The sequence below is a fragment of the Gobius niger genome (genome assembly GCF_951799975.1).
Source record: "Gobius niger genome assembly, chromosome: 17".
In the NCBI taxonomy this organism is placed as follows: Eukaryota; Metazoa; Chordata; class Actinopteri; order Gobiiformes; family Gobiidae; genus Gobius; species Gobius niger.
The window spans coordinates 26235557-26305022 of record NC_136868.1 but is presented as its reverse complement, the minus strand read 5'-3'; the positions used below and the strand labels follow the sequence as shown (position 1 = coordinate 26305022).

Genomic DNA, 69466 nt, shown 5'->3' with positions numbered 1-69466 from the left:
TTCGTCTGTAGCTCAGGACTGTGCAGAATGGAGAAAGTGGATGAAGAGACTTCCATTACATTTTTTTTTTTTTTTACCATATTGATTGAATGATTGTGTTACAGTGGCTCCATCTGCTGGCCTCAAACGGTACTACAAAAATATGTACAAATAAATATAACCAAATTAATCTGAAGTAAATGAAGAGGAGTACTTTAATTAACAAACAAATAAATAAAATGGGCAAAATTTCATGATGTAAATGAAAAAAATCTGAGAAGACGTAAAACTTCAACATTCATTTTATTTAGAACTCATTTAACACTGTCAAATTATGCACTTATAAAACATCCATCCACTTTCTTCCACTTGTCCATTGCCGGGTCGTGAAGCCACATTGCACCAGCCCCCTATGGCTCCTGCTGCAGGTGGTGGGTCCACAGGACGGCCTCATGGTTCTAACCGGGCCTGTTGGTCTCTCATAAGGGGCTTCTGAACCGCTCTTCGCCTGACCCGTCACCAAGGACCTGTTTGTCCTGGGAGACCCTACCAGGGGCCCCAACAACAGAGCTCCAGGATCATTCGGGTGCTCAAACCACGTTAAGGTGGCGGTTCCAGGAGGGACTTATAAAATAATCTTAAAATAAAAAATACTCTTGGCATATGCATGATGAAGGTAATATGCAATATGATGATCTTAGCTGGATCTAAACCAACGAAACAAAACTGAACACAACCTGCTTTGACTCATTTCAAAATTTTAAAATTGTTTCACAAAGAAACAAGATGATGTCACTTTTAACATGCAGGCTTTTCGCCAAAAATATTTTTATTTTTGAAAAATGTATTTTTTTATATTCATGTTTATATCCATAAAGTGTATTAAACAGCCCAGTGCAGAGTTTATTCTGTAAATACTGAAGTGTATGAAGGAAAAGTGCACAATGGCCGCCACATTTGTAACCAGGAAGACGTGGGACAGTGAGACTCTGGCCTGCTCAACTGCTAGCCCGAGCTCGACCCAGAGTTCACAGTGGCGGTTTGGTGCATCGTCGTCATGGGAGCGAGCGGAGGGGGCTGCACACTCACCACGTTCTGAACACTGACAACACAAGGACCTCTCAGCTGGTGTTTCAGCTCACGATGCATCTGGCACCAAGAGCACCACGTGCAGCAGCAGGAGACAGCCAAGTCGTTCAGCAAAGACCCCTGGGAGGAAACAGGAAATCGTCCAATATGGTTGGATGCTCAAACTGGGGTGTGTCCCGCCGCCTTGAGGCAAGACTCGGACTTCGCTGCAGGGGGGTTTGGGCCAGTCTGCTTTCTTAACAGATTAGCTTTCACCAGGAAACCAATATTCACAATACGTGAAATGCATTTTTCTTCTTACATTGTGGTGTCAACATCTCCACTTTTCAGTTGTATTTTGATGGAGTCGTGTTTTTCCCAGAATAATTTTTCAGTGTCCAATTGCGAGCCTAATTCAATGAACCCCAGCAAAAGTAAAATGTGTTTTCTTACCCAGATACTTCCCACAACAAACCAGTTTATTCCAAAAATAAGACATCCACAAAACCCCAAAGCACAAAATAAACAAATATTGGCTTTTTTTTTTGGCTTTCCGACATTTTTCCAAGTCATTGTCCACAAATATATTGAGTTGAATTTTTACATGAAAGACACACTAAGTGACACACAATTGTGAAGTGAAATGAAATGCATACATGATATTGAACTTTTTATGAATAAAAAGCTGAAAAGTGGGGTGTGCAAAAGTATCCACTTCCCTCTTATGCAACCAACCGCCTTGAAAAGTTGCCTGATGATTTCTGAATGATCACACGTTGACCTAATGACTAAATAGAGTCTACCTGTGTGTAATCTAATGTCACTTCAAATACAGCTGCCCTATGATGGTCTCAGAGGTCTGTTAAGAGACAGCAGAAGCATCATGAAGTCCAAGAACACACCAGACAGGTCCGGGATGAAGTTATTGAGAAGTATAAAGCTGGGTTAGGTTATAGAAAGATTTCCAAAGCTTTGAACATCTCTCAAAGTACAGTACAGTTAAGAGTTAGAGTTAAGAGAGCTTCACCTCAGGTGGGGGAAACTGTACACAGGACAACTATTAGTCGTACATGCAGAAATCTGGCCTCCATAAGATAAGATAAGATAAGATAAACCTTTATTGATCTCACAAAGGAGAAATTCACTTGTTACAGTCGGCGTTACTTCACAGTCTTATTGTACAGTCTGACAGCAGTGGGGATGAAGGCTTTGCGGTAGCGCTCCGTCCTGCACTGAGGGTGTCTCAGTCTGCCACTGAGAGAGCTGCTCAGCTCTTCTACAGTCCCGTGCAGTGGGTGGGAGGTGTTGTCCATGATGGAGGTGAGCTTGGCTAACACCCTCCTGTCCCTCACCTCCTCCACAGTGTCCAGGGGGCAGCCCAGGACAGAGCTGGCCCTCCTGACCAGCTTGTTCAGTCTGTTCTTGTCCCGCTCTGTGCGGCCCGGGGCCCAGCACACGGCAGCGTAGTGGAGAGCAGAGGCCACCACAGAGTCATAAAGAGTCCTGAGCAGAGGCCTGCTCACTCTGAACGACCTCAGTCTCCTCAGAAGGTGGAGGCGACTTTGGCCCTTCTTGTACAGGGCGTTGGTGTTGTGGGACCAGTCCAGTTTATTGTTGAGGTGAACACCCAGGTACTTGAAACTGTCCACCTCCTCAATGTCCTCCCCCTGGATGTTCAGCGGTGTGTGCGGTAGTGGCTTCCTCGTGAAGTCCATCACCATCTCCTTCGTCTTACTGATGTTCAAGCACAGGTGGTTGCGCTCACACCAGTCCACAAAGTCTAGGATGACTGACCGGTACTCCAGGTCGTTCCCCTTAGACACACAGCCCACGATGGCGGAGTCGTCGGAGAACTTCTGGAGATGACAACTGTCTGTGTTGTATGTGAAGTCCGATGTGTAGATGGTGAAGAGAAACGGTGAGAGGACGGTGCCCTGTGGGGCCCCGGTGCTGCAGACGACCACCTCAGAGAGTGGCCAGAAGAAGAAAACCATAAGAAGTCCTGTTTGCCGTTTGCCGATAGCCACATGGGGGATACAGCCAACATGTGGAAGAAGGTGCTTTGGTCAGATGAGACCAAAATTGAACTTTTTGGCCTAAATGCAAAACGCTGTGTGTGGCGTAAAAGTAACACGGAACATCAACCTGAAAACACCATCCCCCCTGTCAAACATTTTAGTGGTAGCATCCTGCTCTGGGGGTGTTTTTCTTCAGCAGGGACAGGGGAGAAGGTTCGAGTTGATGGGAACATGTCATGGATTGGGTCAAATAAAGGACAATTGTGGATGAAAACACGGCCATCTGGGGATTAGGTTCACCTTCCAGTAAGACAACGACCCTACGCATAAAGCCAGGGCAACAATGGAATGGTTGAAAACAAAAAAATATCCATGTGCTAGAAAGGCCAAGTCAAAGTCCAGATATAAATCAAATCGAGAATCTGTGGAATCGGCGTTTCAACAGTGCTCTCCATCTAATCTAACTGAACTTCAGCTGTTTTGCAAAGAAGAATGAGCAAAAATTCCATTCTCAGGATGTGCAGGACTGGTAGAGACACACCCCAAAAAAACTTGCACCTGTAATTGCAGAAAAAGGCAGTTCCACAAAGTTTTAACTCAGGGGGCATAGATACTTTTGCAAACCCCACTTTTTCATCTTTTAGTTATAACAAAAAAGTTCAAAATCATGTATAAATTTCACGTCACGATTGTGTGTGTGTCTTTCACATCATTTGTTTTATTAAATGCATTATATATATTCATGTTTGTGGACCATAGCGTGGCAAAATGTAGAAAAGCTAAAGGGGTACGGACCCGCACCGCGCCTCTTCCTTCCAAATCCATGCACTCAGTTAGCTCCGATGTGAGATCCATCGCGGCACTTTAAAGCGGTGTAGTTTCTTCATGATGATATTGTCAGTCGGAACAGCAACTCTACCACTGTCTATATATTTTAGATTAACCAGCAGTGTCTCACCTTAAATTGCACTTTTTCTGGTCAGCCGGCTCGGTGCCTAAAAATAAAGACAGTGCCGTTCTTACCCTGATTTTGTATTTGCTCCTCAAGGCCACGCGCAGACCGAAGGCAGCGGGCGGGACATGTACGGGCACACGACTGACCGTCATGGACACACAGGCTAAGATGTCACACAGGGGCAGGCAGTAGGGCTCCTGCAGCCTCCGCGACACTCTACAGGAGAGGCGGTGGTTGCACCAGAACCCATAGCAACCTGAGCAAGACATGGCACAGATACTTGAAGTAAAGCAGACACTTTATGGCATATCATTGTTTGGTAAAAAAAATATATAATAAAGTGGGTCTTACAGGCGGCTGCATCCTCAAACTCACACAAACCAGTGTTCCACTCCACCTCAGCATCATCTGCCTTCGAAAACTGAGGCTGAACTTGAGAATTGGACGCAGGTGATGGTAGTGGTGGTGGTGGTGGGTGGTAGAGACTATAGTGGTTGTGATTCATTTCTGCTTTCCCTCCGTAAGGCCTATGAACGCAAAACAAAATACATTTTGGAAGAGTTTTGCGACATATTGACTTTGGGAAACGCACGGCTGGAACATCGAAGCCTATTTGGTAGGTATTGGAAACTGACATTTTCTAGCACGCCTTCGATAATATTGTTTTCCGAAACAGAGGGAAACAGTTTGAGTACTTGTTGAAGGTACTAGCATGTTACGGGCAAAAGAAACATTTAATTTTTACGCCTTTTAATATCACTGATGATCTGACCCTCTTACCAGACATCTGTCTATTGGAGATCATGCTTTTAATGCATCGATTCAGAACCAATGGCCATTCAGTTACCGGTATTTGTCAAAATATTACACTGTGAAAGGATAGGGGCACTGATTTGTTTTTTTGTTTTTTTAATCATTTTTAAAGTTACCCACCAATTGGAAAACAAAATATCAGAAGTTGCACTGTACATTGTAGGCGACTGCATACATGAGCATGTGTATGGAACTATGGATGCAAGGTCAATATGTTGTCGGCTTTAAATTCTCTTCACATTTATTTGGGGGTTGTCAAGCATCTGTTTATGAGTTCTTCTTTCTTGAATTCTTATTTGTCAATAGTTTATATTACAGGGACAGGAATTGACAACTTATCCTTAAACCAGATGTTATATATATATATATGATATTAAACCAGAATGAACGTTTACTTTTTTAGGTTAATTATAATAAAAAAATTATAATAATATATATATATAATATTTCCATTTGCTAAATGCCAGAAGAATGAGTGATAGAATTTGCTGCACAGCTTTATATTATTTTTTACAAAACCAAAAGTTTACATATTTGATGTAGTTCACAGTTGGGATGGTGGTGTTTCCCCCTTTTCCTCTAAACGTGACGATGGTCATTATGGCCAAAAAAGTTATGTATATTTTTTTTCCGTCAGACCACAGTATAAGTCTTTATCTTTTTTTATTTCCAAACTCCAAACTTTATGATGTTTCTTTTGGAGTAAGAGCTTCTTCCTGGCAGAGTTCCCTCTCAGCCCATGTCGGTGCAGGACTTGTTTCACTCTGGATAATGACAAACTCTTACCAGGTTCTGCGTCTTCACCAGGTCTTTTGCATTTGTTCTTGGGTTGATCTTCACATTTCAGACACAGCACGTTCATCTCTGGGACACAGAACCCAACTTCTCTCTGATCTGTGTGATGACCGGACATTTCCGTCATTGTTTGAAGCAATGAACCTGGCAATGACCAGACTTGTGCTTCCAAGGTCATGACATCGTCATCTGGGCTTTCCCAAATACTTTAAAGGTAAAGTATTCTTAGTGTATGTAAACTTCTGACTTTGTAAAAAATAACAAAAACAGTTCTAAATAATTCTATCCCTCATTCTTCTGGCATAGAGAATAGAAAAGAAATAGAAATATTTTTTAAAATTCTAATTGACCTAGAACAGTAAAAGTAAATTCTGGTTTCATGTCAGACAGTGAGAAAAAAAATGCAAATGTGACTTTTTATAAAGTGTATGTAAACATATGGTTCTTCTCACTGTATGACATCAATGAATGCACAAGAATGTGGGCCTGCATTAAAGAGCCTGGTCATATATAACATGGGCCCTGCACACGTTTGGCAATGAAACTTGCAACAACAGGGTTTCCATGAGGCATTAAAAGTCATTAAATGAATTGAGCCAAAATCAAGGCCTTAAATGCCATTACAAAGCATGAATTAGATTCAAACTGGTGTCACAATTACATTTATTGGAAAATTATGATATTGATCATCTTTTTTTTTTTGCTACATAAGTTAATCAAAAATACCAAAATCTAAAACATGTTCAGAACAGTTTTGGCTTTCTTTTTTTTCTTTTTTTAAAGTTTGATTCTGTTCTCTCCCTTTGAAATAATGTTTGCAAGTTTGAAGAAATAAATGCGCACGTTCTTCTGCGTTTGTTGCATTAAAGATTAAAGCATTATAAAGCATTACACTTGTTTCCCCAAACAAACATCGAAAACTGATTCTTTCCCTCGTGGGCCAATGTTTTCAATGGCTCAATTTGCAACGTCAGGGGCCTCAGGCAGACATTTCTGTTTGCATTTCATGTAATTGATATTTTCAGTTTTCTAACTTAAACTTTGTTCCCGGACCCTGCATGTAAACACAACTTTACCATATGAAGAAACCGTGAATACCGGTACGTACCATGGCGGAGCAGCCACATCCATGAGCTGCACTGCTGAGTGAGACATAAACACGTGCTGCAGGGTGTAGTTCCACTCACGCGCCAGGAGGGGGCGCACGACAAGCTGGTGCCTGCTTCACTTGTTTGTTTGGTTTGTTTGCATTTGCCTAAAACACAGGGAAAACTTCCTTGACTAGGCCCTACTACTACTACTACTACTACTACTACTACTACTACTACTACTACTACTACTACTACCACCACCACCACCACCACCACCACCACCACTACCACTACCACTACCACTACCACTACCACTACCACTACTACCACCACCACCACCACCACCACCACCACCACCACCACCACCACCACCACTACCACTACTACTACTACCACCACCACCACCACCACCACCACCACCACCACCACTACCACTACCACTACTACTACTACTACTACTACTACTACTACTACTACTACTACTACTACCACTACAACTACTACTACTACTACTACTACTACTTGAACATCCCAGAAATGGGTCAGGCAATTCCAAGTTCCATGTTATTAGATAAAGAAGAAACACAGAAATGGCCAAAAAGGAGTAGGGTCTGTTCTGGATGACCCTCTCGAGCACTTTTGAAACAGAACTGGCCAAGGCTATGGGCCGATAGTTGTCCATACTGCTTAGTTTACCAGCTTTGTTTTTAATCACTGGGACAAGTAAACCAGATCAAAGTGACTCAGGCAGGATGCCATGTATCATAAACCCAGTAAGGCAAATAGCCAACAAGGGATACCATTTTCTGCTTGCAAATTTGAGATGTTCTGAAGTAAGTTTATCTGGTCCACAGGACTTGTTACGCTTCAATTTGGACACTTCCTCAAAAACCTCCTGTGGAGTTATTATCATTCCCTCATCAAATGCCAAAGTCTCAGCAAAGGCCAAGTTACTCTTTAAGCAATTCAACAATTTATAGTAATAATTCCGCCAAAGCTGGCAGATATGATCAGAGCCAGTTGTCCCGTCAATGTTAGAAGAAAGAGAAGCCCTGCAACTGTTTCACTTTCTGATCTCTTTCCAAAAGTCACTTTACGAGTTGTTATAGAGTTTACAAGCAAGGGACTCTGATCTTAAGCGATTCTCATTCCTTTTAATGTACCTTAAGGCATATTTAAATTATTATTATTATGATTACGATTATGATTATGATTATGATTATGATTATTATTATTATTATTATTATTATTATTGATTCATGGCCTCTGCGTCGTTGGCGTCGTTGCCATTGGCAACGGGCGCACTATTTAAACCGCAACTGGAATGTCATTTTTCACTGTCACTTTGACGCTCGACTGAGACACTTCACGAGAGGTCTGTATCTTCACTTCTCACCAAGTTTATGTCAGTTCTTTCTCACAGACACATTCAAAACGCTTTCTAACACTTTGTTCCTGTGCTTGTAGGTCTTTTTTCCCAGATTTACGAACAAACGCTCAACTCTGATCGATCATGGCTCCGAATCTGCACCCCTTCCCTGGTGGTAAGTGTCTTTATAATACTGTATATCAACAAATATTGCAAAAATAGCTTGAATTTTCAATGTTAGTACCCGTTTTGTCCGTGTGGGGGCAGTGTGGCTTTTGCTAATGCTATTGTTTTTGTCAACAGTGGTCAAAGTGGCTAAAGCTAATGAAACTGGTCAGGTTTAGTAACTTTCACTCGACGATAACTTTTTAGAGCATGGTTAATACCTGATCAAAATGGCTGACATTTATCAGTAGGAGTCCTAAGTAAAAAGTTATCCAGGAATTTGTTGGAAACATGAGGTAGTTTAGTTTCACGACGTCGTTTTTGTCAAAAGTGGTCAAGCTAACGAAACGGTCAGTCTTGAGAGCACTTGGTAACTTTCATTCGTCTATTTCTATTTTGGACGTGGTTAATACCTGATAAAAATGCTTTAAATTGATCAGTAGGAATCTTAAGTAAAACGTCATCAAGGAATTTGATGGAAAACTGAGATAGTTTAGTTTCTGGGCGTCGAAAATCATTGTTGTTTGATGTAAACCTTTCCAGCCCAACATTCTAAATTGGTGGATTATTTCTCAGAAATGCATTTGCTTTGCTTAAAAGTAGATTAATATTGGTTCACTTTTGATGCGTTTTTAGGTTTGGATGGCATTACCAGGTGCCCTGTAAACTTACACAAAAGATGCCAGCCTGAGGTCAGTCATATTGAATTATTAACATGAATTGGTTATTACATTTGTTGTTGCCAGTGTTAATTTTAACTCAAATATTTAGTCATAATTTTATTCAGTGAATATTTTTGTCCACTCAAATTGGACTAAAACTACATTAAAAGTTGTTTAAGAGACTAAAACTATAATTAAAATGTCCAGATATTAGGTAACAATGTAAAGAAGAGACTAAAATCATCCAAACTTCCAATGACAATTTGAAAGAGCCTCATGTCATTTACAGTCAGTGCCAAAGGAGCAGCTCTGAGCTTTGTTCATGAGGAGAAGCTCCATGAAGCCGAGGACTTTGATTCAAAATGATCATAATAAATCAAAAGTTTGTCTTAGATTTGGTCGACAAAATTTTACCCGCAATTTTAGTCGACTAAAACTGGAGTGAAATTGAAGAGAACTATTTGACTGAATCGTGTCTAAAATTGAGTTGACTTTCCGTCTAAAGACTAGAACTAAAAACATGTTGTCACAATGAACCCTGGTTGGTGCGAGTTGCTCATGTTTGTACGTTTCAGACCCTGTGGACGCTCTGTGGTGGGACGACCCGTGGGACGCTCCAGAGGAGGCGGTCGACGCAGACGAGGACGAGGTAGGTGAGGTTCATCATGTGCATTGGGCTCCTGTTTTGTTGCAGGTGGTCGTGCTTTCTGATGAAGAGGAGGAGGAGGAGGAGGAGGACTGGGTCGACGGGGACTCTGGCTATGGAAGTCTGGCAGAGGAAGAGGAAGATGAAGATGAAGACCAGCGCCTTCCTGGAGAGGAGCTCCGGGCCCCTCCTGCTCAAGCTGTGGAGCCGGTGGGTCTTCCCCAGATCCCTGCCCCACAGCAGCGAGCAGAGAGCCCGTCTCCAGCCTTCAGCGCCCTGCAGAGGATGTTGGAGGAAGCGCTTCACCGTCAGGACCTCGGTCAGCTCTCTCTTCCTGCACCCTCCCGTCCCGTCCTGGATTTGTCTTCAGGCCCTGCTCCGGACTTCCTGCCCCTCGGCGGATCCAAGCGCAGCAGGGATGAAGATGATGAAGACGAGGAAGACGACGCCAAGCGCCCCCGCCTCTCCTCCTCTGAAGACGGCTCCGACGGCCCCTCCACTGCAGCTGGGACGTCCGGGGGCTTCACCCGCTACTTCCTCTACCCCCACCTGCTCCAGGACCCGGATTCAGACTCGGACTGAATTTTAGCCTCTGAACTCCGGACCTGGAAAGTCCAGAATGGCGACATTTACCACCGTCCACGCGCTGACCTTTGACCTGTATATGACCTTCACTTAGTCGTGTCTGCGTGAGCTTCAAAACACCAAAAGACACGTTTCTGTAGTAGTAGTAGTAGTAGTAGTAGTAGTAGTAGTAGTAGTAGTAGTAGTAGTAGTTTTGTGTTCTTTCAAACAAAAATACAAAAAACATATTTCTGTAGTAATAGTAGTAGTAGTAGTAGTTTTGTGTGCTTTCAAATAAAAAGACAAAAAACATATTTCTGTAGTAGTAGTAGTAGTAGTAGTAGTAGTATTAGTAGTAGTACTTTTGTGCGCTTTTAAAACAAAAAGACAAAAAACATATTTCTGTAGTAGTAGTAGTAGTAGTAGTAGTAGTAGTAGTAGTAGTACTTTTGTGCGCTTTTAAAACAAAAAGACAAAAAACATATTTCTGTAGTAGTAGTAGTAGTAGTAGTAGTAGTAGTAGTAGTAGTTGTAGTACTGTGGTAAGTATCTGTGTTTCTAGTTTTCTAAATGTAAAAGTATTTGTGTGTGTTTCAAAATGACTCTATTTCTTCTTCTCTTTGTCATAACTGTGGCTTTAAGACAAAATGAGTGAAAAATTTTAATGTTCTCTGCGTGGGCCCTTTTCCACTCGGGGCAGAGCCGGGTTAGACAGGACGCCCCATAACCAGAGGGTTGTCTTCCACTCGGGGCAGAGCCGGGTTAGACAGGACGCCCCATAACCAGAGGGTTGTTTTCCACTCGGGGCAGAGCCGGGTTAGACAGGACGCCCCATAACCAGAGGGTTGTCTTCCACTCGGGGCAGAGCCGGGTTAGACAGGACGCCCCATAACCAGAGGGTTGTTTTCCACTCGGGGCAGAGCCCGGTTAGACAGGACGCCCCATAACCAGAGGGTTGTTTTCCACTCGGGGCAGAGCCCGGTTAGACAGGACGCCCCATAACCAGAGGGTTGTTTTCCACTCGGGACAGAGCCCGGTTAGACAGGACGCCCCATAACCAGAGGGTTTTTTTCCACTCGGGACAGAGCCCGGTTAGACAGGACGCCCCATAACCAGAGGGTTGTTTTCCACTCGGGGCAGAGCCCGGTTAGACAGGACGTCCCATAACCAGAGGGTTGTTTTCCACTCGGGGCAGAGCCGGGTTAGACAGGACGCCCCATAACCAGAGGGTTGTTTTCCACTCTGGGCAGAGCCGGGTTAGACAGGATTGTCCCATAACCAGAGGGTTGTTTTCCACTCGGGGCAGAGCCGGGTTAGACAGGACGCCCCATAACCAGAGGGTTGTTTTCCACTCTGGGCAGAGCCGGGTTAGACAGGACGCCCCATAACCAGAGGGTTGTTTTCCACTCGGGGCAGAGCCCGGTTAGACAGGATTGTCCCATAACCAGAGGGTTGTTTTCCACTCGGGGCAGAGCCGGGTTAGACAGGACGCCCCATAACCAGAGGGTTGTTGGTGCGACTGCTTCTCCGTGTATTCAGTCAAACTTTTCGATCTGATTTCGACCATAGCTGTGTGTGTTGTAAACTGAACGTTGTTCTGGGGCAGCAGTGGCTCAGCTGGTAGAGTTCGACCTCTAATTCAAAGGTTGGTGGTTCGATCTCTAATACTGGCAGTGCACACTGTCGTTGTGTCCTTGGGCAAGACACTTGACCCGCATTGCCCCCAGTGTAGATGTGTGTGGGTGAATGACTGACTGCTGTACTGTGAGGTAAGTGTGTCCATTCACACTTGCTGACTGTAATCAACTGTAACCAGGAGATTTGGGTTTGTCCATGAACTCAGCAGTTTGTGGGACACTCCCTACTTCCCCCGTTTCTCATGTTTTTGTTTGGTATTGTATTAACTGTATGAATATGTTTAATAAAAAGATTTGACTTGTCTCTTTGATTTTGGTTTGCAAAAGAAACAAAACTAACATTAAAAGGTGTGACAGAGAAGGAGCTTTTCATCATTTCATCCAAATATTATAATAAAAAGTGAATTTAAAATGTGCCAAAACTGCTGCGAAATCTTCACCTAATGCCTTCCATTTATGACGGATACATGAATATTAAAGATGAATAGGACTGTGTTTTCGTCGGTAGGGTTGTGTGTGTTTGTTTTGTTTGTTTACAGGGGAAACATTTGGGAGTGATGGCCGCACCAGCAGAGGACGTCCTGACCCGACACCACACGACCTAGGAGTGACCTGTGATTTCTCAGGAGGCCACTGCTCTTTATAAATGGTAAATTGTCTCAACTTTATATGTATGTATATATATGTATATACTGTATTTATATATAGAAGGAGCCGCTCACCCTTTCACACTCTCATTCATACACCGATGTGCACAGGTACTGGAGGCCAGGTGGACACAACCCTCAGGAGCCAGGAATCCCACCTTCTGATCACGAGACCACCCGCTCTAAATGGTAAATGGTCACATTTGTAAAGCACCTTTACATCAAGGAACCACTCACCCATTCACTCTCTCATTCATACACCAGTGTACACAGACACCGGAGGCAAGGAGGGGGAAGTGTCTTGCCCAAGGACACAATGACGACGTGCACCTGCAGGATTTGAACCAGCGACTCTCCAGTCACGAGACGACCCGCTCTACCATCTGCACCACTGTCTTCCTGTGTTGTGGAAGTCACATGTCACTGACCTGCCCGTAGAGGAGCTCCGGCAGAGGTGAGACGGCGCTGCAGCTGTGTCCCCCTGACTGTGCAGCGCCACCTGTAGAACACTTTGAGCAGTGATAAATAAACCTAAGTAAATAAGAATGATGATTTGTGTTGTCTTTTTTGTTCATCGCTTATTTAGAAAGCATTGGGGAGTTGTTGTAAGTACAGTTTTATAAACAGAGCAGAGACAGAGGAGTTTGTTTTTTCAGTTGTACCACTATTACATTGCAGTGGTCTGGTCATAACAGGTTAGTTTGTAGTTGTGAAACACAGAGTCGTCCTTGTTTTTGCAAATCCAGTGATTCACAAACACCAGGGCTTCTTCAGGTGCTAAAGTGTCAGCTGCCATTTTTGCCTGGAGATGGAACCAAACGGACACGGGCTCCAGGCTGCGGGTCCCGGAGAAGAATCCGCCGGTCACACACAAACAGCTTTTTGTCAAGGAGGCAGGTTTATGGTTCTCCAATCACAACCTTTGAAACACTTTTTGGATGTCGCGTTCAGTTGTAGAAATGTAATCAATCCTGGATAAATGATGGAAATAAGCAAGAATGGATGGATAAGGAGTAGGAATTCAGATTTCTTAGCAATAAAGGAAGCTGTTATTTCTGAAGAAATACCGCCCTCGTGTGGTTAGTATTTTATATTACGCCAATGTGGCCACACTCGACAATGATAATTATGTTCTAATACTGTTAATTATTCCTAGTGTGCAGGGATCGAGGAATACAACCCACAGGATATATCAAGTAATACGTCTAGTTACTATTACTTGATTGCACATTTCCTGCCTGTTTTTCACCCCCTGAGTGTTTCTTGAGAGCTGATAGCTTAGCTAGAACAAGTTTATACTTCTACTTGAGTAATATTTTAATGAAGTATGTGTACTTCTACATGAGTAGAAATGATAAGTTACTCGTTCCACAGTTAGAATTTTTTTTTTTTACTTTGACACATACAATAGATGTAGTTTGTGTTGATATACTTTATTCTTATTCTAAGGGCATATGAGACCTACACATTTGTTCTTCTGAAACACTGAAGTGGCACCGAGAGCCCCTCACACCTGCAGCACAATGGAGGCATCACAAGAGGAGCTACAGGAAACAAGGAAGGGACAAAGGAGAAGATGGTGAAAGACTGTTATGGAGCATAAGGAGCTGTGCAGGAGGAAGAAGGAGGAGGAGGAGCTGACCAGTGCAGGACACCATGCTCTGAAGCATTGTCAAAGGAGGAGACGGTGCACCATTTCAGAGGATCAGAGGAGCACTGAAGGCAGCCAGCCACCAAAACCAAAACTACCTCCAAAAACATGCTGGTCAGGTTGGCCCACATGGAGGCGCTCAGGACACAATTTGGTTGTATGGTTGTACAATGACTTACTTGTTTATTTACTCACTTCTAGCATAGTGCCTTTTCAACTAGAAATGGAAAAAGGGGTGGTGGGACTGCCTCTATAAGCATAAACACTCTTGCCACAAAACCTATTTTATTTGATTAATACTTGAGCTTCGAGCACCACGCAATTATTTTCAGTAGCCCCCCGATTTTATGTGTCACTATCTATAGACTGCCCAAAAGATGTCCCCTCTTTATTAATGAATTCTCAGAGTTTCTATCAACTTGACATAGCTCTTTTAATCTGATCATTCTAACCAGTGATTTTAATCTACACATAGACAACCTCTTAGACCCCATTTCAGCCGAGTTTCTGAATGTTCTTAACTACATGGATTTCACACAACACGTCACGCAGCCAACTCACGAGAAAGGACACAGTCTGGACCTGGTCATCACGTATGGCCTGTCCACTACTGTGTCCTCTATCGTCCACTTGGCTGTCTCTGACCATTACTGCCTGTTTTTTAATGTCACCGCTTTGATACAGCGAAAGTCCTCGGCAAAAAGTTACTCTTTAAGCAATTAAACAATTTATAGTAATAATTCCGCCAAAGCTGGCAGATATGATCAGAGCCAGTTGTCCCATCAATGTTAGAAGAAAGAGAAGCCCTGCAACTGTTTCACTTTCTGATCTCTTTCCAAAAGTCACTTTACGAGTTGTTGCTTAAGCAAACAATGCTTATTTATGCCGACCCCATCTAACTTATTTACAAACTTTGATACTACTGCATATTTGACCTTTCAGTAACCTAGCGACTGTATGGGTGGGAACATGGCGTCTTTACGTTCCATCCTGGTGGCCTCGAGTTTCTCCAGGACCTGCTGTTTTTAGAGTTTTCACTGCTCTCACCAGAAAACCTACAAAACAATTGAAAAGTCAAATACCCACCAATGACCTATACATTTTTTGTCCACATAAAAAGCTGCATAATGCACCTTTAAACTTGTTGAAACCAGTCAAAACAATGTATTTGTACAACATCAATAGAAAGAGGTTTTTATTTTCTCATGATGTTTGAGTGAGGCTGTTGTCTTGTGTGCTCAGTTCAGCGTCACAGACTGGCTCATCATGGGACCAGGCTGCATGTTCACCACATTCTGGATGCTGATGACGGTCGGTTTTGGAGTTCGCAGCTTCAGCTCTCGATGCATCTGACACCAGGAGCACCAGGCGCAGCAGCAGGAGGCGCAGAGGTCGTTCAGCAGAGAGCCCTGAGAGGAACAAGACTGCTATTTTAAAATCTCTACACTTCATTTATTTATTTTTTATTATTATTTGCACCTTGATTTTGTATTTGTTCCTCAGAGCCACCCTCATCCCATACGCAGCTGGCGGGACAGCCACGGGGACTCCAGTTAATAAAAGCGTCATTGAAGCGCCGCAGTAGTCGCACAGGGGCAGGCAGTAGCACTCCTTCATTTGGCCCGACACAGTGCAGGCGAGGCACGGCCCGCACCAGAACCCGTAACAGCCTGAGGAGGAAACACAAGACAAACACTCCAGGTATAGTGGTCATTTTCACAAGACGGCGGTGCTCTAGTCTCTTTGTAAAATGGTCAAGTTAGACCAATAAAATCTATTCCTTACGGCCTGAGCATTATTAGGATGCTGCGTCCCGTATAATGTGGCAGCGATTGCAAAAACACATAGGGCGCGTTAGCGCCCCCCGGTTATTGTGGTGGCATGTGACGGCGTGCGCCAACCGGCCAACGCCACTTGCGAGGGCCTCTAAATGCCGCTTGCGGCTTTAATTATTCATATTATTCAACTTTTTATCCTTGTTAACTTCAACCACCGCACTGAAAGCACCTCTGCGCTCCCTTCAAACAGAGATTGTTGGAAATGAAGATGCACTATATCAGGGGCCTGGCATTTCCCTGGGTCCAAAATATACGGGGAGTGTGTCGCCGGGTCCATAAACAAAATGTTGTAATTCTGGGTTGGATGGAGAAATCATTGTCACTTCACCTGTTGAACAAGACTTAAACTTGAACTGCTCCTTGCATAAAGTTTATAAACATTTTTTTTCTGCTTAGAATCAGTTTAAGCTGTAACAAAAAAGTGAGTCTCCGGCCGCTCAGAAATGAGACTGTGACAGAGAGATGACAAACACGTGACGTAACCAGGTGAGCCGGTGTACAAAGGAAACAGACGGCTTGTCGAGTTGCACTACTTCTCGTTCCTGCGCATGTGCAGAACTATCGAGTCATTTTACATTCAGCCATCGAGTTCCGCTTTTTCAGCAAATAACATGATTCCTTACATTTTACTGTCGAATTAGGCAGTCTATTCTACATGTAATTAGTAAATGACGTAGCTGCTAAAACAATTTGCCTTTAAATATCTGTCTGTTGAAGATATTGGCTTTAAAAACAAAAAAAGTACAAGTTTTGTCAATATCATGAAGCATGAGCGTTTAAATGTAATAAAAGTTGCTGAGGAAAGAGTCGACTGCTCTTTAGTTACGTAATATTATGCAAGACAAAGTTTACCAGCTGTTAAGAACTCGTTTTTAATGAGAGACAAAGACATGTGCACATGCGCGTTGATACTGTCAGTGCAGCTTGACAAAGAAGTGCATCTCGACGTTACACCGGCAGTAGCGAGTATTTAAACATCTAGTCCAGGGGCGGACTGGTCATATGTCCATTCTGGAAGAGCACAGAAGGGCCACTGGCTCTAGGATCAGTCCGCCCTCTCAATTTTCTCCTCTTATCCCCCGCCTTAACCAAGCTTTACCTAAATCTAAAAGCTTAAAAGAAAAGCATCAAAACAGCGACACAAAAATGTGCCGGAAAAGCAGCAAAAAACGTGACAAAAAAGCAACGATAAAAAGCTATGAAAAAAATCCACAAAAACACAACAAAAATGTGACGAAAATACAACTACAAAGCAACAAAAAAACACAAAAAGTGAAAACAAAAAACATGTCAAATGATGAATGAAAAACCAATAAAAACATGACAAAAAAGAGACAAAAACAAACAAAGCAATGAAGAAAAGCAATGAAAAACCAACAAAGCAGCCATAATGACAAAACAAAAACAGAAGACAGTGACGAATACACAACAAATACACACAAAAAAACACAAAAAGTGACGAAAAATGTGACGACAACACACTAAAAAAGTTATGAAAAAGCAACAAAAATGTGACAAAAATGCAGCGACGTGACAAAAAGTGTCAGTCACTTTTGTAGGTCTTGGCTTTCATATCGGGCATTACACTGTTGCTCTTCGGTCAAGAAGTGTCGCATTGACGCTAATTTGGGCCAGGCTGGTCAGAGTCCAGGGCCGTTTTTCAGTCCCAGTCCGCCCCTGATCTAGTCCCTTTAATGTGAGCCACATTTACACAATGTCTGGTGCTTATCATTTTTGTTGCTGAAATTGCTTGCAGTATTTTAACATGTTTCCACCTTCTCCTTATTTTTAACGTAACTATGGATTATGTCTTCGCTCTTGAATGATTGAGTGAATGACATGCCTCCACTAGCCCCCGGTGGCTCGCTAAAAAATGACAACACACCCACTTGGGTATGGAAGACTATCTGATCCAGAGGTGTTTTCATTGTTTTTGATAATAAATCTTTAAATGATTAAAGTGAATGAACACAAATCTTACATGTTGCTGGATCCTCAAAGCAGTCAAGAAGAGCCGTGCTCCACATTCCCTCCACCTCCACCGCCCGGGAAGGCTCCAGCTGGAATTGGGCCATGGAGTTTGTAATGTTGGAAGTTTGAGATCTGCAATGATATGTGATATGTGTAAATTTACAAGTGCCCAACTATTCCAAGACAATGTGCAGGCGGGGTTATTATTAAAATGCATGATGACCATGTTTGCGTCTTAAAATTAGTTCTACTAATACAATTAAAAAAAAAAAAAAAAGGATTTACCTTTTCCGGGATGATTTATGTTGAGTGTCAGAGCTGGGCACCGGTGACTAGATGCTGAAGTATAGTGGAGTTTCAGTTTGTGATGGCTTGGGGTGTGGTTTATTGGATGACATCATTTGCATGGGCTCACAGTCGTCAATAGAGATCTTATACTTAAGCTCTGTAATGGCAGCAGCACAGACAGACTGAAATCCCAATTCTTTTCTTTTAAACTAATGCAAACATATTTCATCAGAGCATGTAAGAATACTGGCCTCATTTTATACACTAGAACTAGATCAGTATAAACATCTCAATTTGAGCATAATAATAAAAAATGTAGTTGTTTTGACTAGTTAAGAAGTTCTTGGGCATTTGTCCTGGATTATTTCACTTGTTCTGAGATGTTTCTGACTCGCTTCGATACATTTCGTCCTTATTTCAGGTCATTTTCTTTGCCAATGGGGTAAGAAAATTGGTCTTATCTCATTGGCAATTTTACTTTCTTATTTCAAGCGAGATTTACCCTAGAACTGGTCTGAAATGTCCTCAAACAAGCAAAGCAAACTTGCTCCGATCAGGAAAAGTGTCTAAATGAGTGAAAACCGCTCAAAACAAGAAACATTTCCTCAATTCAAATCATTTAAGCCAATGTACACCTTGATTCAGGCCTTGTTTGGAGATATTTTTCCAATTGGGCTATTATATGTTCTACTGATGTATTGTTTTGTCCCGTAGGGTTCATTGAACAGGACAGCACAGAGTGATAGAGGGTGAAGAAGGGGAGTCAAATAATCCAGGCCTAATGCTTCACTGTTTTATTTCACACACACTATAGTTCTTTCATGACGATGGAAAAAACAGCGGCAAAGTTATTTTCAAATTTCAGTAAAGCTGTTGGCTCATCATGGAAGCAGGCTGCATGTTCACCACATTCTGGATGCTGATGACGGTCGGTTTTGGAGTCCGCAGCTTCAGCTCTCGATGCATCTGACACCAGGAGCACCAGGTGCAGCAGCAGGAAGCGCAGAGGTCGTTCAGCAGAGAGCCCTGAGAGGAACAAGACCTGCTATTTTAAAACCACACCACAAAAGAATCTCACTTTTGTTTCTTCTTTCCTGTTTGTAGCGCACCTTGATTTTGTATTTTTTTCTCAGAGCCACCCTCATCCCGTACGCAGCTGGCGGGACTGCAATGGGGACTCCACAGAGCGCCATCATCGAGGTGGTGCAGTAGTCGCACAGGGGCAGGCAGTAGCACTCCTTCATTCGGCCCGACACTGTGCAGGCGAGGCACGGCCCGCACCAGAACCCGTAACAGCCTGAGGGGGAAACACAACACTCCAGGTAATAGCCATTTTCACAAGGCCAGCCCTGACCTTTCCAACCCTTTTTCCCTCATGGGCCACATTTACAAAATATAAACATGCACAGAGCAACTTAAGCTTTGTCTAAAATGCTTAGTACACCCTCACCCTGGACCATTAGTAAGATAACATTTCCACACATAGAACGAAGGAGGTGTAAAGTAAAGTTGGGTTGTCTGCATTGCATTGTCAGAAAGGGTTTCCCAGCTTTATCCATCCTGAAGCTGAACTCTCTCCCGTCCCTCCTTCCCTCACTCTCTACCACCACCTGCATTCCCAAACCATGTTCTTCTCCAGCATGTGTGATGTCACTTGGCTCGCGTTTGACTTTTTTGACACCAGTGTTCATTTCGTTGACTTAAATATTTAGTCTTAATTTTAGTCAAAGTGATATTTTTGACGACTGAAATTGGACTAAAATTAAATTAAAAGTTTCTCCTGAGACTAAAACTATAGATACAGACGGCATCTCTGGAATCGCCCATATATGATCATGTTTGAAAACAGTTAAGGGGGAAAAACAATTTTGAAAAAATCTAGACTTTCTCTAATTATTCAAAAACTACTGTAACAAATGCTGAATTATGAATATAGTTTTCTACTAAATAAAGATACAAAGACATGGAGAGGAGCAAAGTGGTTCAACGGCCCATAAATACATGAATAACAGAGAATGCTAACTTGATGCTACATGTTAGCATCGGGCTAATGCTAACGGTTAGCTAGCGCGAGCTACAACTGCCGTTTTTTCACTTCTACTGAACAATCTGTTGCGACAAAATATCCATATGGGCCTGATTTACACTTGACTTTATTTATGTGATAAATAAGTTCATATTCCACCAGAAAATGGCTAAAAAAAGGGAAAAAATGTGTTTCTCTAAAGATTCTATTTTCCCCCTCGGCGAAGCCACGCCCCCTTCTATGACGAGATGCCGTCTGTGTCTATAACTAAAATGTCCAGATATTTTAGTCGACTAAAATAAGACTAAATAAAAATGAAAAAAGGAGAGACTGAAATCATCCAAACTTCTATTGACCGTCTGAAAAAGCCTCAGATCATTTAAATTCACTGCCAAATGAACAGGTTTCAGCTTTGTTCATGTGGAGCAGCTCCATGAAGTCGAGGACCTTGATTAAATATGATTATAATGAATATTATCAATGCAATTTTAGTCGACTAAAACTAGACTAAAATTTAAAAGCTTTTTTGACTAAATCTCAACTAAAATGAAACTACATTTTAGTCAAAAAACTAAGACTAAAACTAAAATTAAACATGTTTTCAAAATGAAGTCTGTTTGACACTCATTGCTCATGCTGACGAGGCGTCACACAGTATGGCCTGGATCGGCTTTGAAAGTGATTTGACTATGAGATCCTACAAGTGCTCGGATCCTCAAAGCAGTCCAGAAGGGCGGTGCTCCACTCCACCTCCTCCACCTGCGGAGGCTCAGGTTGGACTCGAGCCATTGGAGGTTGTAATGTTGCTTTAAACCTGAAATGAAGACAAGGAAGAGGAAGAGCTTTACTCCTATTCCCAAACCGGAGTACACGGGGGGAAACCTACGAAGACACGGGACAAACATGCAAACGCAACACACAGGACGGCCCCATCCAGGTGGGAATCCAACCTGGGACATTTTAGGCAGAACTAAACAAATGGCCAATAAACCATAAAAGTGAAGACAAAAGAGCAGCAGCAGCTCATGTGTTTATTGTTATTATGGACATGGCTGCAGATGAGTCACACATAACAATGTACAAACTACAGGCAGTTTAGCATTACAGTTTTCACTGATCTGGGTATAGCCTTATATGTCAATATCTGTGGAGAAATAGTGCATTACTAGCACACTTATAAAAAAAATAAACTACATTTTTTTGAATATGAACAAGCATTTTGATTTTTAAACTGAAGGACATTAGGCGATGTCAAGACAGCAAATGGTAAACATATTTATCCTAATATTGCATTCATGTGGAGTTTTCAATAAATGACTTTAAAGGTACACTGCGTAACATTTTGGACTATGTTGGCGGCAAAACAAAACATGCTCCTAATGACCAGCTCGGCACAGAAAATGCTTTTACTGCAGTGGGTCATCAATGAATGGATTTGCATGAGAAACTAGCTTGTTTAAATGTCAAATTTGGTCACATCTCCATGGAGACGAGCTGGAGATTTTGTTTATTGGGTAAAAGTCTACGCGGTGTGGTTTTAAATACCTACAAATACTAACAAAAAAGAGATAAATGCACTACAAAATTCTAATCTCATTGCTATGCATCCTGATTTAGCCATTGTTCAATTGTTTCAAACAGGTTGTCGTATCAAATCCTACATCTAAGTAGAAAACATTATTTCAATTTAATAATTTCTTCTTTAAAAGCTAAAATACCTTCTACAATAGTAAACCTGAAACATCAATCACAATAAAAGATTTTTTAAGATGACTTACAGTTTGCAGTTGGTTGTCAGGCACCTGTGACTAAAGTAGAAGTTGGGGAGTTTCTATGTACGATAGCGTGGGGGGGTATGTTTGATTTGATTGGGTTTACATCAGACAATAGGCCCGCAGTAGTCTAGAGACAGCATATAAACATAATACAAAAAAAGACAAAGGCATAGTGAGTGTCCAGGCTTTGGGATTGTGTTCCAATAAGGCTCAGTAATTGTAGTACAGCTTTATTTGTTCAGCGTTATATGTCGTTCTATGTCTTTGCCTCGTCAGCAATAAATGAACTTGGCTGAAATCATCTTTACAACACCAGACATACAACCATGTACAACCATGCATTTGTATGTTAAAACCAGTTATCCCATTGAAAGGTGAGGTGTTGGATCAGTGCATGACCACATGGCCCATCATAGGAGCAGGCTGCATGCTGACCACATTGTGAACGTTGATAATCGTTGGAATCGTGTTCCGCAGTTTCAGCTCTCGGTGCATCTGACACCAGGAGCACCAGGCGCAGCACCAGGAGACGCAGATGTCGTTCAGAACGGAGCCCTGAGAGGAAGCACGCACACAGTCATTTTAAAATAAACTCACAACAAGAACTGTTACTTTCATGTCTTTTTTGGTTTGTTTGCACCTTGATTTTGTATCGATTCCTCATAGCCACCCTCAGCCCGTACGCAGCAGGCGGGACACATCCCCATCCTGAGAAGCACAGGTCACACAGGGGCAGGCAGTAGTGCTCTTTCATCCGGCCCGCCACAGTGCAAGCCAGGCACGGCCCGCACCAGAACCCGTAACAGCCTGAGAAAAGTACAAGACAAAGACTCCAAGTAGTGTCCGTCTGTCACCCTCTGTTGATGAGCTTGCTTTCAATATTCAAACGTAAATGCTATTGAATGGTAATCTTACAAGTGGCCATGTCCTCAAAGCAGTCCAGAAGGGCAGTGCTCCACGGCCCCTCCTCCACCAGAGAGGGCCCAGGACAGACTTGAGCCATGAGGCTGTAAGGTTGGTTTGGACCTGAAAATACAATACTTTTATTTTTCCAACGTGTATCGTGGAAGTACACATGTTGATATCAGCCTTGAAATGCAATATGTAGCTGGTTTTACAAGCATTTTGATTTTTGCGGGCCAAGACCACTAAACTGACCATGAAATCATGGTCAGGACCACTAGCACCATCAGTAATCAAGAAGGCCCACCAACACCTCCTCCTCTTCATGACACTGAGGAGAAGCAGCGTCTAAATACTTTAACCAGTTGATAGTTTCGAACAAGGGAAATTCAAAGTTGCTATTTGACACTATACATTCTCTTGTGTCCAGTGCCCTTCCTGCTTCCTCTGTGCCTTGTAAAGTAAATAGCAATGACTTTATGATTTTTTTTTCTTGATAAGATCAGAGACATTAACGGTAACATCTCAGCACCTTTCGCCGTGGCCCAGCCATTGCGGAGCTGCCCCACCATGTCTGGACGGTGTTTGAGCCAGTGTCGTTGGACAACATCGCTGCACTTACAGCTAAAATAAATCCCACCTCTAGCCTGGTTGATGTTCTCCTCTCGAAGCTCTTTGTAAACATTTTAGATTTGATTGGTCCATGGGTCACTAAAATGTGTAATCTGTCTCTTTCTTCTGGTGTTTTCCCCGCTCCTTTACACATGCAGTGGTAGAACCATGGCTAAAAAAAGCCCGGTCTGGACAGCTCAGAATTAAGAACCTTTGGCCAATATCTAAGCTCCCTTTATTGGCAAAATCTCTGGAAAAGGTGGTAGCAAAACAACTAAATAAATCTAAATCTGATCTAAATCTGATTCTGTATTAATCTCTGTAGAGAAATCTCTGTAGAGAAATTAGTTCTCTGCATTTGACCCATCCTCAGTATCGCATGGGGCGACCTGTAGGAGCAGTGAGCTGCCAGCAGTGGCCGGCGCTCGGGGACCCGTCTCCATGATGTGGAGCCAGGCTGGCGGTCAGAAACACCTGGCTGGAGGATTAACCTATTGCACATGTTTTTTCTAACCTACCACTAACCTACGCAGACACGGGGAGAACATGCAAACTCCACACAGGTGGGAATCGGACCTTCGAGCTGTGAGGCACGAGCACTAACCGCTGCGCCACCGTATCCAACTGACATCCTTCCTTGAGCAACACAACATCTACAACAGATTTCAGTCAGGGTTTTCGAAGCACCACTCCACTGAAACAGCACTGCTGAAAGTGTCCAGTGACATCCTGATGTCTGCTGACTCAGGAAGGTGCACAGTACTGGTTCTGTTGGTCCTGTCTTCAGCCTTTGACACGGGCACCATGTTATCTGGGATCTGGTGGGAATGTCAGGTCCTGTACTAGAGTGGTTTACCTCATATTTGATGGGTAGGAGCTTCAGTGTGTCAGTCAATCACATCATGTCGAGGTCAGCTAAGCTATCCTTGGGCGTTCCCCAGGGCTCTGTCCTAGGGTCTCTTTTGTTTTTATTGCACCTCCTCCCTCTTGGACACGTAATCCAGAGGTTCAGTGATGTGTTTGCGGATAACATACAACTGCACTGCTCGTTCAAGACCTCTGAAGTCCACAAACGTACCTCTTTAATACCCTGCTTGTCCCATGTAAAGCAGTGGCTGAGTGAGAACAGTCTCCAATTAAACTCAGAGAAAAGTGAGACACTCATTGCTGCCCCCGACAGTGTCATCCCTGGTATTAAGCAACACCTGAGAGACCTGAGCGTGTCTGTCAAAACTAATTTGCAAAACCTCTGCGTTATCTTTGATGAAGACATGTCTAGTGCAGCATTTGATAAAGTTATTAAAGAATTGTTTCTTTCATTTGTGTAATATCTCCAAGCTGAGACAGTTGGTCTCACGAAAAGAGCTGGAGACTATCATTCATGCTTTTGTGTCGTTGCAGCGGTTGGCAACAGCCTGTTCACCTGCCTGGATAAGAAGGAGCTGACCCGCCTACAGTATGTACAAATCTCTGCAGTGAGGCTCCTGACCCACTCCAACCGGACCATATTATTCCTGTTCTGAAGTCTCTCCATTGGCTTCCTTCAGAGTGAACTTTAAAATTGTGTTTCTGACTTTCAGGGCACTTCACGGACAGGTTCTAGTTTATATTACTGACCAAATCATCAGTTCAGCACTGTTTTTACAGTTTCTAAAAATAGTTACTAAAATTACTTTCTAAAGTGTAAAAATGTCTGGAATGGGAACAGCAGAACTGCCCAGTACCTCACCATGACTTTGCAGCCATCGAAGACAGTGTGACATAATCTCAGCACCCAGAGGAACCTCTCTCACAAACAGTTCTCCCTCCTGCCTCTGAATGGCTCTTTATGCATCAGCCCTGTAAACTGAGAAACAGCTTTTCCCCAGAGCTGTGTCCTTATAGCACCTGCATTATATTTAACTGCATTTGTTACGAGCATTGCATAATCTAATAAGCACAATGTGAATAAACATGGTAGTGTTTAATGGTTATACATATTGCATATACATATTATATCGTACATGTTGCTGTAACCCAATCACCACTAACTGTGCCTGCACTCGTCATTATGAGATGCATTTAAATACACATTTAAACATTTTCTCCAAAATTCTTTCATGTGGTTGAAAAGTTTTGAACACTATGGAAAAGATTACTCAAAAAAGTCTCGCCATAATGTATTTTGAGAAACAGTATTTTCCAGTAAATGCACTTACTGTTTTGCTGCTGGTCACTGGCCGGGCACCCAGCGGAATGAAAATTCCTCTGGTTGATCGAGTGGGACGTGTTGATTTGTCTGTGTCAAAATCTGGTCCTTCTCTGCAATCTGTTTATTACAAGATATAATCACCTAGAGCTACCAAGTCATTTGCAGGAGGAATCCCAACAGGCCTGCAGTAGTCTAGAGAGAGGGAGCTGGGACGCTTTCAATGTTACTTTGATACAGTGCAAAACAGTAGTGTCAGTATTGTTAAGTAAGTGTTTTACTTTATATGGTCACTAGCCTCTCATCCATTCTTTTTTTTCATCATAATAATCATATTATCGAGCATTTTATCATCATTGAGCTAAATTGACAATTATGGTTGCAACTAAGAATTACAAATGTACTGTCATATCGATACGTACAGATATACTAGAACTGCATTATGTATAACACATGCCAACCCTATAGGTCTACAGAAACGCGTGGGATTCCCTTGGAAAGCAGTTCACATTTCATTTCATCTATTTGGCTGTTTTTGTGTAGTTTGAGACATTACAGTTTGGTTGTAAAGTGCATTTTCACTAAAAGGAAGACAACAAGCACTATTAATCCCAGCTATTATACTATGAAGCCAGAATAATGAAGGGGTTTGCCTTATAATGTCTCCATCTGCTGGTCATTGGTAACTCTGTGTAATGATGTCGTAGAGCAGTAATTCTCAAACTGTCATAGGAAGGCATAAAATATTAAAACTACTTTGATCCACCCAATATTTTTGTCCAAACATTGGCGTTTTAAACATCAGATTTTAGATTTCCTTCTATCAACCTTGCCACTTGTTCAATGAATCATGTGTATGTGGAACGTGTGTTCAAGTAAGCTAGAAATTGTGTTGAAGGTTTTGACAGCAGAGCCCTGTATATGAGGAATGAGCTGGTGGTATGGGTGAAAGGTTTGTCATAGACACCCAAAATTCGTGGTATCATGTGACAATGAGGCATCACATAACTTAAAAGGGAAGAAGGCTTTATTGGACTGAAGTTTAGTATAATGGTATAGGTCACATAAGGACAAGTCGTCCATGTCACTAAGTAAAATTGTCTAATGCAAAATAAAAGAGTCAACCACCCAAATCACACTAATTAACATCACAAAGTAATAGGGAAAACACACTGTGAAAGATAGTAATTACAAATGGATTTCTGGACCTTCCAAAAACATGTATTCAGTATTTCTTCGATGACTGGTTGGTTGCGTGCGTCATTGTCCCTCTTAGCACATGGTTTTGCTTGTGGACATGTCCAGAAGCGGCGCGTGGGGTCTAACTGGGCTGCATGTTGACCACGTTGGTGTGGTTCTTCTTGCGGTATTTGAGCTCGCGGTGCATCTGACAGTAGGAGCACCACTCGCAGAAGCAGGAGGTGCAGATGTCCTTACACAGACTTCCCTGGACAAAGAAAGAACAGAGTTTTTCATTTGCTTTTGATGTGTCTGTGAGCGGTGTTTAATCATTTTTTGTGTTTTCTTACACAACAAGGTGTTGCGTTACATTATGTCATAACTTTGGAAAGAGCCAGTTGTCAAGTTTTGATTTGCAGGATTGGCAAGAATTGGTCTGTTTGAATATGCATGAAACAAAACCACAACGTTCAGTGTCTTCTCTTAAAATTTCATTCATAGTATATATATTTTACCAAATAGCACTACAAAACACTTAGTGATTTTTTATAGTTTTCAGTGACAAGATTAAAGCAATTTTATGTGACATTTTGCTTCAAATTCAAACTCCAAATGCGTTGAATATTTGTATTGGTGAAAAAGACCTGTAAAAACATGCTTCACTGGTAATTTTGCAGGACATCACCAGCTTGTGTCGATGGAGACATTGTATCTTTGTTTTGACTGCAGTCAGTCAATATATTGGTTAAAGGGATATTTCAGGATTTTTGACATCCAGAGTGTTGTTGATATTTTTTATTTATTTCTTAATTCATGCAGTCCTTATATTTGAAGAGTTTAGTGGTGCTAGGCTAGTGCTAGGCTAGTGCATGTCTATGGTAACTAGTAGCCTGCATTAAAAACCTCTTCAAAATCATGGGGTAGTCCTCCAAACGTTGATATATCTGATTTGTAGAAAGCTCCTTTGTGAATTCCACGTGTAGCAATGCCGGCCACAGGTAAACAAACTACTGTAGATCCGGTAACCTAGCAGATCATTCCGCCGCTGCGTAGCTACAACCAGGAAGCTGATGCTGCTCAAATATAAGTTCTTTTAAATGCAAAATGGTCATATTTCAAACCTTGTTCAGTCAACACAGACATTTATATGGGTAGTCTGGTGTTATAAGTGATTTGCCTCAGGTCCACTGTGCTTGAGTCAGACTGTTTTTAATGCAGGCTACTAGTTACCATAGACATGCACTAGCCTAGCACTAGCCTAGCACCACTAAACTCTTCAAATATAAGGACAGCATGAATAATAATTTAATAAAATCTCAAAAAAATCAAATCACTCTGGATAACGAGGAAATGAGGCCCTATGTCAAAAATCCTGAAATATCCCTTTAAATATATTACATCTTTGGTCAAATCTCAGTTATAGACTACAAAACCAGCATTGATGGAGTTTTGCTGAGCTTTAGGAGCATGTTTGGTATCTTCATCACGTATTTATCTTTTATGAGTTTTACCACAGTCTAATGGCCCTCATGAATTATAGCAATACATAATCTGGAATGTTCCGCAGTGTGGCTTTAAGTTTTGCAAAGTTTTAAGATCATGGAGTCAAAATCCTAAACCCTATGTTGGCGTTTCGTGAACCAGGGAGATCCAGTGGTTTTTATTGATTGTACAAGGATCTTAAATCATTTTCTTGTGTAAAAATGAGTTGTGTGTCTATCGAGTCCTAAACAAACACAGTAAATGAACACCAGATTGCTGTACCTTGATTCCGTATCTGTGCCTCATGGCCACCCGTAGTGAGAGCGCGCTGGGGGGCACGAACAGGGGGATGCCACACGCCGCAAAGATGGCCGGGCTGAAGATGTCGCACAGGGGGAGGCAGCGGTTTTCTCCAAAGCCCCCAGCCACGGAGCAGGCCATACACGGACAGCACCAGAAACCGTAGCAACCTAACAAACACAGGGGTTATTACAACCGGAGCAAATGACACAATGACTTTTTCTTGCCGGTTCTTACAGGTGCTCTTGTTGTCACAGCAGCTCAGGAGGTCGCTGTTCCACTTATCCTGGTGGTGTGCCATTCTTCACCGATTCAACTTCAGGTATTTCCACTGTGAAAACATGCGTAATGGTTGGATGTGAAACTTTTAGGTGCAGTGTACTTCATCATGGAACAGTCACACCCACACAGGAAAGTGAATGTTCCTTATTTTGTTTTTTTTTTACTTTTTTTTTTACTCCCCACAACTATTTTTCTTTCAAGTCTTTGAAGTGAATTGAAAGGTCACCCCAGTTCTACACTCCTGACCTTCTTTGGTTACATTTTCGACACTAAGGCCTAAAAAGGAGGCATGTCTTCATTGGAAAGAGCCGAACAGGAAAGCCGACTTCTCAACTACAATGGGAATAGAGCCTAAAGCTGTTAGGTCAGCGTGTTTTTCTTGATAGATCATCTCGCGGACAGCTAAGTTCTCAAGTATGCAACACAATAATAATGGATAGCCAGTCATGGAAAACTTTTGAATCCAAAGAAATGCCTCAGTGCTTGGTGGATCTACTGCACTATGCACTGTAGAGCATTTTTCATGATTTTATTTTTATTTTACAAAAGAAGCGTCTATTAAAAGTTCGATTATTTCAGTTTTAAAAAGCACATCTGCATTTGTGTCAATAGAGCTTTGTCTGGCGTAGTTGGGCGTGGACTCTAGTTTCCGTAAACAAAACCCTGTGTTGATGGTTTATAGGCAGTGTCGCACTTCAGGATTGTAGGATGAACTACGAAACCATCATTTTGTGTGTTTAGCATGCCCCTTTTTCATTTAATCTTTAGAGTGTGGGTTTATGGCTAAAGTCATTATAAAGGTTATGCTATTTTCTTAACTTATCTTGACATCATCTTTACAGGCCATGACCAAATTACAACATTCATCATTCATCAACAATTCATATTATTCACAAAACAATATAATCCTCACAAAACTGTTGATCCAGTCATGACATACTTGCTTCTAATTCATCAATGAATGTAGAATTAGACACTAGGTTAAATGACATGCATTGATTATTAATACTGTAGCTGGATATGTGGGAACAATTGCAGCATAAATGGCCACACCTTTCTCTGTGCAAGTGGTTCTCAAACTGTGGTTCAGGTCTAATTCAAAAGACTTCATACTTACACCCAGTAATCTTTCAGTCCACTTGAAGAATATTAACTTTTCGACCATCAAAGATCTGATGTTGAAAGGCAGCATTATCAGAAGTTAAAGGCTCACTGGTGCCCAAACTTTTACTATTATATTTTGTAACTGCACTCATTGATTCAACCCAGTGCACCAACAATTACGTTGTTAAATGGCAAACACATTTTAATAAACAATATCCGTTCACGCTCTTACCTGAGAATTGGCCTGTCGTCACCCTCCGAAATCCCTGCAGACTAGTGTGTGAGGAGTGGCGAGTGGGGCACATTTGAAGGCTATTGGAGGCATCTGATGAATGCATCCACCTTAACCTGCTTGGCCACTACCTCAGCTCAGGGCGGCCCAGGTAAGGTGGGGCCCTGGCATTTCAACTACAACCTACTCCTAACAGAGTCATCAAGCTCAATTGTTTTTATGTGTAATTGCAGCCCTGGATTTAGCACTTAGCATACGCGCTGTATCTAGCTCTACCTGTACCACTGAGCCATGCACAAGGATGCCTAGCCTCAAGGGATTAGGGACCTGTTTCTACAAATCCATACTTCTGTTAGCCAACAAATAAATTGAAGTATGGCGAGGTGTGACATGTCCGTTTCATGGCATTTATGTCATTCTGTGGTTTCTCCATCATCAACATTTTACAAGATGATGTTTTGTGGTCACTGGATGTGTATCTGACTCTGAATATGATTTAGCATTTAACGCTAGCTCAGTCTGTACATTCTTAAATGATTTTCGACAAGGCTTTGGCCTCGCCTTAATGCGGTCGATGGGTTGACAACTGCTGAAATAATCTGGATCGTTCATAATCTGTGATGTTTGAACGGTTACAGGAAAAACTGTCCACATACAGTACGTTAAGATCAAATGCCGCTTCTCCTTTTTATTTAAATGAGAGGTTACTGCTTCTGATGCATGGTCAGCTGTCTGTTTGTGTGTCTATGTCGTATCCCCGAAGAAAACGGCCAGAGGCGTCCCCACTCCCAGCTAACTTACTAGTCAGGTCTGAAAAAAAGCAAGCCCATTCACAAAAAGGGATATTTTAGATATTTATCACCAATTAAACACTCATAATGACATACATGCTTGTATTTATTGAGTAAAATCTTACAAAGTGTGGCTTTAACAACAATTTGTCAGATGAAACTGTATCGACCATATACTGCTTCAAAATACATATTTTCATGGGAGCAATGCAGGGTGTGAATCCCCCTGATTTTATAATAAGGCTTCTGTCATTATTGTGATTTGTGACCTTTGAACTTAGTATCAGCACTCCCCAAGCATAAAGGTTAGTTTACATTGACACGCTGTGCTTGTAGGATTAGAAATGATATTTAACTTGACATTTGCTTTGTTGTTTTTGTGATAGTCATAGTGTGCCGAAGCAGCAGTGTGGTGAAACTGAGTGACAAGTTTCAAACCAGTCACTAAACAAACGATACAAAGCCATTCATCACAGACACTGACAGTCGGATGAGCAGCGACAGTGTCCAAGCAGGTCTGGGATGTGTGGAATCCGGAGATTTCATTCAGAAGTTTAGAAAAACTATAACACTTCTGTCAAATAGAAGCTTGTAGAGCCACAAATTATTATTATTCATTATATTAAAAAGCAATATGTGACCAGTTTTAGTGCTTGGTCGTCCCCATGTGAGTGAGCAGCAATTCTCGTGGAAATAAAAGTATTTCTAAAGTATTTGAGCAGGTGTGTGTGTGTGTATATGCAGTAATGTTGCTCAAAATTATCTTGAGGGCCAGAAAGATTTATGCTGGAGAACGGATTTGTTTCTCTACCCACTTCTACACTAATATCTGTGGCTGTTTTCCATACCAACAATTATTTAATATTAATAATGACTAACTTTTTTGGCTGGACTGCCCACCTTCCGATTGTGTGCTCTACTTCAAGCCCACACCCTAAACTCTGACCAAGTGAAAACAGTAAACAGGTACATACTTGATGATACAGTTTAATACACATAATTTAAATATAAACATTAAAACATTTCCCAAGTAAACATTTAAAGTCACTCATCAATCATTCATCTGTAAAGGTAAAGGCCAGTGTTTCCCAACCAGGGGTACTCGAGGAGCGAGCAAGGAGTACTTCGAAGGATTTCAGATTGAATAAAAGGGGAAAATGAACCTTATTTTTATTGGAAAAGCTATATTTAGATATTTATATTTAGGTTTATTTTGAACGCAACATTGTAGTTTTACTTAAATAGTGCTTTTAAGTGATTTCTTTCTAAAGAAACGCCAACTCCCTTGAGGTGGGGCGTACAGAGTTGACCGACTTCTGCGGCCCCATATGGTTAATACCAACTTTTTTAACTTTTCCCATTCATTCTCGATGGTAAGCCTTACAGTATGGCTGCAGTGCACATTTTGGCCACCAGGGTCAGATTGGGGGCGCTGTTTTGTACCCCCTGCTCAGACCAGACCCTCTAAAATCCTGCACTGTCACTCAAAAAGGTGTTAATTCGGCCCGAAATGCCTTCATGCACGAGCTCAATATAGAAGCTGCAGTTACGCATAAGACTTGAGGTGGAAGTAGTGAGCATAAAATTACTCATTTGCATCTAGCCCCTTTAAAGATGCAAGGTTTAATGTTGTTGTTTACATTTTGCATGCATTTGCTGCAATTTTGTGGCTGCAATTGTTGATTTTGTTGTACAGTCCTAAAACTAGGCTTTTGTCATAGTTAACATTTGTTTGTTTTTTGTTTTTTTGTTGTTGTTTTTGTTGTTTTGTTTTTATTGACATAAAACAAAGCTTACAAATAGCACATAGACAAAGGAAAGACACATAAGGGTAGGGTACATATTTGATTCTTCGTTCTTGGGTTCTGCATGGCGTGGATGTGCGGTGTGTGTGCTGAGTAGGTGTGAGATATGAATAAGAGAGAAAACAAAAAAGATGAAAGCAAATAGTAAATCATGGGAAACAAATCGTGGAACATGAAAAAAAATGATGATAGTAACAAATAATAGTAAAGAAACAATAATAATAGAGGTAAAGGTAAACTGAATGGGGTAATGAACATGAGGAAGGGTAAACATTCAAGATTGAACATTAACATTTGTTTTAATGTAGCACGTTATTTGTACAGACAGAGCCGGTTTTTCCTATAGGCAAACTATGCAAGTTGCGTCGGGCCCCCGCAGTCACAAGGGCCCCACATCTCAGTCAAACTACGGAGTTGTTTCCCTGATTAATCAACAGGTTGATACGGGGCCTATTTGTCTCAAAGATGAGTTGAATCCACACAGTTCTCGTGCGCACAGTTACTTACAGTAACTCTGGTTCTCTGAATATGCACAGGCTAAAACGAGTTGGGCGACTCACAGGCTAATTCTCAGTGGTCAGACAGAAATAACTGTCAGGTGCAGGAGTCAGAGAATGTGACCATTTACCATTTTAAAAAGTTGTGAAATAGACTAGTAGTCGTCCTAAATCCCAGTGTCACAGTGGCTTAGTGGTTAGTGGTTCAAACACAGAGGGGCGGGGCCTGAATTGAGGTCATTATTTTCCACTTCTGCCCTGCCCTACTGCACAGTGGAACTGTTTTTGTCCGGAAATGGGTTCGCTCTTCGTTGAATAACCATGGGACGCGCACTGTAGGGCCCCCATGTGGATTTTTGCTTAGGGCCCCAGAAGGGCCAGCACCGGCTCTGTGTACAGATGGAAGAAAATGCAAATGTATACTTAAAATAAATAAATAAATAAAGTAACTATGATTATTTGCAGCTATATGTGTCTCACGCTTGAAATCGCTGTGCTTGGTCCGCGGCCCACAGGCACATTGTCATTTTGGCTCTCAAAGACAAAACGTTTGGGCACTTATCACGTGACAAGGGGATAGGAGCTATAAAAGGAGGAAATTAGATTCAACCTTAGTATTTTTTAGAGTTGCTTCAAAAGTAGGGTCTGACTCCTTCTCAAGGACAACACATATTTTAATATTCTTAATCCACACACCAATTCGGAAAATATAGAACTTGGCAAAACATCGTGCAGTTGGTGATTTACAGTCCAGCGACACTGAGGCGGAAGGCTTTGAGGCAAACATCTAGAAAATACTGTCTCTGGTCTTACAATGCACATTTTTTATTTACATTCACGTCAGAGAGTACGTCCTCATCATCGGCTTCTTTTTGGGCTTTTGCTTGGGCACCACAGTCTCCAGCAGCCTCCTCACCAGCCCCAAACGGCCGGTGCGGATCAGGGCCCGGGCCAGCTCCGCCACCTCCTCCGGGTGAGTCCTGTACAGCTGCTTCAACTCCGCCTTCACCTCATCTTTGGAATACCTCTCCTCCGCCTTCTTCACCAACGTTTCCAACTGGCAGATGGCGGGACAGGGCTCTTGGCTCTGATCCAGGTTGGTTTGCATGAACAGTGCGAGCAGCGCCTGTAGGAGGCAGTGTAGAGCCGCGGTGTCCCTGCTGCCGGGCCGTTCCAGCTCTAGTGCGCATTTGAAGCAGTCCACGGCATTTTGTTCCTCGCCCTTCAGTGACAGACAGCGCCCCCTGAGGATGTGGAGGTCCGGGAGAGTGTCGGCGTGTTGGAACTGTAAGGCTTGGGAGAGGCTGACCAGTGCGTTGTTCACAGCGGCTTCATCCACCAGTAGGCTCTCCTGCAGGGCGTCCACTCCCATGTAGTAGTAAACCTGTCAGGAGCACATTGGTTATATTGGTGTATTTAGATATAGACATTTACAACATGCTTTAAAGCAGCGATTCTTAAAGAGGGGGTATTATGCTTTTTCAATCACACAGCACCAGTCTATATCACACTACAATGATGACAAACCTTCTGCTGGTCTGTAAATGCAGTAAATTAGAATAACTGCCTTGTATAAAATGTCTCTCTCAAAATGGCTGCAGTGAACATCTTGACATAGGCCTCTGTCTCTTTAAGAACCTCTGAGCCTTTCCGACATGCCCCCTCCACACGCTGTCTGTGGCATCAGTGGGGAGGGGGTTCTGCTGAGGAGCAGTGGTTGGTTACTCGGCTGGTGACGAAAGCTCGGAGGCGTCTCCAGGAGGTGGGGGCGTTCCTAGGAGGACTCAGGCAAACCTATCCCTAAAATGGCCGCCATCAGAGTTTTTACAGATTACTCAAAAATACGTGAATGTGCCAAGGCAACACTTCAGCCATGTTTTTAATGAGGGAATGACAGAATAACATGTAAAGCTTGAAAAAGTCGATTTTGCATAATACCCCCCCTTTAAGTCATGCAGAATCACAAACCACTTTGGGCCAGTAAAGAACCACACAAGTTCTTTATGTGAGATGTAAGTAGGCATATATGGGGTTTTAAAGTGACATGCCTATTTCCTCAAGTTTTCAATCATGCCTGCGTACTTTAAGGCTCATCAAAGAAATAGTGTGAGGAGGGACAGTACTGCTTTATGCGGACGGTCTAGTGCTGATGGCCAAGTCACTTTCGGCTGGAAAGTCTCAATCGGAAACCGGGGTTTAAAGATAAACCTTGAGAACACTAAACTGATGATACCAGGGAAGAAAAAGGAAGATGGTACATTTTATGCACTAGATGTAAGAAATGTAAGAAATGTATTCGGGGTGTGCGTACATCCAGAGGACGCACACAGGAGGAGGTAAGTAGTACTGGTACGTAGTGCTGTGGGTGCTGGTGTGGTCAGAGGCGAGATGATGCGTCATAGCACACGTTTGGAGAGCATTTGGCACCATTTCGCATTCAGCTTCACCACAGGTGTGGCAGGGCTCACCAGAATAATAGTGTGAACCTGTTCCTCTGGCCGTGCGTGTATGTGATGGTTTATGCCACAGTGCCATCCCATGACTCATGTTATCAGGCATAAATTGCATGGGGGTCTGATTTTGCAAGTTCCTGATGCATTTTTTTTGCGTTTCAGTTTTGGAAACATCATTGCAGTTGATCAGACACACGTACTGGATCGACTACATTTACAAAACCCTCAATGGGAGCTTGGGGGGCGCTTTTTGCAGACGTCTTATAAGGTCATAAATCAGGGTTACAACAAACAACCACTGGTATAGTTTTCTTTTGGAGGAAAGTCTCAACTATACCTGACAACCATCTCTACCAAAAAGGTCTGCTTAGTGGAACGCAGTTTAATTTTTTATAACATTTAAAACATTCTAAAACCCTTTTTTTACTTTGTGATTATATTGTGTGTATATTGATTTGGATTGAGGCCATCTCTGCAGCACTCCACCAATCAGGCCTTTATGCTGCAGAGATGGTGTCTGTCTGTAGGTTCTCATTTCCTCTGAATAGCGCTGGAGCTCTGACAGAGAGACCATCGAGTTCTCTGTGACCTCCCTGACCAAGGCCCTTCTCCCCTGATGGCTCAGTTTGGACGGACGGCCAGCTCTAGGAGAAGTCCTGGTGGCTCTGAACCTCTTCTTGCATTACGAATCATGGATTTCACTGTGCTCTTTGGGACCTTCAACGTTGCAACAATTTTTCTGTCCCCTTCCTCAGATCTGTGTCTCAATACAAACCTGTCCTTGAGTCTACAGACAGTTCCTTTGACTTCAGGGCTTAGTCTCTGCTCTGACATGCTCTGTCAGCTGTGGGACCTTATAGAGAGGTGTGCCTCTCCAAATCAAGTTCAATCCATTTCATTTAGTTGAGGTGGACTCTGGCCAGTTTGTAGAAGCTTCTCAAGGACGATCAGTGGAATAAAAATGTGATAAAGTGTAAGTGAACACATTTCCTGTACACTGTATGTTGGTGATTTTCAGACAGCAACCGAAGACAAGTAGCCCAAGTGTCAGTCAGGATTTTAACCGACAACTTCCTTGTAATGACACACTTTCTCACCACTGTCAACTCTGCTATGTGTTATTTGAGCTGACAAACAGTGTAACAAAAGCACGAGTAAAGATGTATTACATGTTTGAACCAAGCTAAAATTACCTCCACAAACAACAGTTTTTGTTGTACAGGATGGAGCATAGATATTATTAGATCTTTCTTCTAATCTCTACAGAGCAGCTAAATAATTGTCACTTTTGAGCAGATTGCGTTACCTGTGCCATCTCCAGGTGGGTCCTCAGACAGGGGCGCACACTCATGACTTTGTCCAGGTCTTTGCGCGCCTCAGTCAGGTTCTGTCGGTATGGGAGTCCTCCTTCACCACTTTTAGCCTTCTCCAGGTCTCTCACATACACAATCACATGAATCTACAGGAACATGGGCCATTATGTTCACAAAACTAGCACACACACTTACTAACAGCAACATTTAACTTAAAGACGGAGGTTTGTGACTCTTGTGTGTGTAAGTATTGGCCTATGTTACCTTTGCGCGGGTACAGTAGGCCTGCCAGTTGAGCTCAGGGTCCGGCAGTACGCTCAGAGCCATGTTGCAGATCCCTGTGGCCATCTCGTGTTTGCCCAGCTGGAAGAACACTTTGGCTAACATGTTCAGGATGAAGGCGTCGCTACTCGCCAGGTTGATTGCCTGCGCACAGCGGCACACACAGACGGACAATGAGCAGAACTGATGACTGACTTAAATCACCCAGAGCTAAACCTGTTTTCCGTTTTACAACATTCATATTAAAAAGGGAAAGGGGAGTCTGCTTTGCTGTCATCCGAACCAAATGATTAAAACCAGATTAGGCATATTTAACAAGCTTTAAAAAAAGAAATTAATACTTGGTTAAATTATGATAGATGGCCAGCAGAGGACAGCAGAAGTGAACCCTGATATTTTCATCCTTAAACTTGTTGTTGCAATTCCTCAAAGACATTTTTAACAAAGAAAGTAACACTGTTTGGATGAGCAGACTGGGGGAACTTATTGATTATGCATTAGAGCTGCCAGAAAACCAATCCAGTCCTACTCTGGTGTGTTTGAGTCCATGAGTTTAAGACAGAATGATACAACTGCAACACATACATACATCAGTCTCTTCTTAAGTGCAGGCACGGCCCTGGTTAAACAATTCACAACTTCTGGTAACATAGAAATGACTTTGTGATGTGGTTAAACTTTGATTTTGCACAATACCCTCCACTCCTTTAACATATAAGGTCTACATACGCACTACTGGTCTAACTAGCTTTACCTGCAAAGAGAGTTCCTCTGGGTTCCATGACAACACAGCGCTGAACGCACACAATCATTTCGTTTGTCTCTCTACTGGAGGGTTTAATGTGCTGAATTAAACCATTTAAACCATGCATACTGGAAATGTCCACTTTAGGGCTGCCACTAACGATTATTTTGGTAATCGATTAATCTAGCGAATATTTTTACGATTAATCGATTAACCGCTTAGCTGTGAATGGTGTATGAAAATGGTATTTTTTTCATTTTTTTTAATCACATAAAGCTAAAGTGGCATCACTTGAGGACATGTTGATGGAGTAAACTTAAAGTGAGTGTTTTTGGAGGCTCTTAGTGCCAATTCTGCTTCATGACTGGATGAGACACAGACAGATATTAATGAAATGTTCAATGTACAAAACACTAAAGAGCCTAACTTGTAAAATAAAGTAGGTTTCCATCAAAAAACAAAACAAATGTAATGTATTTTTTGCTCTTTTTAAGTCTGTGTTTACTAGAAAACGATTAATCGATTAGTAAAATAGTTGACAACTATTTCAATAATCGATTAGTTGGCGATTAATCGATTAGTTGTTTCAGCCCTAGTCCACTTACTGTTGCGTAGCAGGAGAGAGGGTCAGTAGCCGAGTAGCCACAGTCGTGCACAGACATCGGCACAGTGACAAACTCGTCCTTCCTCTCCAGCAAAACGCCGATGTAACACCAGGCAAGAGCTAAGGGATAAAAAAAAAAGTTGCCTCATAATCTGAAGACATTTAACCCGCCTGCCTTTGTATGCAGTACGTGAGTGGGTTATTGGTTGTGTTCAGAGGGACTTCTATCATCTAGTCCCGGGGCTGTAGTAGCTGTAATAATCATGGGAGAGAATGAAAATGCAATGCAAAACATCTTGGCTATCTCTAAAGGTGTGATATAACTGAATTTGTATTATTGTATTCTCTCCACAGTGTTATTTTTGGCGTTCTGTTTGGGCGCGACACACTTGATGTCAGTGGCTCCACGGTGACGCTGAATTATGAGGACAGGGCTTTGTGTTCATTAAACTGAACACGTCAGGCGATCTGCTTCACAAACACATTGTTGTAAAGGGACGATCTACATGGAAAGCCGAATAACTGCACCATTGGATGTTTATAGATGATTTACCCTTGTGCTGTGGCCGGTCTGACTCCAGTGTCTCTTTGAGGAGCTTCAGTCCTTTGTTGTAGTGGGACAGTCTGGAGTACTCACAGTCCACTTTGGTCTTCACTATGTCGTCCAACCTGTGCGCAAAGAGCAATTCACGTGAGCAAAGGACATTTCAGACGGAGTAGTGCATTGGGCTTTCTGTTGTACCTGACGTAGATGGTGGCCATTTTGAAATACCAGCTTCTCTTTTCCTCCAATGAGAGCTAAAGGCAACAGAACAAATCTGTAAGTGCCTGCCTTCACTTCATATGGGATTGAAAATGACATTTATTTAAAGGGATATTTCACGAGTTTTGACATAGGGCCTCATTTCCTAGTTTTCCAGAGTGTTGTTGATTTCTGGAGATATATACTTATATCTACTTTATATATACTTAGATATATATTTAAATTCATGCAGTCCTTATGTTTGAAGAGTTTAGTGGTGCTAGGCTAGTGCTAGGCTAGTGCATGTCTATGGTAACTAGTAGCCTGCATTAAAAACCTCTTCAAATCATGGGGTAGTCCTCCAAATGTTGCCATATCTGATTTGTAGAAAGCTCCTTTGTGAATTCCACGTGTAGTAATGCCGAGTGCAGGTAAACAAACTACTAGATTCGGTAAGCTAGCAGATCACTCCGCCGCTGCGTAGCTTACAACCAGGAAGCTGATGCTGCTCGAATATAAGGTTTAAGGCAAAATGGTGTTATTGCTAAAATTATTCAGTCAACACAGACATTTATATCTAGTCTGGTGTTATAAGTGATTTGCACTGTGCTATGGTCAGATTGAGACTCACTCAGATAAAGAATCTCTTTTTCAAGAGTGTCCAGGCCCAAAATTTCAGACTATAAACACACGTATCACATTCATAATAAAGGTTAGCGATCCTATCAGAAACACATTTAACATACAGTCAATGTCCAAAACCAGGGTCAAAATCAATTTGAAGTTTCTAAGTCATTAATCATCAAAATTCTCTTAAAAGACTCTACCGAGATCAGTTTCTTCAACTTCAAAACATTCTGCAAAGTGTCCTGCAGTTGGAGCAGAAAACTGAAAGGCCTTCTTTCCAAACTCGGAGCTGACCCTTGGTACTGATAATAAAAGAGCATCTTGTGAGCAAAGATTGTAAGCATCCCTTTGTACGGCGTACCTCTGCAGATACGAAGGGAGCTGACCAAGAATGCATTTATAAATGATTAAGTGGAAGTGCCTAAGCCTTAGGGTGGCCAGAGATGTCCAGCCAATACGAGTGTACAGCTCGTGTTGGTGCGTGAGTGCTCCAAGGCCAGTGATGAACCGTAAGGCTCCATGATAAACAATATCCAGAGCTCTCCGACTCTGAGCAGAAGCACTCATGTAGACCACGTCACCATAGTCCAACACCGACATGAAAGTAGCTTCCACAAGCTTTTTTCTGGCCAGAATTTCTGGCCAGAATTCGAAAAAATAATCCTAATTTCATTCTCAGTTTTTTAGTCAGCTGTTGAATGTGAAACATGAATGAGAGAGAGCTCTCAATCCACAAGCCCAGGCACTTATACCGATCTACGCTTTCAATAAATGAGCCATGAAGGGTGGAAATCTGAGGAAGATTTGAAGGGAGTGTTTTGGATTTTGAAAACAGCATACATTTAGTTTTATCCGAATTTAAGGTAAGCTCTTTAGCTTATGACATTTGCTTGAACAGTGTCAAAAGCAATTTGTAACTGTTGAATCGCTTGCAGTCAAGTGGGGGCAGCACAGCACATTACTGTATCATCTGCATAGAAATGAAAAATCGCATTTGCATTAAAACTTAAGTAATTGATATAAAGGATGAAAAGCAGGGGTCCCAAAACTGATCCCTGTGGGCTCCTCGGCTCGTAGAAAGCTGACTTGATGAAGAGCCATCTATTTATACAGTTTGAGTTCTTCCTGAGAGGTAATATCTGAACCCATTTATAGCATGAACTGAAAGTCCACTTTCAAAAAGTCTGTTCCAGAACAGCATGATCCACTGTATCAAAGGCTTTCGAAAGATCAATAGAGCTGCACAGTATACTTGTTACCATAGACATGCACTAGCCTAGCACTGGCCTAGCACCACTAAACTCTTCAAATATATAAGGACTGCATGAATTAACATTTTTTTTTTTTTCCAGAAATCAACAACACTCTGGATAAGTAGTAAATGAGGCCCTATGTCAAAAATCCTGAAATATCCCTTTAACTTCACTTTAACGGAGCACATTTTCTCCAGATCGGCTTTATCCAAATCTAAAAATACTAAAATGGTGAATGAATGGGTAAAGTAGACCTATGAGTTGAACAAACTCGTATTTCACCCAATCAATAGTTAGAGTTAAATTCAAGCCTTCATTTCATTGCAGGTGCTTCTATTGGTGGAAACACAAACGAAACTGGAATGTTCCGCAGTGTGGCTTTCGACATAAACTTGTAACGTGAGCACATGTATCTCACCAGCTGCCCGCCATAGTCCAGCGCGCGGTTGTAGAGGCTGAGCGCGGTGGTCAGCCGCTCTCTCTGCTCCTCCTCACTGTCCAGCTCCACGTCGTAGGGGTGCACGTAGGCCTGCTCGGCCAAACAGCGTGCCGCCAGGAGCCGGGACTCCGCCTGGCTCAGCTCCCCTCCGTCCAGCCCCATCAGAGAAGACACCTGCTCCACGCACTCCCCCGCATCCAGCTCACGGCCCAGGCGGTCATACACGTAGCCCAGGTTGGCCCACGCGTTCAGGTTCCCGGGGTCCTCCTTACAGACGCCCCTGGAAGAGGCCGAGCGCATGTGTCAAACAGGTCTGTTTGTTAGAGCTTTCATAGTGAGTTGATGGTTTTTAAGGTAAAGCTAATTCAACAAAACGATTAAAGTTGCCAGTTGGAATACCTTAGTAACTGCAATACATTGTGGTGTCTTGTGATATGAATGTACAGTGTGTTATATTGCGATAATGATCATTCACAGTACCAAATAATACATATTAATATGATAAAAAAGAGTATAATTAGTCTTTTAAATGAGTCTATAACTAGTGTATAGTAGAGAAATATCAGCTTTTACAATATATTGAAGGAGCACAAAATAATACAGTCCACTACTACTACAAAAAAGCTGCCTTTTGAACTTGATTCTGTCCTTATGCCTAAAGTCCTTACCTGAACATCTCCTCTGCCGAGTCCAGCTGGTCGAGATGAAACGCCAGCAGCCCCAGCAAATTCCGTACTGCGTATTGGAGATATCCCACCTCCGCCTCCAACTCCCCTCTCAAAATCTCCTGCTTGAGGTACGTGTCCCTGTGCCTCAGCTTCGCAGGCCCCCCGGGATCGCAGTTCAAATGGAGGTCCAGGTGGAAATGTCCCGGGATGTAGTCCATGTCCTCTATCAGAGACTCGATGTCCTCTGAGCTGTTGGTTTCCATGGCAGCTTTCTTTAATGTTTGGCTTACAGTTCAACAGCACTCATGCCTAATCATAGCAGAAAACTCCGACAGCACCAGCCCAAAGTGGCCGCCCCATCTTGGACTGGTTGGACAGGTTACTGGGAGGGACTATGGGTGACTATAGAGACGTGAGGGACATAGCGTTTAAGAACTGATCAACAGATAAAGAAGGGCTCTGCTTACAAGTTGTGTTTTCAAACATCGTGACAAGTGTAGATTTGTAAAATGAGAATTAGTTAGTAGTTGTTGACTACGAGAGATCTCGAGTCGCCGGTGTCAGCCATGAAAAGAATGTGACCATTCAAGCTGAGTAACTGCAAACATGAACGTGCCTTGTGCTTATTGCGACATTGCATACTGCGGTTTTAGCCTGGGGAGGACCAGAGAGAGCAGAGGCTGCATTTAAGTAAAAGTCACATACTTATTCAAACTGGGTGAATGGAAAAAGTGTACGTGTGGTTTTAGTATCGCTCTGATTCAGAATTGAAGTCTGCAAGAATAAAATCGTTGAAACTGGTTTGAAAAAAATAAATTAAAATAAAATAAAAAAATAATGTAACTCCAGGGTTGTTGTATGGGATCAATTTCCCTTTTATTTTTCCAAAGGTGCATTATGCATCTTTTTATGTAAAAAAAAACAGGTGATATTTGTGCACCTGCTTTATGACTCGGAGACTTGGCCCTTCAACAAGACTCTGGCTGCAAGAATGGATGGCTTTGATTGCAGGGCTCTCAGAACCATGGAGAACATCAGGTGGCCCCAGCGGGTTTCCAATGAAGTGCTTAGACTGCACGTGCCAGCCCAGAGCCTCCCGCTTTCCTCCTGACCATCCGACGAGAGCCATTCTCCAGTTCGACCCGAGGGCTGCAGGCTGGAGACGACCACGAGGCAAACCCCGCCCTCGATGGCTCGACGTCATGGCGGGCGACCTCCAACAACATGGAGTTACTGTGGAGGATGCAGAGCAGCTGGCACGAGACCGCCAGCGCTGGAAACAACTGGTTCATCTGGTCGGCTCAACGCACAGGGACGGGACGCCCCCGACCCATCGCAGGAGCCCTAAGTAAGCACGATGTTTGTGCATCTTTGACCTTGTAGTGACCCAGCAGCTGCATGTTTGATTAGCATGGCGTCTTTACTCTCAATCCTTCTGCTGAGAGGAACAATTGATCCTGGACCATCATAGAGACCACTGTGATGGAAAGCACCATGCTGACCACTCATACAGCCGCTGGGTCACTACAAGGTCACGCACAAATATCAACTTTTTTCCAAGATAAAAAGTTGCATAATGCACCTTTAAGGATCACAATTTGCAAATCTGGATGCTTAATTTGTCAAACTGTCACTATGAATTTGAAATGGACATAACAAGTGTCAATAAAGGCATTTATAAGATAATAAGAAATAATGTATTATGTAAATCCATCAATTTTTATGGCGCTTTTCTTGACACAACGATGCTTTTCATTGATTGTATTGTTCAGGTTAAGGTTTACTTTATTGTCCCCATATAGGGAAATTTCACCTATCCTTTGCCCCATAAGGAAAGGTGGTTGAGCCAGGCTAATGGTCACAATCACCTGGCCGGAGGATTCACCTATTGCGCATGTTTTTGGTTGACAGGGGAAACCGGAGCACCCGGAGGAAACCCATCCACACACGGAATGAGAAACACGCAAACTCCACACTGCAAGACGCAAACGCTCTGGGAATCAAACCCGGGACCTTTTTGCTGCTCGGCGAAAAGCGCTAACCCTTCAGCCACCGTTCCAGCTATGGGAGTGTGTATTCAAAGCACCCACCGGCTTGATCATTTGAGCTCCTGCCGCTCAAAACGCCGGAAAACTCCAGATGACTCCAGATGAGAAGAGTATCAATGGTATGAAGCTCACTCACAAGAACTCACAAGAACTCGCAAGAACTCGCAAGAACTCGCAAGAACTCGCAAGAACTCGCAAGAACTCGCAAGAACTCGCAAGAACTCGCAAGAACTCGCAAGAACTCACAAGAACTTACAGAAACTCACAAGAACTCACAAGAACTCACAGGAACTCGCAAGAACTCGCAAGAACTCACAAGAACTCGCAAGAACTCGCAAGAACTCGCAAGAACTCACAAGAACTTACAGAAACTCACAAGAACTCACAAGAACTCACAGGAACTCGCAAGAACTCGCAAGAACTCGCAAGAACTCGCAAGAACTCGCAAGAACTAACAAGAACTAACAAGAACTCGCAAGAACTCGCAAGAACTCGCAAGAACTCGCAAGAACTCGCAAGAACTCGCAAGAACTCACAAGAACTCACAAGAACTCGCCTGTTGCTCTAAAGATATGATGTGAGTCTGTGATTTGATTCATTATATAATCCCTGTTTGCCTCAAAGGCCAAAAGACCCATCTCCCAGTGGGTGGCGTTTGTTTTCTGTTGTGGGTGTGCAGAAAACTGAAAGGCTTCTTTTTCTCGCTGCCCGTTGCTATGGTGGACATCTCGGAAGCAGGTCTGAACTCTGCGTGGCTGCTGAATAGCTATTTTGGTTGCAAGCAATGGATCAAGAATAAGGAGAGGAAGCGAACAAGATGTTTCGCACTGAAGGCCGGAGTGACAGGAGCACAGTGGGGGGACTCCGGGCCCCTCATGAGAACTGACATTAGATACAAAATGCCAAAGGTCACACGAACACACGAGGACCCAATTAGTGTAGACTTTGAATAGTGTCACTGATTAGCCGCCTGTCTGAGACGTTATGTAATCTTAAAAGGAACTCGCTGTCCTTAGTGCCTTGTGTGGTGTTTTATAAGTGGATATTGTGGATCTGAGTGTGCTGATATAGATACAACACAGACATTGTTTGTTTATGCTTACAGTACAGTTTTTCATATTACAGGTTGATTGAAATGTTGAAAATCTATCTATATCATATTGTAGTCACATCAATGCTTATTTTCCAATAGTGCCAAACATCGATATGTGTATCATGAAAAGACTAGTGATTGATTTTTATTTTATTTATTTATTTGATCAGGACAGCGCACTCATCAACAAAACACAATATAAAAACTATACTAAATGACACTTAATGACAATGAGTGCAGGACTGATTTACTTAAAGAACATTTACCCCACTAATGGGATGTGAAGGAACAGAATATGTTGTACAACACAAGGGTATGTATGTGTTTCTGTTCTGTAATATTCAATACAAAAACAACAACAGCAAAACAAATGCAATAAGACTGCAGTTGATAAGCAAATGTTTTATGTCTTGTGGTAAATGTTTAATATAGAGCCCTGCTGCTGTGGCCAGACCATTAGGTCAGTGACTGTATATGTGCCCAGACTGTACAGTGCCCCCAATACACAAGACCATTATTCTTATGCAGCTTCTTAACATTGGAGTTGAGGTTTTGAAAATGAAAGTGTGCTTGTGGGCCGACATAGAAATGCAGAGATGCTCATGTCTGAGGTGGCAGCAGAAGAGACCTTTCTGTACTGATCCCGAGGTCCAGGACCTGGGGACACATTGAGTTTTACTGAGTGTGTTTAATGAAAGTAACACATCTGTCATTTTGCATTACTCCAAGTACATTCATCGCACATCTAACCCGAGGACGAACTCAGCATCAGGGAAAGACCTGCCATCAGCTACATGATGTGTCCGAACAGTAATCCCATAGGATTAACAATGTCTTTGAATTAAACGTACAATGAATCCCCAATGTGAACATCAAAACATTTGAAAACTTCAGATTCCAGCTTGTGTGTCGCTGAGAGGTCACAGTGTTCTCACACCAGCAGCTGTTTCCTGAATACACTGGTTTTAATCAGAGCTGACACTGTCACACCTTAGGCAGACAGAGCACTGCAGACTGGCTCTATCTGGGCTCCTAAGGACATGTGGGACTGTTGCCCAGTCAAATACATTATGTCAGCTCATTATGTCGACCAATGCATGTTTTGGTCATTTATTAATGTGATATCCCCCAATGCAGCAGCACAACATACATGTAAAAGTCCACTGGCAAATTCATGTTTATGTTTGAAAAAAAACAACAACAAGAAGAAATGAGAAGAAATGCTGTATTTTGATAAACAAGGCAAAACAAATGAATTTATTATAGATTGAAACTAATCATAATAACTAATTTATGTCACATGCTCTAATATAATATATAATATATATATAATATATATAATATATAACATCAACAACATATATAACATATAATATATAATCTTGTCAATGACAAACGCTATTGCATTAATTTTTCAACAAGATCTTGTATTGTATTGATGATGGGAGAGTGTGATCACTGTGCAAAGCCTTCTCCAGCACATGCCAAAGATTGTCAATGGGGTTAAGATCTGCTCACGCTCCCTGAACCTCTCGTTTGCAATGCGAGCGAGATAAATCCTGACATTGTAATCTTGGATATGCCCGTTTTATCAGGGAAGAAGAAATCGATTGATGGAATAACCTGGTTATTCAGGATGTTCACGTCGTCAGCTAATCTCATTCTGGCACATAATGTTGGTATCCCTAGACCAACTGCAGCAGCCCCAGATCATAACAAATACTATTTTTCCTCAATTGTGTGGGAATAATCTGACCTGTGTCGCAAATATAAATATTAGGGACGTTTTATAACTGATGATCTGTCAGCTGATGATGTGCTGCATGATGTATGTGCACCCTGACGTGCTCGTGTGCAGGTTTGTGTGTACATATGTAGTGAAAGACACTGTTTAAGGCATATCGTCCACTGTTACACTGCACACCTGTGGCCCAACTAGAAACATTCGAGCAGATGGAAACTTAATGGCAAACAATGACTGTCTAAAAATTGTGCTGAAAAGACCTCGATGGGAGACTGTCAGCCACGTGTTTGTTACTGCTGGGATAAATACGTTTCATGCAGTTTTGAGAAACTTAAAGGGGTTAGATGCAAGTTAGCTATTTTATATTCACTACTGCCACCTCAGGTCATACGTGTAACTGCACCTTCTATATTAAGCTCACGCATGACGGCAATTCGGACCTGAAGTAAGAAGTTTTTGAGTGACAGTGCAGGATTTTAGAGGCAGTTGAGGTGAACAGGTCTGGACTCATTCTACACCTCAGGACATGGCTGGAACATGTAGGGGTAGGATTTTAACATTTCTGTGCTCTGTATTGTCCCTTTAATGTATTTGTTGTCTCAACATCTGTGAAAATATGATGCTGGTGTTTTACAAAACCTTTCTCCTGCATTATAGATTCATTCTGTTTCTGAAAGTTCGTTATCCAACAGTTCTGAATGACAGCTAATCTTGCTTTACTTTGACATTTCCTCTTTCTCCCGTGTTGCGCCTTTATTGTGAAGTGAGCAGGGAGTGCTGACTCGGTGCGTGTTGGGCAGCCTGACAGGCACTGTATGGTCCCGCTCTGCGGTTACTGCTCGCTGTCATCATGCAGGTGGACTCTGCGCATTGTAGGACCAGCTCCTAGGAGCCCTTCACTCCGGGCGGACGGGACGAGCCCGCTGAAGAGCAGGGACATCATTCTGAAAATCAGTTAGAGTTTACTGCCTTGGACAAAGCGGCTATGGGCAAATTGTTGGACTATTTTCACTTGATGGGCATCAGTTTGTTTTGATCCAGCGCGTAAAGGATTCGCGTCAAAATAACAATCTCGTTTTTACGTCATGTATCTTCCCTTCTTACGTCGGCTGGGACATGTGTCCGCGCGCTGATGCTGTCGGGATGTTTATCTCTTTGCGCAGTCCAACTCAGCTGGAGTCGCAGAGGATGCCTTCCTCCCGCACGAGCCTATAGGAAGTGAGTCCAACATCAACAACATTCATCAGGACGCGTAAAGAGCGTAATCTCTGCCCCCCCTTTTTCTGGTGTGTGTTTTACGCGCTCGATTTTCCTTAACTATGGAGGAGAACAGCACCATCACCACCACCACCACCAACAGTGAGAACGTCCCGGACCTCAAAGACATCGAGGTGAAAATCGGACGGAAGACCCCCGAGGGACTGCTCAGGTGGATGCGGGAAGAGGCCACGTCTCACCGGGGAGACGCCAACAATAAGATGAGCGCTGCGCACGACACGGGCAAGGATACGGGCACGAGGAGTTTGGATGAGAAGATACGGAAGCTCAGGATGGAGATGGTAAGAGTAGAGCACGTTTGGGTCTGCTGGAGTGAATGGGCTGTGCCTGCTACTTTGCTCTAGACAGCGACTTTGACTTAATAATTCATGCTTTCACCCCCTTTAAGCTCTTCCTTGTGAGATTTAACCCTTACAATGTGAAATTTATAATGTTTTGTGACCGGCTCTAGAGATGTACTTCTTAAAACACAGGTTGAAAAAAGGTTTATATTTTAATTCATATTAATCTGTCACAATTTTCAACTTCATGTGGCAATTTTCTAGCCTCGAGGTCCTCAATGTCTCTCAGGTCAAGGCTCCCAAATTGAGATGGACTGGGGACTTTCATTTGGTGTATCACAATAGCATTTCTGATCATGAACACGAATCACATGAATCACCATCTGCAGTCAATAAAGAGTGGCATGAGTGTGAATCCATTGTTGTTCTTGTTCTAACCGGACAACCTGGGGAGATTGAAGATTTGGAACCAGTCCTAGATACAGTCCTTCTCTGAGGTCACAAGTTTGGGTGTCCTTCCCGACACCTCCTTTACAATTTCTACTTCTTTGACTAGATTTCATGTTGTGCGATTCTGTCCCGTAAAGCTTGTACATTTCATAATGAATGGGCAAGTGAAACAAAGCATCAACAAATATGGCGAATAAACTCAATGGTTTCATGGCAACGACCACAGCGAGGTCGACTGACAGATGACGCAGGGGTTCATGGTTACAGTGGTGAGCGTGGAGTTGTTATTTGGAGCCGGCGGGATAGAAATATGACTGCGGGGAGAGCGAGAGAGTGAGAGGTGTGCAGCATGACGTCTGACAGCATCAATGGGCAGCGACTGACTGACACAAAGATGAATGGTTTGTCCCAGGGCAGCTCCCATAGACACACACTTCCTGTTTGGAAAGACTTAATGCGCAGTCTCCCCTCGCCACTAACAGCACATTTGGAAATAACTGTAATCATCCCAACAGCTGGTCGTATTGTTGCCATATCCTATGCAGCCTCAGAAGAGCATTAAGCTGTGGACGCTTATCCATGCGCTTTATGGTGTCTGGTAATGTCGTTAGCAAAGCCGACTCTCCGCTGAGAAGGGGAATGTTGAAATTAATCGGCCATGTTTGTGTACATTTCCCGTGTCATAACTCGCGGGCTGGTGGAGCACAGGATCGATGGATATCTTTGCGATCTTGTTTTTGGTATAAATAGACACAACGCAAAGCTTTGGCACAAAAATATATGGAAGTCATTCAAATTGTATTGTCAAGAAGACTCAAACCTGCTAAGCTGCGCAGGGACAGTTTGGCCACGGACACAAATGGAACATGTTTGGTGAAGATGTCCGGGCTCTAAAACTCAAGAGAGACTTCACAGGTTACTTTGTGTGACGTGTGTCAGAGCGTGGGCTGGCGTCAACAAAAATTCACTGTGGGTGTGTTTTTGATGAGAATGTGGGCCCGATCTTCCGTCTGGTGCAAGGACAGCCTTGGTCATTTCGTGCAGCTGTGATCTTGCGCACACACAGCCTTTCGCTAGTGCTTTTGCTGGTAGCCTGAGGGCGTTGCTAAAGGTCAGCACACACTACACGACTTTTCTAGTCGTAAACGATTTTATATAGAATGCGGGGTCCACACTACACGACTGGATTCAATGCGATTTTCGAACGTCTGGGGGTTCACACATAACGACTGAGAATCGTAAGAGCGAACACACTACACGATTCTGACACACAGCGTCTGTCGTCTCTACGGCTTCCAAAACTGGCCCCAAATCCGCAAAGATAGGTCTGTGTTTGTGAGCGTGGGAAAACGTGTGCGGGTCCCGATTGGTTAACGGTGTCAACAAACCGCAGAGCTAGGCTACTGCTACTACGAAGCCTTCAACTGGGCTATAGTTCTGTCAAATGGAGATAAAAGTTGGCGAGAGGAAGAAGCGGGACGCATTTCAGTGGATTTAATAAGAAAAGGAGACAGTCGTCAACGTCAGGATGGAGGAGACAGCGAAGGAGATGGAGGAGAAAGCGGGGAGGCTAGCCGCCGTTAGCGGCGAGGTGAAGCTGAACAGTTCGTCTCCAAGCTCAGTAAGTGCCGCTAAACTCTGTTCGTGGTTGAAATGTAGCTGGAAAAGGTGGTTGTCGTGAACTTTTGGTGATATAAAGTTGTGCTGTTTCGTGTGTGGGGCTGTGGCCATGAAATGAGTTGTTTGTGCCGCTGGTTTAAAAGAGAAGTGAAAAAAGGAGGTGCGGCGGTGTTTTTCTGTCTTTATATCACTCTGTCATTCACATTTGGGACGGTAAAATCACCCACGTTTCTCCCGTGCGTCCAAAATCAGGCTTAAAAACCAAACATGTTTGATTTCCTATGACTGGAGTCTAGTCGCGTCTTTCTACCGCCTATACTACACGATTCGAACGTCAGTCCAGTCGTGACCCCCCCACACTACACGACCCGACTCTGTGTGACCGCCTTTGACTAGACGCGATTCGATTAGACGCGGCACGACTGAGAATTAGAGCGAAATCGGGCATAAAAGTCGTGTAGTGTGTGCTGACCTTTAGGGAAAAAAGTGGGTGGAGGCGTGTGCTACAAGCAGCGCTAACTCCAACGAGCGCTTGCTGTATTCCCTTCGCTCGATCTCCTCTAGGGCGTTCCATCCGAACCGTGCCCAAGCGAGGAAAGGCTCTTTAGCGCGATTTGTTTGTCCAGTGTGAACACAATCAAACCGTGCTCAGGGCTCGCCGGGAGGAGGCGGGCCAGAGCATCAGTGGCGATCGTCGCAATAAGCCTCGTCTTTCCTTTTTGCATTGCTGCTCCTCGTGCACAGCTCAGTCCAAAATCCAAGATCGGAGCGCATTTCACAAACAGCCAAAGGTTAAGTGACCGCTTCTGTTCAATTAGATCCTTTTTATTTGTTAAATTTGTGCATTCGAGTGGTGTCAACGTGCCCGCTGGTTCAGCCTGAAGCGGGGTCTCAGCGAGGGCTACTGCCTCTCTTTCCCCGCCCGCATCACGCTCATCTCGAATCTGACTTTGCAGCGAGCACCCCCGCCCCACTCCCCCAACCCACGACGGTGATGCTTCAGCTACTGTCCACCCCTTGTCCTGCCCACTTACTCTATTATAGTCTAGGTTTAGAAGCATAAGATCTGGCCCTATGATTTAGAGATGTTAAAAGCTCCATAAGTTATTGATTGTAGATTTCTGCATCGCAACAAGCAAAGATGATGTCTATTATTTCTCATTTGAATGCCAAAAAAATCGCTCACACACTCAGTAAGAAGGTACCAGTATGAAAACACAAATTACTTTCGGTGTAAATCCACATTGCTATTGCGTGCATACTTTACACTGTGCCTGACGTATCTAACTCTGTGCAGCAGGTGCGATGGTTTGAGTGCAGCCTGTAACTTGAATCATCGAAAGTGGTCCTACACAAGTAACCCAATCTCTCCGAAAACACCGGCAGCTGTCGGCATAGCAACCGCTTCGCCGGGGTTGCTAGGATGTGAGCCCGGCAGCGAATCCCCGTCAACCGCCACTGATGAATAAGCTCTCAGTCCATCCATTTAATCAATGCATGCCAAAACGACCTACACACTTGCGTAGGGCTTCACATTAAAAACATAGCTAGTGAAATCTCAAGAGAATGGCGGCACAATTTTCGACAAATTGGTGTTGGTTCTCCTACGATTATCAAATCCGAAGGCAGAGTGAGTGCCACACTTCAGCTGTAACTGTATATGTCTTTTTTAAACCACTAAAGGAGGGTGTCCCACATTACTTTCAACACCAACAATCATTGTACTGTCATCCATGAATCTCGCCGCTCCAGGGAGGACTTGAGTTAACTGCATCACCGGAGCAGATAGCGGTGGCCAGCTTCCTCCTTTTTGCCCGGATGTGCACTTTGAGAGTGTCTGAGTGGAGAAGGTTCATTCATGTGTTAGAGAAGGGCTGCACTTAGTTCCAAACGGAAAAAAACCTGCTTAGTAAGATCTGCAAAGACAAAGTGCATGCTGGGAGAACTATAGGCAGCATGTACTGAATCAAGTGGGGATGAGTTTTCTCGCTTTGACTCATTGTAGCGCAACACTTTGGGGTATTTCCTTTCATTCAGAAAAAAGACTGGCAATCTCATTCTTGTGCAGTTGTAGTAGATGTGCAGGCAGCCGTACGAAATGCTGATCTGCTTCTAGTTCAGTATATTTAGAAGACTTATGCACATTTGGCTGAGTCGCTTTATGAAGTGACTTTATTGCCAGTTTTCAGAGGTCATGACTTCGTATTACACCCGCCAATCATTTAAGCGGAGATCGATGACGGTACAGGATCTAAATGAAGTAGACATAGACGTCTAAGTGCTTTCCATAAAAACACAAAGTAGAAAAGCCAGTGGAGTGAGGAGAGGATCGGGTGATGAGGGGGGGGATTGTCTGGATGTGTTTGTCAAAAGGCGGGCAGCTACATTTTGCACCAACTGAAGGCGATGTATGGAGGACTGCTTGATACCAAAATAGGGTGCGTTACACAGTCAATGCGGGAACTGATAAAAGCATGTACGGCCTTTTCGAGGTCACTACGAGATGAAAAGGGTTTAGCTAAAAGACGGGTAGCTGAAAAAAGCAAAATGACAAGGAAGTTGAAACTATGAATGCATCATAAAGAACTTCTGACTTGTCACTGCAATAGAATCGAATTGCCCCATTTTTTATATATATATATATATATATATATATATATATATATTACAAAGTTCTCTCATTAAAAACAGTCTGGGGTTTTGAACCCACTCGCGCAGCTTTGAGTAATCTTTGACTTTTCACCACTGGTTGTTCTAAGCATCGCATTCCCAATAGCCCGTATCCAAAAAATGCTTTCCTCACCCTTTCATTTCATCCCTCTTCATTGAAACGGAGCGGAGGTGGGAGTGGCTTAGGGGAAGACCATGTGAAAACCAGGAAGTGAATATTTTGTTTCAGATCAATATTGCATTTTCTAACCAAATCTCTTATTACGAGATATCTGCAAAAAAGCCCCTCATTACATCACAAAATGGCCTCAGTTTATCGGCTATCAGCTGTTCTCCGATGTTGAGTGCCCATCTCAAATCCAAAGCCTCTTAATCTGCAGTCGATGCACCTGATTTCCTCTCCAAAACAACCGACATGGGCTGTTCACAGACTCACACGAGCCGTTGACATCTTGGATTCGGGGAAACTCCTAAACCACCGGATGATTGGCGTTCCTCCAAGCTGCAGTCTCCTTTTATTAGAGGCTTTTACACAGACTGAGGTCTGTATATCATATGAGCTGACAGACGGGGAATCGCTGTGGACATGTCACTCCATGTACTCCCTGTACTCTCTGCACTTCTGTCACGAGTGCCACCCAAGAGCCTGTGAATGTCACTGGAGAGGGTCAGCGTCGAAAGGCCTGCAGGATATAAAAATGTAGCTCATATAAATTTTCTTCCCCCTCTGCCTCTGCGAGCATGCTTTTATCTCTACGGAATCTAGTGCAGCGGATGACGACTAGTGGCTAGGCTTACGGTTTGTTTTTGATGGCAATAATTCAGTCAATGACTTTCATGGTTGCAGTAAACTGTTTTAGCAAATGCACTGTAGCTAGCGAACATTTGTTTTAAGTGTCAATGAAAAAAAAAGAGTTAAACACATTGATTCCAGGTTAAGTCATAGACCTGTCGTCCTAAAACATGTTGAGAGCATGTTTTTCTAAACGGCCTATTGTGGATGATTGTGCAGTAGTGGATTGTCCTCTTTGTTTTACGGATTTACCTGTTTATTTTCTGTATACTGCACTAACACAGGGCTAAAGCGGCTGTAATTATGGTGGACCACCTGGCTAGGATGTTTAACACATGCTTACCAGTTAGTAGTCGGGCTGGGACGATACACTTTTGTCACGATCCGATACGTATCACGAGACTCAGGGCTGATCCGATACATATTGTGATACAGTCAGTAATTAATATTGTGTTAAAGAGGGGATATTATGCTTTTTTCAGTCACACAGCACCAGTCTATATCACACTACAATGATGATCAAACCTTCTGTTGGTCTATAAATGCAGTAAATTAGAATAACTACCTTGTATAAAATGTCTCTCTCAAAATGGCTGTAGTGAATGTCTTGAAATAGGCCTCTGTCTCTTTAAGAACCTCTGAGCCTTTCGGACACGCCCCCTCCACACGCTGTCTGTGGCATCAGTGGGGAGGGGGTTCTGCTGAGGAGCAGTGGTTGGTTACTCGGCTGGTGACGAAAGCTCGGAGGCGTCTCCAGGAGGTGGGGGCGTTCCTAGGAGGACTCAGGCAAACCTATCCCTAAAATGGCCGCCATCAGAGTTTTTACAGATTACTCAAAAATACGTGAATGTGCCAAGGCAACACTTCAGGCAAGTTTTTTAATGAGAGAATGACATAATAACATGATGTAAAGCTTGAAAAAGTCAATTTTGCATAATACCCCCCGTCCCCCCTTTAAAATACGATATTTTGTCCCAGCCCTACTAATATGTAGGGCTCCAGCGCAAATGTACAGTTCTCTACAGTCTCAGTGCAGAACACACTTCAATGTGAGAAATAATGTTAAATTGACTGAATTTTGTACCACAGTTCCTTATAGGAATAGGCCACCATTTTTCCATACTATGATATGTTCTTACCTGAGCTTAGACGAGTTGATACGTACCTGTCTGGTCTGTGTGCGTGCCCGTGGAGGAGCGTGGTAGCTGCCAACTTCACCCCCGTTTGCAGCGATAGGAATACATTGGGAGAGGCCAAATGCTAACAACATCTTTGGTCGTTTTGCGTGACTGAGTGCACGCACAATGATCAGACAGGTACGCATCAACTCGTCTAAGCTCAGGTAAGAACTTATCTCAGGATGGAAAAACGGTGAACTATTCCTTTAAGATTGAAAAGTGCAGTAACACAAAATGCAACAAAGTGCTGTGTAACTGTTACTGGAAAACAATGGTGTGCAGGATAAAAGTGCTTCCAAAGACAAGTATTGAAAGTGTTATTGATACTTTGTATTGCAGAACAAAGTATTGCATTACAAAATGGGTACAAGCCTACTCATTTGTTTCTTTCTTACCAATACAATTCAAATTTAAATATGAGAAATTATGTTAAAACTAACCACAGTTGCTTAAGTCATCCTCGAAATGACTTAGACCCAAGCTCTTTTTCAGTTTACTATAGGTAATTATGCTTGGAGGCTGACCATACTTTGTTTCCTCCTACTTGACACAGTAACTTTTAGTGAAGAACATAAATAGGCTACATTAATTTCCCAAGATGAGGAATAGCTATGCAAAGATGTCCAAAAGTATTCGCCTTCATAAAAAAGAAAACCATCTTCAAAGTGTCAGAACATAACGTGGTGCGGGCACAGATGGACTCTATGAGGACGACCTTCTGCTGACAGACCCTCCTGTTTTCACACCGACTTGTACACAGGGGACGTTAGTGTTAGCCTATGGAAATGGAGTCACCGGCACCTGTCTCTGCGTACGAGCGTGCACGTGAGTGAGTGTGTGTGTGTGTGTCTGCTGGCAGTGATTCAGCAGTCTGTTCACTTGGCCGTGTGACATTGAGAAGCTGCTCTCCACACGTCACCTACTGTCTCAGGCTTCAGAGGACAAAGTACAGGCTATACTCACTGTGCAAATACTACCGCTTCAATACAGATAATAGATCATTAGGCTTCCAGTAAAAACAGCATATCCAAAAAACGCAAGCATGACCGAACATTTTTACAAGCTTTCTGGAGGTCGCTGTGGTCCACTCGCTGCGTCCACGTCCTTGCCCGGTTTCCACTGCTATAAACATCACTGCACCGTGCACTCTAATTCCCCCTGTCATCGGCGTCTCCAAATGCGCAGCTACACATTGTTATTTGTTTATCATTGAGGCTGCGACTGAAATCCCCATTGCCTGGCTCAGTGATGCTCAATAATAAACAACCATTTTTTGACAGGTTTTGTTTGGCGCTCGGGCGCATGACACTGCAGCTGTTCCGATCAGCGTTCCAGAGTCTCGTGGCTCCTTCGGCCCGAGCAGTGAGCATGAAATCTGCCTCAGCAAAGGGGAAAGAAGATTGATGATGTTTCGGAGCAAAAAGGCAGTTAAGAAATGGCTAATTCATCCGAGGACTGGACGCTGGCCTTACACCACTGAAATGGAAATGCAGATGACCGCAGTTTGACTTTTGGTTATTCCAGCAATTACTCTGTACTGAAGAAGTTAGAGAGAGAGATTTGCCATGTGAAAATATACACTTTTCCCTTCAAACTAATACTATTGAAAGTTGGTCAAAAATATATTTAAGTAGCTATAGGTTGCTCTGGGGTAAAATGTTGCCTCCGTGACAAAGCCTGCTGTGATAATGACACAAATCTGGAAACGTTGGAGCTAATGAGAAAGCATCAAACCAGCAGAGCTCCATTGTAAATGCCTAATAAAACTAAATTAGCATTCAAGATGTTTTATACCATTGCCAAATATTGGTTTTATAAGGGCAGGTCATCTATTTCAGTATCGCACTAAATAGAGTGCACTAGTAAACAATATGGCGGCACACCAAGCACTTTGCTATAAGATTATTCACGTACAGTAAATCACAAGAATTGAACATGTTGAGTTAAAGCAGGGGTGTCCAAACTTTTTTTCATGGGGGGCCGCATATTGAAGTGTACACGGGGTGAAGGGTCGTAGATCAGTAGTTAGTGCCGCAAAACCTTCGACTAGCAAAGGTTTAAATTGTGCCCCATACCTCTATTTAAAGCAGTACTAAGTAACTCTTCCCCCTAGAGGCCATAAGCGCAACTGCAGGTGTCGTAGCAAGTTACGATTTTTTAACTTATTAATTGTCTTGGAGAGTAAATACTACGCTGACAGGAAAGGCGAAGGGACAGAGGGATATTGTGCATCCAATTATACAATGGAAATATTTCTTTTCACTCAAACCTGGCTGTAAATACTGTTTAAAGTGACGTTAGCCTGCAGTTAGCTTTGCCCGTTAGCATGTTAGCTTCTTCTTCGTGATTCCATTAGTGTGTATTGCTTTCTCCGGACCGGTGGCAGTCAAGTTGCAAACATGGTTTTCTGGCCAGAGACACCAGGAGGAGATGAAAGACCCTCCAATCATCCCATAAACACTTGTATTACAGGGACTACGAAAAGGATTTATTAAGGTAAACACGTTACTTAGTGCTGCTTTAAGCTTAAAACTTTCATGCCAGCTCTGTCTCACAATAAAATGTTAGTTGTTAGGTTAGAATTGTGTAGAATTATCACATTTTGAATAAAAAGGTACCGATGTGTACCGATACAGCAAGAGGCCGAGGGCCACCATAAATTGGTCTGAGGGCCGCATTTGGCCCCCGGGCCGCACTTTGGACACCCCTGAGTTAAAGGGTCTGTTGTTCTTTTATCTCACATTGTAGTAAAATCCATTTTGCGCCCTTGCGGTTAATTGTAGTTTCTCCTGCTGATATGGAAAAGATTAGATCAGTGTTGTAATAGAAAGTACTTTCTCTTTTTTACAGTTTGAACAGATATTATGGCTGTGCTAATTTCCAGATTTCTCAAACGGGATGATAAGAATGTGTCAGAAAAGTTCAAATGTAATGTAAATGTAAGTTTGCACAACACACTTTTAAATGAATAATGTATATGATTGGCTATTCATTTACAGGGCCTTTAAAATCTTCCTTTGCTGCAGAGCTTATAAAACTCTGGGAATTTTCCTGCTTTAGTATTTTTTACACTGTACTATAGCAATAGTATCAATAGTATGAATGATCAGGCGTCCCTATAGTGAGCAGCCCTTGCGTAGCCCTCTCTCGCTCGGGCACACATGGCACACAGCGCAGTGAGCGTATTAGCGCCTGGTGCCAGCTCAGCGCTAACGGGACGCTGAGCCCACAGTGTGCCAAACCCAAAACCTCAGCCCTGCGCCCTGCCCAATCCGACTGTCCCGGGACGATTTACTGCCACATGTGCTCAGCGCAGCAAACTACAACAGCTCTGCCTGGGAAAGAGAGTAGCAGTGTGTTTTGAAAGTGGTCATTCATGTCGAGATCACGTTTCTTGCTCCATTCAGTTACTATGCGGCTGGTTGAAATAGGAAGGGCATGTGGCCTATATTCGGTTTCCATCCCCGTGATTTTTGACGTTTACAGTATTCTGCTAGTATTTGAAAGTGTGGACGGAGACTTGGTGAAACAGTCAATATATTGATTGGAATATTGAAGCGACCTAGAGGTCAGCGAGACTTCATAAAAGCAGAAATGCACAAAGGTCAAAGTGCAATTGCTTCTGGAGGTTAATGGTCCCTGCACTGTCATTATGTGAAAATGCAGGATGTGCACATTTTGTTGAGTAAAATGTATAAATAAATATAAACTCTTATGAGAAAAACTGGCGTAAGATGATTAAAAACAGGAAAACGTGTATCCTGAGCATTAAGGGCCTCACCAGTCGGAGCACACTGTATTATTGAGGTCATCCTTCACCTCCCAGACCAGACCCATGACCACAGAGCTCTGCTAATGTCTTTAGAGGAGACATATTCCCGACCACAGCCGTTTGTTAGCCCTCATTCACTGTCCACTTTGTGTTTCATAAGCCTCCGCCAGTCATTCACACACATAAACCAATGTTATTTCACTTATTCAACAAATAAACATTAAACCTGTTAGCCATTCGTTAGATAACTTATTGGAATAGCAGCATGTTTTGGTTTCTAATATCACAATCCTCTCTGCGACTGTGGCTTTTGGACATATGTGCGTCTGTTTTTATGAAGCCTGAAGTTGTTTTCTTGTTCTATTTTTGGTCCTGTTTTCTACATTGGCAGCTTCTCATCTTCCAGCTTTGGTAATTGTGAAGGTTTAACAGCAGAGTAATAGTGTTTGTTCTTGAAACTCTGCAGAGCCGTGTGGTGTATCTCGCATACCTTTCCTTTTACATATTATTACATGCTTTTAGTTACACAATACAGAATTTTCTTAAGTGACTAGTTGGGTTGGTTCAGCTAATACTGGTTTGAGTCATTATTACAGCAACATATTACCACTGTACATTTTTTGAGGATGACATAACTCTGCTGGCAAAGACTGGATTACTTAGAGATTCAAAATTGTGTGCTGCTCACAACTTAAAGAAGAACTAAGTAACTTGTTAACCTTAATACATCCTTTTTGTTGTCCCTCTGCGTGTAATACAAGTGTTAATGGGATGATTGGGGGGTCTTTCATCTCCCCCGGTGTCTCTGTCCAGAAAACCACCCTTGCAGCTTTCCCTGCCTCCGGGTCAGAGGTGCAATACACACTAATAGAATCACGAAGAAGAAGCTAACAGGCAAACAGGCAAAGCTAACTGGCTAACTAGCACCACTTTAGCAGTGTTTACAGCCAAGTTTGAGTGAAAAAAATGATCTCCATTGTGTGATTGGATGTACAATATCCCTCTGTCCCTTTATCTTTCGTCAGCGTAGTATTTACTCTCACAGACAATGAGTAAAAAAAAAACGCTACATGCTACGACACCTGCAGTGGCGCTTATGGCCTCACGGGGAATGCGTTACTTAGTTCTGCTTAAAGATCTTGTAATCCCTAATTCATGCTTTCAGCTGTCCAGGAGTTCACCATTGTAAAGGTTTTCATAGTTTCATAGTCAACATGTTAAACTATGGAATAACTTTGGTTTCAAACATGGGTCGTTGGGTCACTTAAAGGGACTATACAGAGTTTAAAAATGTTAAAATTAAGTATTTTCCTCCCCCTACATGTTCCAGCCATGTCCTAATGTGTAGCATTAGCCCAGACCTGTGCATCACAACTGCCTCTAAAATCCTGCACTGTCACTCAAAAGGTTGTTATTTCGGGTCCGAAGTCCGAAGTCATGCACAAGCTTATTATAGAGATTGCAGTTACGCGTAAGACCTGAGGTGGCAGTAGTGAGTATTAAATGGCCAACTTGAATCTAGCCCCTTTAAATCTCATGTGCATTAGCACAGTCCTGCTTCACTTATGGTTTGTATATCAGAATCAGAATTGGTCTTATTGCCATTGTCAGTGAGCAGGTTCACAAACTAGACATTTTCTTCTGAGCAATTGTGCAACATGTAACATAAAACTTAGATGACTTTGCTCGTTCTCCCTAAAATGAAAGATGACTGTGATGACATTGAATTGCGTACGTCCAGACTCTTTCAAAAGTCTCACAAAGATTAATGTGGATACAATATGGTTTGTTAAATTGGAAGAACAGAATAAGAGATACTTTGCCTTTTATCCACGTTGTATATTTAGTTCTTGTGTCTCTTGTGTGCTTGCAGGCCTGCTTGCGCTCAGTGGACGTGAAGATCCTGCAGCAGCTGTTGGCACTGCACGAGGGCATCGAGGCGGTCAAGTGGCTGCTTGAGGAGCGCAGCACTCTGACCAGCCGCTGCAGCAGCCTGACCAGCAGCCAGTACAGCCTGGGGGAGGGGCCCGACACCTCCTGGAGAGGCTCCTGGAGCAGCCTACAAGATCCAAACGACAAACTGGACAACATCTCCATCGGAAGCTACCTGGACACTTTGGCTGACGACATGGACGAGTACTGCCCATCCAGCTCGGACCAGTCTGTTATATGTTCGTCAACACCCCAGGTTTCCGAGGCGACAGTCAGTGGCAGGACAGCGACGAAAAGTGGCGCCAAAATTGCCGAGAATAGTTCTGCGTCAAATGGTGTCACTCCTGGAACCGTGCCGGCAAAACCAACCGCTGCCATCAAACCTACGCAAGCTAGAATGGACAGCCCCAAGCGCGCGAACCTGTCTCCCGTTTGGCCCAAAAAGACCCCAGACTCCTCGATTAAAAGCAGCCCCGTCAAACATCAAGCCAACAAGGCCAACGGGGTAGCCACGGCGGACAAGAACGCCACCCCCGCTGGTGCCCAAATGGGAAGCCCCCGGCACATCGGCAGCGGCGGCAGTAGCAACCCCAGTCCCAAACACAAACCGTACACCAACGGGAAGATAGAAACGGACACGTCGTGCAAAACGAACGGCAAAGTGCACCTGGAGTACGACGCACACTGGCGCTGGGTGCAGTCCCAAGAGGACGTGACCTTTTTGTGAGGGGCTCAATGACAGACAGGACTAAAGCCACCAAGGCGCTCCTTCCAAACAACTCCAAAAACTGCTGTTCAGAAACGGACAATGACATGCCTTTTTGTGTTGTTCCCGGCACTAACTTTGTCAAACACGATGTCAGTATTATTAAACAGATCCTATATTATACGTTATTTTTAATTGAGTTTTTGAAACATTTGCCTTGGCATTTCATGTTTTGTAGTTTATGTGTATGGAAGTAGCGGTGAAATCCTAGGGTCAAGTTGTCAGAAGCGTGTCCAGATTTTTTACTGGGGTGGCCGATGGGTGGGCACTTAGTTATGCAATGGTTACACCAGGGCCAACCAGGGGCGGACTGGGACTGAAAAACAGCCCTGGACTCTGACCAGCCTGGCCCAAATTAGCGTAATTGTGACACTTCCACGAATACATATTTGAACCTCTCACCACCCGCCTAAACCAAATGCATTCTGTCCTCTTTTGGCTGTGTAACACCTCATTTGAAGGCTAAGACCCACAAAACTGACCTTTTTCCTCGCGTTGTTGCTGTGTTGTGTCACCTTTTGTATGTTTTTTTTTTTTTTGTCACATTTTTGTTTAATTTTGTCACAATTTTGTTGAATTTTTGTCACATTTTTGGTGCTTTTTTCCCAAGAAGCTTTTTGAACTGAAGAAAATGGGATCCGTTCAGGTGGGAGTCTCTTACCCCCCGCCTTAACATTAACGAGTGCATTTTCCCCAGTTCGGCTTTTTATTATTATTTTTTTGATCGGTATCATCAGCAAAAAGAGCGGGAAAGGTGGTCGTAGAAACAGAAGCAAAATCATTAATATAAATAATAATGGTCCCAAAATTGAACCTTGTGGTACACCATACTCCACGGAATTCCTTTTAGATTCATGTTTTTTTATACTGGGCTTTACCCAAATCTAAAAGCTTCTCGACTGGAGATCAACAATGTAACGCCTCATTTGAAAGACCTACAAAAGTGACGTCGCCACATATTTTTGTTGTTTTTTTAAATTATTTTTTCTATCATTTTTTGTCCGTGTTTTTCTCATCTTTTCATCCTCTTTTTCCCGCTATTTTGATGCTTTTCTTTTTAGCTTTTAGATTTGGGTAAAGCTCGGTTGAGGCGGGACCGGTGGCCCTGGAGCCAGTGGCCCTTCTGTGCTCTTCCAGAATGGACATGTGGCCAGTCCGCCCCTGGGGCCAACCCATGTGTTTAAGGAAATTTCAATGACAATTTAACTAAAACATTTCTGGTAAACTTAAATCATAGATATATTTTAAAAGTCTCGATCGGGTACGCAAAACAGCCGTCCATGAATTTCAACTGCTTGTGTCCAACGGTGCCAATTCTTTTTTCTTTTCTTGTGCCTCTGAAGTGCAGGGAACGGGTGGAACTGCGGCCCTTAGCATGTGCTCTTCTTCTAGCGTGGGGCGTGAGTGGGTGTAAGCCAAACCTTCAAAACATGAATTATTTTTTAGCAACTCATTGTGAATGCAAAAAAAAAAATGAGTCCACGTAATGAAAGCATAACATTCGGTACAAGCGGGACACAAATCAAATTCGGCGACAAGCCAAAGGGGACGGTACCTTTTCCAGCTCTCGGAGAAATCATAGGTTTGTGCTTTCCCTTTATTTATTTATGGTGATATGACATTCGATATATATATTTATAAAGTTAAATCGATGTGAGCATTTAGAATTCAAGGGGTGGCCTTTGCCCTTTCTAACCACCCATATAAACACCCCTGCAAAGAGTGTGTATGTATGAAAAGAAAAGGGGAACACCACCTCATGACATCAGCAGGTGGAACAGGGCATTTTGTATTCCACAATCATGATGAGTAATACAAAATATAACATCAGGTGTGTCTTTCATAATGTCACAATGTTATAACACGGTTCAAAGATCAGCGGCAGATTTCTGTGGTCTTACTCCAGACGCGGTCACTGCTAAAGGCCAGTGTCATAGCTTTCTCAGGGTATAATATGACATCCCCTGGTTTTATTTGACTTCTGTTCCCCAAAGAGGAAAAAGCACATGTTTGTTGTTTTTGCCAGAGATCTGCTTTATAAAATGAAACATAAACTCAACCCTTTGCTCTTTCCCAAACTGTGGTGCAGGGCCCAAGGTTGAGTCTCTGTCTGGGGTGATCATAAAATAGCAATGTCACAACTGTGCGTATTCTGGATGCATGAGTGTGATTATCTGCGGTGTATTTACATTTGACGAGAAGGATATCGTAAAATGACATCAGTGACACTCGCTGCAGGTCTTATAGCAATAAAAAAAACAAAAAACGATTGAATGAGTCGAAAAGCAGTTACAAAAATGTTCTGCCGTCAAGAATTCTGTCCTGTATGATCCTACTTTGTTACACATTTGCCCTCCGGAGCCAAGTAGAAGCCAAGATAGAAACCAATGGTGTAATGCTCGTCAAATGTACCATTATTAGATTGTAATGTACTCACTGTGTGTGTTTCTGTGGAGCTAATGACTTTGGTGTTTAACCAATCTGCAATATTGTATTTGGCTCTATAGCAATAAAGCTAATCTGTGCATTATGTACCAGACAGTAGAGGGATGGTGCTGAGCTGAGAGTTGGGTTAGTATACTTTCATTTCGAAGTTAAATCATTCATCATGGTGATTTATATATCTCTGTTAGTTTGATGACTGATAAGAGAAGGCCATTTGATAAGGTCAGTGTAGTTTTGATTATGGCACAAATATTCACTTATTTCAAACAATTCATTGACAGGGACAAACAGAGTCCAGCTATACAATGTTTTTGATTGCTGGATACCCTAATTGTAAGAGAGACAGTGTGAATAATCACTGTGCGCTCCGAGATTCTGGGAGAAAATGAGCCTCATAAATCGGGCTGTCGTCCCTCTGCTGTCTATGGTACCGGTTGTGACTGGCTGAATATTTCATTTGAACCTGTATTGGCTTCTCTTAAAACGCAAATGTCGTGCCTGTTTTGTGTAAACTCTATACTCGATGCCTGCACCCCCCCCCCCTCCCCGGAGAAACTGCACTGTTGTAACGATAATCTCAGTATATTTTTTGCCTATAAATGGGTATCCTACCAACTCGGGCTTGTGTTTTATTGGCTTGGGTGGATTTGGCAAGCCTCGCTCGGAGCTTTTCTGGCCAAACTATGTGAAGGAGGAAGTCACACTGTCTGCAGGAGAGAGCAATATTTGTTCAAGCCTTTGATTACATAAGCAGAAGAAACGGCTAATAATATTGTCTAGCGCTGGTGGAAATGGTGGGTGTCTATTGGATGCCATCTTCCTACCGTCTCGGCGCAGCTGGTCGCGAGAATAGATGGGTCCCAGCGGTTTACCGGAATTTTCAGCTCGTTCATCAAAGCGCTACTGCACCTCATGGCCGTCTGCTTTGTGTTAGAAACCCAAGCAAGGACGCTTCAACGTCTGAAAAGGGGGGATGGAAAATGTTATGTATTCGTTACTGTTTGGGTTGCACAGCTTTCACATTTTTTTAGATGGCAATTTGCTGTGCATTTAGCCCTAAGTGCACCCACCCCAAATGAGCCAACAGGGGAGGGGGGCCTTGGTAAGAGGGGTGAGCAGGAGACCTATGGTGAACCTGGCCCTGGGTGAACTCCCGAGAGCTCATGTTCAGATAAAACAAAATGACAGGAGGGTGCACATTACTACCCCGTTTCTGACATTTTAAGGGCCCGATCTTTCGCCTGGTGCAACAACAGCTTTGCTCAAGACAACGTTGGTATCATGAGCACAGACAATGGTGCGCCAGTGCTTTCACCGGTGGGGCATCGCTCAGAGAAAAAAGGGGTCAGCCGGGGCGCGGTGTTCTCCGGGCAGCGCTGACTACAAAGAGTGCTTCCTCCTCACTCTCCTCTTCTCTACACTGACATTGTGCGCAACCTTGTGCATCTTGTTAAAGGTGCATTATGCAACATTTTAAGCAGGGGAAAAAAAGTTGATATTTGTGCGTATTATCCATTATAGTGACCCAGTGGCTGCATGAGTGGTCAGTACGGCGCCTTTACGTTCCTCCACAGAGGTCTCTGGAACGCTCCAGGATCAATTGTCTTTTTTCTGGTGAGAAAGTCTTCCAAACAATTGATCCTGGAGCGTCTTAGAGACCACTGTGACAGACTGTAAAGGCTCCATGCTGACCACTCATATAGCCACTGGGCAGGGGCGTAGCACCAAATTCTGGGCCCTGGTTACAAACTATCTTGGTGGATATGAAATTCACATTTCATATTCTATGTTCTCTGACCACATAACAGTGGTTTAGTGGTTTAACAGTGCAGTTCATTTATATTCTATTATAACTTTATTATATATACCTTAGCTACGGCCAAAAAAGTGCTTCATATACAAACACATATCCAATCCAATGGGTAGTTAGGTCATGGTCTGTTTGTTTATTTGTTTCAAGTCAATGTTTGACTTGAAATTGCATCTGATTTGGCTTCAGTTACAGAAACTGAATAACCTTTAATCCTTTAGTGACATAGATATTTAGATTAGGGTGGAATATTCTACTTTCATTGGGTCAATTGAAATGGCTAGTTTTAGGTAGAGCATAATGATTATTAGCATCACATTAAACAGGAGGACTGCACCAGGGACATGGGATATTTGTGCTGAGAATAACACATTTGTGACTTTAAAATTGGCATTAAAATGCTATTTTACAAAAAATGATGATACTATATGTTGTCTCTCTCTGATGGCTCAATTATAATAAATATGAGGAAAGACTTTAGAGGCTAAAACGAGGAGAGAAGGAGCTCTGTCTCTGCACCTGCACCATCATATTAGCGTAGGCAGAGGCAGGACTCGCCTCACCTCATGTTTAAGGGTCATTTATGACAAGAAAGTTTCCTCTAAGGTCCGCTAGAACAGGCTAGTGTTAAATAAAAGCACATTAGAGCGAGGTAAGACTAATATCTGCCTTTCCTCATAGCTCTGTGTCATTACATCACAGAATCCACCTCATCAGACTCACTGCTGAGCTGAAGCGCACAGTGCTGAACACCGGTGTGTGGGCTGAACCATTTGGCACATTTTTAAAGGGGTGTCAGAGCCCTGAGATATTATCCATCATCATTGTTTGTGCAAAATTCTGTGTAGCAACCATTGTATTTCAGCCCGATTGTTCAGTTCTTATAGCATCAATTATGAGGCAACTATAGAAAGTACAATACAGAACGCTTTTTGCAGCATTTTTGAGGGCCCCTACCCTGCTCTGGGCCCCGGGTACTCAGTACCCTTTACCCCCCCAGTCCGACGCCCCTGCCACTGGGTCACTATAAGGCCAAATACGCATGAATATCAACTTTTTTTTCCATATAAAAAGCTAAGCTCTAGCAGGACAAACAATTTCTCCCACTGTGAGTTAAACACTGTCCATCTCCCGAATATATTGATGGTCCTGCTCTAGCGCCAGTATTAAAGAGCACAGGGCAATGAAAGGGAATGAAAAGTAGTGAAGTAACGCTAGGAGGGCCGGGGTACGTAAATGGGAAAGCTAACACTGAGAAGAGGAACCGGGAGGTATACAGTAGTATGGGGACCGGAAAGGGTGTTCGTGAGGTGTGGTTCTGCTCCCGAACTTTAGATCCACAATTTTGTTAAGACGGCTTGTAGAGAGAGACTGTATCCGTCCAGTCAGTGTAAAACAGCACAAGTTTGCTCTAGTAAAGGCCCAAGAGTGTGTGTTCTGAGCGCTTATTTAATTGCTCTTCATTTTCCCCCACGTTTTTGTAAAAGCTTCGAAGATTCACTTCTTATTTTCCCATTGTGAGGAAAGCACTTAACACTCCAAAAGTGATGTTGCCGTGCTGTTAACTGAATCCATTAAGTCACCTTTCTTTCAGTGTTGAATTTAAGGAAGAAAAATGAACTTACATTTAGTGTCTGACTGAACCCCTTTGAATTACAGGGCTCTGAAAACTTCATGACTTCAGAACCTTTTTTTTAAAAGTTATTTCCTAATGATTAATTTCAGGAGCTCTAAACTAGTTTGCTGCTGTGAAAATGGAGACCCCTGCGTAGTGCAATCAGTCTCTTGACGTGCGACATTGCTGACACTTCCTTTCCCCGTAGAGAGACCTTTTTCAAAGTTGATTAGCCGTTATTACAGTTATTTTCTTCTGTCTCCATTCTTGTTGCATTCCTTCTTTCCATAACCAAGAAACAAACTCTTCTCGACGTTGGTCCTCCATTTTGTCGCCTCCTAAATACTCTTTGGTCTCTCAGCGTAAGCAATTTCCATTTCATCTTGTCAAATTGCAATAAGACATTACCGAGTGTATGACCCGGAACCCCCTTCTGTGACAGTTTTAACACCTTTTCCAACTCACACGTCAAGCCTGTTGGAAATCTCCTCTCTGCGCCAAGACCTACATCATTTATTCACAGCGCGCTCACCGGAGAGCCCCATAAAGATACTTACAGTGAAGCAAAACCAACAAATGAACTTTCTCCAAAACTGTGCATCTTCCCTCGTCTGGATAAGTATTCCAGCCTGCCCGACATATGCGTTAACCATAAAGTCCTGCTGCATGCCAAAGGGACTGCCTGCTAGGCTAGTTTGTGGTTTTGTTTCCAAATTAGTCGCGCCATATAGAGGGGAAAAACTGCCCCAGTCCACAGGGAGCCAACCTGTAAAATGCATTACAGTATGCTATAGTCTGTCTTCTGGTAAAAAGTGGGCACGTCCTGGCTATGCGACTGTTGCTTTATGAGAAAGCTAGGACAGTGTGATAATGGGAATGAATCAAATCTGCAAACTAAATGTCTCAAATTGGAAAGAGGCAACGGAAACAGACTCAATTTTGTACAGTATAGTGTTTGTTTTTTTCTCTCTGATTTGATCCAGCTCTAAGGTCACACAACAAGCTCAACCAGCTGCTTATGTGGCAACCATTACTTACAAATGAGATCATAATTGCCTCAGAAGCTTTTTTTTTTAGCACTCCACTTGACCACTGTGATTCATCCAGGTATACTCTAATGTTATTTTTAGGCCACCACCAGTGCCACAGAGGAGTGGGACGTCCATATTGTTGCCATGACAATGAAAGAGGCTGCATCGATGACGGAAGTACAGTGGAGCTTTGTGGGGGCAGTGGTGAATAAAAAGCACAATGAGTCAAAGAAATGTTGGCATAAAAGCCTTTGGGAGGCTTTTATGGAGCGAAAATTACCCAGTGAAGTGTGTTTTGTATGAGGACGATGCCCATTAAAGCCTATAGGACGTTGTCATGGAGTTAAGTGGTCCAAATACAACTAAAGCAAACAAATGTTAAAGAATAAATAACATTATTGGTTTAACTTTCGCCAAAATAACACAAAGAAGTAAATGCGAGAGCCCAACATGTACCCCGGATCTAGACGCAGCTGGTGGT

General features: G+C 42.9%; 5 protein-coding genes across 5 annotated transcripts; 1 reads left to right on the top strand and 4 right to left on the bottom strand.

Moving 5' to 3' along the window:
- Positions 1–19010: 19010 nt before the first annotated feature.
- On the bottom strand, positions 19011–20972 carry LOC306976485 (placenta-specific gene 8 protein-like; the record flags this gene model as incomplete). Its single annotated transcript, XM_079574417.1, has 3 exons — positions 19011–19183; positions 19267–19454; positions 20885–20972. 3 exons carry the CDS (start codon positions 20970–20972, stop codon positions 19019–19021), a joined length of 441 nt encoding a protein of 146 aa, XP_079430543.1. The 3' UTR covers positions 19011–19018.
- A 1373-nt stretch (positions 20973–22345) lies between these two features.
- On the bottom strand, positions 22346–22961 carry LOC306976484 (placenta-specific gene 8 protein-like; the record flags this gene model as incomplete). Its single annotated transcript, XM_079574416.1, has 3 exons — positions 22346–22513; positions 22599–22765; positions 22874–22961. The coding sequence occupies 3 exons, from the start codon at positions 22959–22961 to the stop codon at positions 22346–22348; spliced, it is 423 nt and encodes a 140-aa protein (XP_079430542.1).
- Positions 22962–26891: 3930 nt separating this feature from the next.
- Positions 26892–30314, bottom strand: LOC306977004 (cornifelin homolog B-like). Its single transcript, XM_079575155.1, has 4 exons — positions 30241–30314; positions 28860–28953; positions 28605–28792; positions 26892–27108 (listed from the first exon to the last, which is right to left on the bottom strand). Exons 2-4 carry the CDS (start codon positions 28921–28923, stop codon positions 26983–26985), a joined length of 378 nt encoding a protein of 125 aa, XP_079431281.1. The 5' UTR covers positions 28924–28953; positions 30241–30314; the 3' UTR covers positions 26892–26982.
- A 3854-nt stretch (positions 30315–34168) lies between these two features.
- On the bottom strand, positions 34169–42722 carry ttc22 (tetratricopeptide repeat domain 22; the record flags this gene model as incomplete). The annotated part of the gene is made up of 8 exons (XM_079575154.1): positions 34169–34717; positions 37093–37245; positions 37364–37525; positions 38732–38850; positions 39284–39399; positions 39473–39528; positions 41771–42071; positions 42460–42722. 8 exons carry the CDS (start codon positions 42720–42722, stop codon positions 34169–34171), a joined length of 1719 nt encoding a protein of 572 aa, XP_079431280.1.
- Positions 42723–48421: 5699 nt separating this feature from the next.
- Positions 48422–62379, top strand: lurap1 (leucine rich adaptor protein 1). Its single transcript, XM_079574829.1, has 2 exons — positions 48422–48903; positions 61260–62379. Exons 1-2 carry the CDS (start codon positions 48664–48666, stop codon positions 62043–62045), a joined length of 1026 nt encoding a protein of 341 aa, XP_079430955.1. The 5' UTR covers positions 48422–48663; the 3' UTR covers positions 62046–62379.
- The last annotated feature ends 7087 nt before the right edge of the window (positions 62380–69466 follow it).

Bases quoted from the DNA above. Each gene is read 5' to 3' on its own strand.
- LOC306977004 (XM_079575155.1), bottom strand. From the start codon at position 28,923: ATGGCACACCACCAGGATAAGTGGAACAGCGACCTCCTGAGCTGCTGT. The intron at 28,793-28,859 runs GTAAGAACCGGC...TGTGTTTGTTAG, and splicing joins CTGTGACAACAAGAGCACCT to GTTGCTACGGTTTCTGGTGC. The intron at 27,109-28,604 runs GTACAGCAATCT...TTCTTTGTCCAG, and splicing joins GGCACAGATACGGAATCAAG to GGAAGTCTGTGTAAGGACAT.
- lurap1 (XM_079574829.1), top strand. From the start codon at position 48,664: ATGGAGGAGAACAGCACCATCACCACCACCACCACCAACAGTGAGAAC. The intron at 48,904-61,259 runs GTAAGAGTAGAG...GTGTGCTTGCAG, and splicing joins GGAAGCTCAGGATGGAGATG to GCCTGCTTGCGCTCAGTGGA.